The sequence below is a fragment of the Phyllobates terribilis genome, unplaced genomic scaffold (assembly GCF_046119375.1).
Source record: "Phyllobates terribilis strain yellow unplaced genomic scaffold, ASM4611937v1 Scaffold_116__1_contigs__length_5312468, whole genome shotgun sequence".
Taxonomy (NCBI): domain Eukaryota; kingdom Metazoa; phylum Chordata; class Amphibia; order Anura; family Dendrobatidae; genus Phyllobates; species Phyllobates terribilis.
Genome location: NW_027362876.1, coordinates 4,549,242 through 4,621,330, shown reverse-complemented (window position 1 = coordinate 4,621,330; position 72,089 = coordinate 4,549,242). Strand labels below are relative to the sequence as shown.

General features: G+C 45.2%; 2 protein-coding genes across 3 annotated transcripts; both read left to right on the top strand.

The window, feature by feature from the left end:
- Positions 1 to 11,069: 11,069 nt before the first annotated feature.
- On the top strand, positions 11,070 to 18,468 carry LOC141201467 (uncharacterized). The gene is made up of 6 exons (XM_073663460.1): positions 11,070 to 11,347; positions 11,477 to 11,656; positions 11,740 to 11,839; positions 11,919 to 12,016; positions 12,201 to 12,291; positions 14,607 to 18,468. The coding sequence occupies exons 1-6, from the start codon at positions 11,270 to 11,272 to the stop codon at positions 15,845 to 15,847; spliced, it is 1,788 nt and encodes a 595-aa protein (XP_073519561.1). The 5' UTR covers positions 11,070 to 11,269; the 3' UTR covers positions 15,848 to 18,468.
- A 28,758-nt stretch (positions 18,469 to 47,226) lies between these two features.
- LOC141201486 (uncharacterized) lies at positions 47,227 to 61,187 on the top strand. 2 transcript variants are annotated; one of them, XM_073663494.1, is made up of 9 exons: positions 47,227 to 47,301; positions 53,991 to 54,381; positions 54,477 to 54,547; positions 54,915 to 55,064; positions 55,194 to 55,295; positions 55,379 to 55,502; positions 55,586 to 55,683; positions 55,888 to 55,978; positions 57,941 to 61,187. In XM_073663494.1, the coding sequence occupies exons 4-9, from the start codon at positions 54,987 to 54,989 to the stop codon at positions 59,551 to 59,553; spliced, it is 2,106 nt and encodes a 701-aa protein (XP_073519595.1). In that variant the 5' UTR covers positions 47,227 to 47,301; positions 53,991 to 54,381; positions 54,477 to 54,547; positions 54,915 to 54,986; the 3' UTR covers positions 59,554 to 61,187. The 2 variants fall into 2 exon arrangements, with proteins under 2 accessions (XP_073519595.1, XP_073519596.1); XM_073663495.1 differs by lacking the exon at positions 47,227 to 47,301 and having other exon boundaries at positions 53,967 to 54,381.
- The last annotated feature ends 10,902 nt before the right edge of the window (positions 61,188 to 72,089 follow it).

The window sequence follows — 72,089 nt, the reverse complement described above, 5'->3', positions numbered from 1 at the left end:
TCCTACACCCTGTAGTTCAGGGCCAGACAGTCAGCTCCGTAGGTCCACTCGGGCCACTAGAGGCCAGTTACCCGCACGCTGGAGAATTTGAAGTGTATAAATTGTTTTATTTATGTTTTTCTGTGTCTTGTTGCTTGTGTATAATTTTGTGTTTCTAGTTATTTTTAGGGATCCTTGGTGGATTTACCGGGAATCCTTGTACATAGTTGGAGCGTAACCCAGGATGGACTAGAGACTGTTAAGGACTCGGGGTAGGACAGACCCCTACCTGGTTACGTCTCCCTGTGTTGGTGAAATGGACACCTTGCTTTCTTCAGAGACTGCACCCGGTTGCGGACACGCCGTAACCATCTTTATATGTTTTCTTATTGTATTATTAATGTTTTTGCCTTGTTATGTTTTTCTAAATGTGTTTAGTCCCGGAGTACTAAATTTCACTAGGGGGGAATGTGGCACCCCAGGGGTCTGGTTTTCCACAGTAATGTAATGTTATGTCTGAGAGCAGGTGGGAGGTCCTTTGGTCAGGGATCCTGTGCATGCCACACCTCCTGCCCAGTCTTGGGAGGGGAAGAACTTCCCCTGTATAAACCCGGGGCTGAGACAGGGTGAGTGAGACAAGTGGAGTAGAGACAAGAAGCAGCATAGGAAACAGCAGAGACACAAGGAGTCAGGGGCTGGCAGCTGCAGAGCTCGCCCTGACTAAGAAGACTTCTTTCCGGACCCGGAGTCCGAGGCTGTGGGGACTAACTCCTACCCAGCAGCAGAATCTGTCAGGCAGGGGATTTCAGGTCCTCTGGCCCAGAAGCCCGAAGGCACGGTCACACGCGTGGGACCAGCACCGCCATCGTGGAGCGGAAGCCATTAGAAGGCCCCGAGTCACCGGCCATACGGGTGAGCACCACACGGTACACTCAGGGACGTGGGCTACTTACATCAGCTTCTAGCAAGGTAGCCAGAAGAGTACAGTCAGTTTGGGAGGCCTACAACTACGCCTGGCCAGGGGAGATCCCATCTGCTCAAGGACTGACCAGGCCCCGTTCGCTAGCAAGTACTCCGGGAGGGTCTATCGTTGTTACCAGTAAAGACCCTGAACTACACCGTACCGTCTCTGAGTGGTTCCTGCTACCCCCATCATCCACGTCGGCTGCCCTGAGGCCATACCCCTCCCGTTGGGGGTTATACTATCACGCTGCATAATCCTACCATCGGCCTCAGCGGTCTGCCCCGCAGCAGCAGCTCCCTGGCTGCACTCAACGGGTGGCGTAGTCATCAACTATTTACTACTAATAGACTGCCGTCCAGTTTGACTCCCTGGGCACGGACCGGGTCACCGCCACGAGACTACAACCCTCCACGGATCCGGCTCCGGGTAAGTTCCCGCGTGCGCACCGCAGTGCGACACAGGCCCAGGGGCGCGTCACCTGCGTCTGAGCAAATTAAACATTGTCAAATCTCCTGGACCAGATGGTATTCATCCACGGATACTGAGGGAATTGAGCTCAGTAATTGACAAACCGCTGCATCTCGTATTCTTAGACACTCTTGTAACAGGGGTAGTGCCACAGGATTGGAGGATAGCAAATGTACCGATATTTAAGAAAGGTAAGAGGGTGGATCCAGGTAACTACCGTCCGGTAAGTCTGACATCAGTAGTGTGCATAGTTTTTGAGGGCATCATAAGAGTTGACCTGCAGAGATATATTGCAGAGAATAATATAATAAATGATAATCAGCACGGATTCATGAAAAATAGGTTGTGTCTAACCAACATGTTGGGGTTCTATGAGGGGATAAGTGCAAATCTAGATGTTGGTAATGTGGCTGATGTGATTTACCTGGACTTTGCAAAGGCATTTGATACTGTACCACATAGCAGCCTTATACTGAAGCTACAGAAGCAATGACTTGGGGGAACTATATGTAGATGGGTAAGGAATTGGCTAAATGATAGGAAACAAAGAGTCGTCATAAATGGTACATTCTCTAAATAGGACATAGTCCGCAGTGGGGTGCTACAGGGATCTGTGCTAGGACCAATTCTTTTTAACCTCTTTATTAATGACCTTGGGAATGGGATTGTAAGTAAAGTGCCAATTTTTGCTGACGATACCAAACTATGTAGGATATTAAAATCTGATCTTGACATTACGATATTGCAGAACGATCTGGATAAGATGACTGAATGGGCAAACACTTGGCAGATTAAGTTTAATGTAGATAAATGTAGAGTAATGCACCTAGGATGGAGTAATCCTATTGCTGCATATACATTAAGTGGGAGTATACTCAGGACTACAGAACAGGAGAAGGATTTGGGTATTCTGGTTACAAGTAAGCTGAGCAGCAGTGCTCAATGTCAAGCAGCAAAAGCAAACAAGATTTTAGGGTGTATAAAAAGAGAAATAAAATCCTGCAATCCCAACGTATTGTTACCCCTTTATTAATCACTGGTGAGGCCACATCTGGAATATGGGATCAAGTTTTGGGCTCCACATTTTAAAAAGGATATTCAGAAGTTAGAGTCAGTTCAAAGGTGGGCAACTAGATTATTATATAGGATGGTAGACCTCTCATATGATGAGAGGTTGAAAAAGTTGAGCTTCTTTAGCTTAGAAAAACGACGCCTCAGAGGGGATCTCATCTACATATATAGAGATATGTGTGGTCAATACAAAGGTCTAGCACATGACTTATTCCTTCCAAAGACTATACTAAGGACCAGGGGGCAATCATTACAGGTGAAAGAAAGGTGATTCCGGCACCTAAACAGGAAATGGTTCTTTGCAGTAAGAGCAGTTGGGCTGTGGAATGCCCTACTACAGGAGGTAGTAATGGCAGACACTATATCAGCTTTCAAAAAAGGGCTGAATGATTTCCTTGACACAGGTAACATTGTGGGTTACAGTTAAATTATACAAAATGTTACACCTATAGTAGTACATTTGATCCAGGGTTCTTGTACTGATCGCTTTTTCTCGGGGTCAAGAAGGATGCAAATTGTCTGAATGTGTCCTGGGTTTTTTGCCTTCTTCTGGATCAACAGATTTAAGTACAGGGATTTTAGTAATACCATATGAGTAATACAAAAAATAAAACTAATTAAAAAATTATAAACTGGTTCATTTGTAACTGTAATAGTGCAGTAATAATAAAAATGGTAATACATTTGTGAGGCCTGGTTCCATTAAGTTAGTTTAGTGTTAGCGTAGGGAGTACAATTGGGGGAGAAAGGTTGAACTTGATGGACCTAGGTCTTTATTCAACCTACTTTACTATGTTACTTTGTATAAAGGGGATATCATATCCTTCAGATTTTAGGAATAGAAAAGGCTTATAAACCATTAAGAGGTGGAGATATGAAAAGAAAAATGTTAAATAGAGAGTCACATTGGATTTTTAAATTACAAACTAGAGCCCCACAGGGAATGAATATCAGACAGGATTTAATATTACAGTGCAATTAATTGTATTTGTTTTTGATTTTCAGTGATTTTATTGAATATCTCATGCATGAGTTGTATTTGTGTATTATTGTGACGCTGAGTCACTTTTTACAGCCAAGCTGTGAGACGGAATAGCCGAGGAGTCCGGAGTTAAAAGCCAGTAGGGTACGTCATAAACAGAAGGAAGAGGCAAAGGCTTAGGCAGGTAACGTTATGTTGGTCAGAATACCAGGAGGATAGCGAATCAGAGCAGAAGGGGTTAAACAGACGGATGGTCAGAACAAGGTCCAAGGTCAGGCAACAGAATTTCAATACACAGAACACTTAGGCACAGAGAATCAAACCTCACACTAGCTGAATGTACGTCTGGCAGAGGTCAGGGAGAAACAGCTCAGTTATGTAGCCTGGCAGTCATCTGGAATGATGAACACCTGGAGATAGCAAGTGCCACCCAGTCTCAGATTGGACAGCCGAGCAGGCAATCATCACACTGACAGCTTCAGCACGCCCCTATACCAGATTGGACCACCGAGTTGTCAAAGTACCGACAGCTCCAGCATGCCCCTGTAGAAGATTGGATGGCTGAGTTGTCAGTAACTGTATCCCAGACACAGTGAGGGGTGGAACCTTGACAGTACCCCCTCTTCTAAGGGAGGCCGCCGGACCCCAAGGCTTCCCAGGAAACTTTAGATGGAAGGCCCTGACTAACTGATCGGCCTTCACATCTCAAGCAGGGACCTAGGATCTCTCCTCTGGTCTGTATCCCCTCCAGTGGATGAGGTATTGGAGGGAATTTCGGACCCTACGAGAATCCACCACCCTCTGAACCTCATGCTCTAAGCCATCGTCGACTGACACTGGAGGAGGCGGGGATGAGAGAGATAATACCGAAGGGATAAACGCCTTTAATAGGGATTTATAGAAGACATTAGGGATGCGAAGGGATGGAGGAAGCTTTAATCTGAATGCCACTGGATTGACCACCTCAACGATCTCATTTGGACCAATAAACTTTGGACCCAATTTTGCAGACGGCACTTGAAGTTTAAAGTTCCTGGATGACAACCAAACCTTATCCCCGATCTTAAAAACAGGACCCACTGAACGTCTTCTATCGGCCTTCTGTTTTTGGCGAGTCTAAGTGGTCCAATATTCTTCTGAACCTCCTTCCAGACATCTCCAAGTATTTGTACGGCGACTTCCACCCCAGGACATTTAGAACTAATCCTAGAAAATTCACCAAAATGGGGATTCAATCTATAATTACAGAAAAACGGAGAGGTTCCAGTAGACTGTACTCGACTGTTAAATGCAAATTCAGCAAGAGGTAAAAACGAAGACCAGTCCTCCTGCTGAGCTGCCACAAAGCACCTTAAAATTTGTTCCAAAGATTGATTTGTCCTCTCAGTCTGACCGTTGGTCTCAGGGTGGTAAGCAGATGAAAAGGACAAGTTAATCCTGACCTTATTACAAAAAGCTCTCCAGAACTTGAAGACAAATTGTACTCCCCTATCAGACAAAATGTTAAGAGGGATACCACGTAACTTACAATATGAGAAATAAACAACTTGGAGAGTGTCTCTGCATTAGGTAATCCTGACAAAGGAACAAAATGAGCTTGTTTGCTGAATCGGTCAACTACCACCCAGATAGCAATTTTCCCACCAGACAGAGGCAAATCCATGATGAAATCCATGGACAAATGAGTCCATGGCCTTTCTAGAATTGGCAGTGGAGCCAATTCCCCGGACGGCCGGATGTGACTGACTTTAGCGCGTGCGCAGGCATCACAAGCAGATACAAAATCTTTGATATCATTATGCATGGACAGCCACCAAAAAAGTCTGGTAATGACTTTCCATGTAGCAGTAACCCCAGGATGACCACTTAAGACGGAATCATGAAATTCTTGTAACACACACAATCTTAGGTACACAGGCACAAATGATTTAGATCCTGGAGTGTCGGAAGAAGCCAATGACTGGGCGTTATGGATCTCCTTTTCCAATTCTGAGGTTACCATAGAAACCACAATACCCTGAGGAATAATGGAGGATGGAGGTTCTGGAGGAGAAACTGAATCGAGACTACGAGATAATGCGTCAGCTTTCACATTCTTAAGGCCCCGTCACACTAAGCGATATCGCTAGCGAGATCGCTGCTGTGTCACGGTTTTGGTGACTCACCAGCGACCTCACCAGCGATGTCGCTATGTGTGACACTTTGCAACGATCAGGCCCCTGCTGTGAGGTCGCTGATCGTTGCAAAGTGTCCTGGACCATTTTTTGGTCGTTGGCCTCCCGCTGGCCAGCACACATCGCTGTGTGTGACCAGCGGGACCAACGATCTGACTGGTAACCATGGTAAATATCGGGTTACTAGGGGCACGCGCGCACTTAGTAACCCGCTGTTTACCATGGATACCACTCTGCTACAGTGAGCGGAGGCTCCAGCGCACCGTAGCAGAGTGGTATCCATGGTAAACAGCAGGTTACTAGGGGCACACGCGCACTTAGTAACCCGATATTTACCATAGTTACCAGCCTGCTCCTGCTTAAGCAGCAGGCTGGTAACGGGAGCAGGACATCGTGGAACGATTCTTTCCACGATATCGCTGCTCCCCTCATCGCTGGTGAGCCTGCCTGTTTGACAGCTCACCAGCGATGTATTAGCGATGCAGCAACGATCCCTGACAGGTCGTATCGTTGTCGGGATCGCTGCTGCATCGCTTAGTGTGACGGGGCCTTTAGACTCCGGTCTGAATGTAATGCCTCTGTGGGAGTTTATCTTTTAGCTGATTCAATGTAAGCTAGATTCTTCTGATCACTGACCACAGTAACTGGATGAACCGCTCCTCCAAAAAATGCCTCCATTCCTCAAAGGCTAATTTTACAGAAAGTAACTCACGATTCCCAACATCATAACTTCTTTCTGCCGAAAATTATTTAGACAAAAAAGCCCATGGACGCAAGTTAGTCAGAGTTTTGGACCCCTGCGACAAAACCGCCCCCACTCCGACCTCCGAAGCATCCACCTCTACAATGGATGGCTCTTTGAGATCCGGTTAGATCAGAATGGGAAGAGGCATGAAACACTCTTTTCATTTTTCAAAAGCCCTGATAGCACTCTGTGACCACACCTTGAGATTTGCCCCCTTACGTGTAAGGTCAGTAAGAGGTTATACAATCTGAGAAAACCTCTTGATAAATTTCCTATAATAGTTGGCGAATCCCACAAAATGCTCCAAAGGCTTGAGATCACGAAGCTGAACCCAGTCAATTATGGCCTGTACCTTCCAAGGGTCCATCTTAAACCCTTCTGCTGACAAGATGAACCCCAAGAATGAAATTTCCTGAACAGAACAAACACATTTCTCTAATTTAGCACACAAAGAGTTCTCACTTAATCTTTGTAACACAACACGGACGGGTGCATTTAGTAACCCAAATGGCATGACAAGTAGTGTTGAGCGAATTTGTTTGGCATTTAAAATTCGTGTTTGTGTGCAGGGTTCCGACTTTTTCACGCCAAAAAATCAGCTCCGAAATGCTGAACAAATTCGCTCAACACTAATGACAAGGTTTTCAAACAGACCCTCAGACCTTAAAAACGCTGTTTTCCACTAATCACCCTCCCGGATGCGGATCAAATTGTAAGCCCCTCTAAGATCAAGTTTAGAGAACACCATGGCCCCCAGAAGCTGATTATATAGGTTGTGGATGAGTGAAAGTGGGTACGTATTTTTAACCATGATTTTGTCGAGTTCTCGGAAATCGAGACAAGGATGGAGACCCCCATCTTTCTTTTTTACGAAGAAAAAAATGGCAGCTACCGGAGAGGAGGAAGGACGGATATGACCCTTCTGTAAACTTTTGTTAGCATATTCTTGCCCATTCAGGCCCAGACAAATTGTAAAGGAGAGCTTTAGGCAATTTGGCACAAGGAATAAGATCAATAGCACAATCATAAGGATGATGGGGAGGTAGTATCTCCGCCTCTTTCTCTGAGAACACATCTCCAAAGTCCTTCAGGTACCCCGGCAGACCCTTCAGACTAGCAGAGCATGTTTGTACAGTTTTTAAACATTTCTTGCAACAATTAGGGCCCCATTTAACAATCTCCCTCTGACACCAATCAATAACAGGATTGTGAATCGGCAACCATGGAAGCCCTAGTACCAACCCAACAGGTAAATTATCCAACACAAAACATGAGAAGGATTCAAGGTGGAGTGCTCCCACTTGAAGCGTGAAATCCACTGTTACCTTCTTGATCAAATTCCTAGATAATGGCGTCTTGTCAAGGGCAAAGATTTGCTTGGGTCTTTCTAAACGAACTGTCCCTAACCCTAACTTCAGAACCAGTCCCGAATCAATAAAGTTAGCAGCAGACCCACAGTCAATGAAAGCCAATGTTGATAACACCTGGTTCTCAAAGCATAACACTGTATTTATCAGTACTTTAGCAGAAAAAGGTACGTGGGAGTCTGGGTGACCTCCTTGGCCATCACCCAGACTCGGACGTTCTCCTGATGGTGTGCTAGCCTGAGGGCAAGTAGGGCAATTCTTGAGAAAATGTTCAGCGAGACCACAATACAGGCAGAGTCCGAGATCTTGTCTACGTCTACAACACGAAGACTGGCAACTTTAATCTCCAATGGCTCTACCTCTGGTAAATGGACCTGCTCCGGGAGAATATAATGGGCAGCTTGTTGTTCCTCACGTCTCTCATGGATTGTACAGTCCATTCATATGGCCTGGGTCATGGCCTCCGCCAGGGAACAAGGAGCTTCATGGAGGACCAGGGCGTCCTTAAGGGTTTTAGAAAGGCCTTTGTAGAACTGGCACATGAGAGCTGCATCGTTCCACAGAACTGCAGTGGACCACTGCCGGAACTCAGTACAGTAGTCCTCAGCTGTGCGACCCCCTTGAGCCAGGATCTTAGCCTCAGCGACCTGGATCCTGTTGGGTTCGTCATATATCAGTCAAAGAAGGCGTCAACAGAAAACCGTTCTGGGGCTTGTGGGGACAAGGAAAATGCCCAGGTCTGAGGGCACCCTTGCCGAAGGGACATGATTATTCCCACCGGCTAGAACTCCTCCCCTGACAGCTCTCCCTGAAGACCCTAAACTGGTCTTTCTCTCCAGAAAATTTATCATGGAGGTCTAATACAGATTCAGGAGAGACCAACTGTACATCAGAGGGTACTAACGTCACAGCCACTGCCGTCAGTGGAGGGTTATCCGAGATTTTCATTAGATTAGTTATCTGACCCTGCAACTGACATTGTGATGACTCCAGACTCTGGCATTTCTTAGCCAGATCCTGAGTCATCAGCTTCAAATTCGCCATATGGTCACAGAGCGTGTGAACAGTCTCCATACAGATGAAAAAGAAAAACGTATTGGCCAGACGTAATGTGACGCTGAGTCACTTTTCACTGCCAAGCTGTGAGACAGAATAGTCGAGGGGTCCAGAGTAAAAAAACAGGAGGGTACGTCATAAACAGAGGGAAGAGGCAAAGGCATAGTCAGGTAACGTTATGTTGGTCAGAATACCAGGATAGCGGATCAGAGCAGAAGGAGTTAAACAGACGGATGGGCAGAGCAAGGTCCAAGGTCAGGCAACAGAATATCAATACACAGAACACTTAGGCACAGAGAAACAAACCTCACACTAGCTGAATGTACGTCTGGCAGAGGTCAGGGAGAAACAGCTCAGTTATGTAGCCTAGCAGTCACCTGGAATGATGAACACCTGGAAATAGCCAGTGCCTCCCAGTCTCAGATTGGACAGCCAAGCTGTCAATCAACACACTGACAGCTTCAGCACGCTCCTGTACCAGATTGGACCACCGAGCTGTCAATCAAAGTACCGACAGCTCCAGCATGCCCCTGTACAAGATTGGACGGCTGAGCTGTCAGTAACTGCATCCCAGACACAGTGAGGGGTGGAACTGTGACAATTATCTTTTCCTTCCATACAGTACAGGGTCAAATTGTCTGAGAAGTGCTCAGTAATCAACGGACACCCAGGTGTTTGAAAGGGAAGGATATAAAAGTATCAGAGACTCACATGTTGCAAACCATGAATAAGCATTGGTTTCGTATGTGGGCACTTGGTGGTATGACATCACAACAGTTTTTATGAATTTACAATAAATGTGAGGTTTTAACAATATAGACAATGCTGGAGAATTCATCCCTCCTCCTTTCTCTACTTGAAATGTCCCTGACCAGGGCGGCTCCAGTGATCTTTAGACAAAGTGCATTGAATAAACAGTGAGCTGACCTCCCTCTCCATTTTCCCATTACATGCATGCTTTCCCTATAGTGACAAATATTTATTTTTGCTAAAACTGTGATATTTTCACTTAAACTTTTTTTTAAACCTTTTTTATAAACTTTTTTAAACAACTTTCATTAGTGCAATCATACAACATACAAACCTTTGATTGCTCAGGTGATGCACTGTACTACTGTAGTGCCGTGTATTATCACTGCCTGTCAGTGCAATAGTAACGACCCCATACACATGAGATAAGTATTGGTTGAATGGTCATTTGGCAGATGGCTATCTCTCCCGACTCCCCCATACACACAAATATTCCAGCTTTCCTGTGGTCTGTATGACTGACTGCATCTGTAGGGAGGCCCCCAAATACATTATATAGTCGACCAAAACCCCCAAAATCAGTGCTTTCATGCAACTTTAGTCTAATATTTAAGGGTGGCGTTAAAAGGTAACTTATTGGACGCTGCCTATGGCCCGGCCTAATAGACTTTTGTACATTGCAGGCCCAGACACCATTATTAGGCATTTAAGTATTGTAGGAACTATACCATTGAGCATTTGGGGAAGAAGGTGCATTGGGCCAAACTCTGTCACACCTTCTTAGATACCATGTTTGCTTTTTGCAGGAGCAAGTGGTTAAGCTGCCAGGGATTTTGTTGCAGCCGCACCTGTGTCATCCTTGCTGTGTACATCTATGTTCTGGTGCCCAAAAGAGTTCATATAAAAACAAAAACAAATGTTTAACGTGTTAAAAAATAATATGTGTCTTCTGCTTTTTGCATGTTTTTTCTTTTTACAAGAATTGTTGGTGACCATTTTCTTTTGAAACATTTTAATATCTGCTCTTTTTTTCTGGGGGTTTTCTTGTAATATAGGAAAGCCTAAGGCCAGAAATAAACCCCATAATACACTGTACACGTAGACTTTGATATCAAATAATTGCTGTCCGCGGTGTTTGTGCAATCAAAACAGCTTTTATAAAATCCTCAAACTTCTGTGTGTGAATCAGACATGAGCTGTAACTTGATAGAAGATTACAGTCCAGGGAAGACGGGAAACATTCATACAGACAGCCTGTGTTGATGTGTTTAGTGACGGTTTGTGGCTAAATATGTTTTTAGAGCCGTAGTAGAAGATGTCGTCCTCATCATGTAATTATTTCTCATGTCACGTGAAATTAATATCTCCTGCAGTACTGCTAATGCCAGTGTCGGAATATGAGACGAGAATTAGCGGTATGGAAGATGAGTCTATGAGAAACGTATTCAGCTGCAGACTCCGAGGAAGAAATTGCTTGTTGTCTGTGGCCTAAAATATAAAGGTTTTATTACTAGATGTAAAGAAAAAACTAAATACTGTAAAATCATAAATCTTATATGTTTCCCCTCATTATGTCCAATAGTTGTATTATACCAACAGGATTTTTATGATGTTCCATCGGCTCATCATCTCCTCATTCAGGTCTCTACAACACCGGATCCTCTCAGTGGAGATCTTCCATATAAGAAAATTTTCCTGATTTATCCATCAAAGATGGATATGGACAGGGACAAGATGGCGGCGAGGATATTACACCTCACCCTAGAGATCCTCTTCCGGCTTACTGGAGAGGTGAGAGATTCTGATGACATCACATTTAATCATTCTTATCTATGGGAATAACAGATGAACAGAACTGGAGAGGTGAGGACTCTGGAAATGTCTGTTGTAAGATTTATTAATGTGTCTTTCCATAACCAGGATTACACAGTAGTGAAGAAGACCTCTAGTGAGTGCTGTCAGGACCCTGTGTCTGAGGGATGGGGAAGACCCCTGAGCCCAATCACGGGGCCTCCACCTCACCCCCTGATACATGAGGACATCAATGACCAGAAGATCCTAGAACTCACCTACAAGATGATTGAGCTTCTGATTGGAGAGGTGACATTACTGGGAATGCTGGGACATTATACAGTAACGCTATGAAGGGATTGTGGAGATGACGGTATCAATGTATATGTCAGGTTCCTATACGGTGTCAGGATGTGTGGGAGTATTTACAAGGACACAAAGATCTGTACAGGGACATCATGATGAAGATTCCTCAGCCCCTCACATCACCAGGTAATAGACAGGACTAAATACATGCAGCTTACAATTATCCGTATGAAAATAATTCAGTCCCTGTATGTGTTTCCTCCAGATCGATCCAGTAAGAGGACAACACCAGAGAGATATCCCCGTCCTCTTCTTCCACAGGCCTGTAAACAAGAAGATCCCAATGTTCCTCAGGATCATCAGGTAGATGGAGAGAAGGTGTCATGAGATCTCCCCTATGATGTGTAGACGGCTGTGAAGGTCTTGTGTTCAGTCTTGTTTTATCCACAAATATTTATATTTGTGTAATGAGAACAGTGGAGATGACGGGATTAGAGCTGATCATAGATGTGACTTCTCCATCTTACTTCTATAATATTTGTTCCAGAGTGAAGATCAGACCCATATTAATACTACAGAGACATATGTGATGGGTGATGAGCGGTGTAAAGAGGAGATTCCTACATATGACTACCCAGGTGAGTCGTAACCACTAAATGCAGTGAACTCACAGATTCTTCTCAGTCACCGGCTGTAGCTGCTTTATCGGTGGTGTAGTCCGGCCGTATCACAATCGTGGATCACCATTTTGCCGCTCGACCACAACATTCTCCTCTGTCCGAAAATGTTCAAATTACTTTGTGAAATTGTGAAAGACCTTTTCTATAGAACTTACAACCTGGAGGATCCACCTACTCCCTAGGATTAGAAGACGCTGACCGTTACCTGCCCATATCTGTAAACTACAAAGCCAAATGACAGCGTACGTAGAATGTGCTGACAAGTTAGAAAATCACTTAAAGAAAAATATTATGATGGGCCTGTAAGAGAAAGCGGAGGGTAATAATGCTGTTGGCTTCCTAGAACCCTGATATCTTATTGGATGAATCTACCTTCTCGCCCTTCTGTGCTGCTGAATGTGCTCATATGGTCCTTACAAGACACTGTACAATAACAGCAGAGTTTCCCTTTATCTTGACTTTTCAATTTCTTTTCAGCCAACTAACTTCAAACAGGATCGTGATAAACTATGCAGAAAACATTACACCTGTGCCATGATATATCTCTAAGCTGTGCGTGGCTGATGGCTGTAATATACATTTATTCACGCCTGCAGGAGATGTGTTGGCTCCAGCCCTGGTTTCATGGATTCACTCCACGTCATAAATTTCATTATGTTTTCAATCCTAAGGAATTCAGATTACTACACAATCTCTCCTGAAACAGGGAGCACTAATACTTTCTATACTCTGCTGGTCAGAATTCATAGTAGCTCCAATGCTCCACCATAAATAAGTGCAACTCCGGTTTAGTGTTGGATTTCTCCCTTCATACATACGTTGTTGTTGGGGATGTTACATGTTTTTATATTCTTTTTTTTTTTTTTACCAGTTCATTCAGTATGATAGCTTCATTGTAGTGGGATCGGCCTTCCTCACTTATGTGACTCTGTAACTCCCTGGTAGCCTTTCAAAAAGATCTCCATTGCCTCTTCCAAATGCCCAAGCTCTAAATTTAAGACACCTCATCTCTGCACTATTATAAAAAGTTCTCTTTGAATGCCTAATATTTCTTCTTGAAACTCATCTGCCGGAAAATATTGTCCCTTAAGATAGTTTAGATTGCCAAGAGCCACCGAGCCCCATACTCTAATTACTCCCATTACCAGCGCCGCCTGCAGAATGAATAAGGCGACTCCTGGTGACAGAAGCCGATTCACAGGATCAGATCCCAGAGGAGATGGGACAAACCATTTGCAGAAGCCCTAATATGACAAAATGTCAGAAAACCAGAGCAGTAGAAATCCCCATAAAGTGACTTCATTTTGGAAATTACAATTCTCAGTGAATTAATCTATAGGAGTATTGATTATTTTGACTACACAGGCATTTTCCGAAAATTAGCCCTGGATGTTGGAGAGTAAAAATTGCATATTGGCCATTTTATTACCCAACACATAGTGCTCAGATTGTGCTCCAGGATACACAAACACCTTAAATTAAGTGGGTTCTTCTCACTATAGTAATGCCAAATACATGGATGCTAAATGTGTTTTGGGCGCACTGCAAGGCTCAGAAGTGAGGGGGAGATTTGGCTTCGGAAAAGAAGATATTGCTGGATTGGTTTATGGAAGCCATGTTGATTCTCAAGTGCCTTTGAGCCACTAATAAAGTGGAAACCTCTGTTTTTCCACTGACAGATGATGGACCTGAGTGGGGGGCTTGTTTTTTGTAGGATGAGTAGAAGTTTTTATTGGTATCATTTTTGCCTACATAACATTTTTTGATGGCTTCTTATTCCATATTTTGGAGGCAGAATGAACAGTTGGACACCACGCTCTACTGGTTCATCCTATGAGGTTTTCTATTAGACTGTGAACTGTCATTCTGTCAATAACTTGCCATTTCTACAGACATTTTAAGTACAATTAACACAAGAATCCCATAGAAAAATAAATAAAGATAGCATACCACTTCTAAATCAATCTAAACAAACACATCCCTGGGCTACATGCTAGTCCAGGAAAATGAAGAAATATTTGCTCAAGTTTAAAAATCAATTTTATTAGACGCAAATCTAAAAAATAACAGGAATATTTTAAATATTTCTCTATTTTTTAGATTTGTGTCTAATAAAATTGATTTTTAAACTTGAGCAAATATTTCTTCATTTTCCTGGACTAGCATGTAGCCCAGGGATGTGTTTGTTTAGACATTTTAAGTAGAAATGTTCAAAAACATAAATTTCAAGGACATTTTATTCAAAATTAATAATTGTTTTTTTTTCTGAGCAGATGACTGTACCAGGAGATCAGAGGGACAGGAGATTTTTAAATTGGATGATCTTGAGATCCCACATGATACAATTGAAGTGAATGCCATTACTCCAGATATACCATCATCCCTTCACAGCAAACATCAATCATCTGATCCTATGAAACAGGTCCTATCTTCTGATTCATTGCCAACTACTAAGGAAAATGAAAATAAAATAAGCATTAAAAAACTAACTGCTCCTAAAGCAAAGAAATCATTTTTATGTTCAGAAAATGGAAATAGTTTTACCCTCGAAAAGTCTATTCTTAAACATCAAAAAATACAAACAGCGGACAATAGATTTTTTTGTTCCAATTGTGGAAAATATTTTAACCAGAAATCAGTTTTTGTTGATCACCAGAGAACCCACACAGAGGAGAAGCCTTTTTCATGTTCAGAATGTGGGAAATATTTTAATCGGAAAGACCATCTTGATAACCACCAGAGAACCCACACAGGGGAGAAGCCCTTTTCCTGTTCAGAATGTGGGAAATGTTTTAACCGGAAAGAGCATCTTGATAACCACCAGAGAACCCACACAGGCGAGAAGCCCTTTTCCTGTTCAGAATGTGGGAAATGTTTTAACCGGAAAGAGCATCTTGATAACCACCAGAGAACCCACACAGGCGAGAAGCCCTTTTCCTGTTCAGAATGTGGGAAATTTTTTAATCGTAAAATGATTCTTGATAGACACAAGAGCACCCACACAGGCGAGAAGCCCTTTTCCTGTTCAGAATGTGGGAAATGTTTTAATCGTAAAATGATTCTTGATAGACACAAGAGCACCCACATAGGGGAGAAGCCCTTTTCCTGTTCAGAATGTGGGAAATATTTTAACAAGAAATCAGGTTTGATTAAGCACCAGAGAACCCACACAGGGGAGAAGCCTTTTTCTTGTTCAGAATGTGGGAAATATTTTAACCATAAATCAGTTTTGGTTACGCACCAGAGAACCCACACAGGGGAGAAGCCCTTTTCATGTTCAGAATGTGGGAAATGTTTTAACCTTAAATCAGCTTTGGTTACGCACCAGAGAACCCACACAGGGGAGAAGCCCTTTTCATGTTCAGAATGTGGGAAATGTTTTACCCATAAATCGGATTTGGTTAAGCACCAGAGAACCCACACAGGGGAGAAGCCTTTTTCATGTTCAGATTGTGGGAAATGTTTTAACCAGAAATCCAATTTGATTAGGCACCAGAGAACCCACACAGGGTAGAAGCCTTTTTTCTAATCTTATTTTTAATCCAATACATTTTTATTGAGATTTATTCATTAGTTGTTTTTTTTGTTTTTTTATAAAACAAGAAACCAGTGCATACAATAATAAAATAACATACCATAGGGATCACATACATGCATCTCTCCTATATATCCTTTCAGCTTGCCCATTACCATCTGATAACTTGCAGTTACTATATCTTACAATTAACATTCCACAGTCTTGAAATCTCTTATATAACCATAATATTGTAATAAACATTATAATCCTATACACATATAGGTGTGCTATATTACCCATACCACATGTTAAGGAATTCCAATACACATTACAATGAAACATTAGACCTCGCCAATACTGCCCTTCTCCCATAAGTCATTGTCTCTCCAACAATAACCCCCTTGATGGCATTCCAGGTGTATCCAACCATAAGCCCCATGTTTTCTTAAATGTATTCACGGAGTTTAGTTTTTTATATACCCCTTTTTCTAATCTGATAATATTATTTATCCTATTTTTGAGTTCACTAATTTCTGGAGATAAGGGGTTAATCCATTTGGATGCAATATGTTTCCTAGCTTGAAATAAAATACGTGAAATCCCTATTGAAATTGGGTTAAATTCCATATCATCCTCTAATATACCTAATAGGCATTTTTTGGGTCTGGATGAATATCTATTTTATATACCCTCTTTATAATAGACAGAACTCCTTTCCAGTATTTACCTAACTCCCGGCATTCCCATAGCGGATGTAATAGGCCCGCAGCATCCATGTTACATCTTGGACATTCAGCAGCAGTCCGGTATCCTATGTTACATAGGAATCTAGGCGTCTTATATTTCCTATGTATTAATATGATCTGGGAAAATCTCTGCCCCTCATGTAAAGATAATTGGGGTACCAGTTCTAATACCGCTCTCCATTGATCCTCAGAAATTGGACCTTTATCTCCATCCATTTTTGTCTAGCTGGAGAAGGAAATATTGTTAAATAATTATCAAGAAGGACTCAATAAAATATCAGAAATACGACCCTTAGTATTTCCCTTCTCTAATACCAACTTAACAAAAGTATTATTTTCTACCCAAAAGGGAGTCCATCTTGATTGTGCATTAAATGAATGCCGAGACTGTAGAGATGTATAGAATTGTTTATTTGTCAACCCAAATCCCCCCTTTAATTGATCAAAGGACTTAAGTATCCCTTCAGATAACGTTTTATATCATATATATTCCTTTATCCACCCAACTCCAAAATCCCTCTAATTTACAGAACTCTTCATATTTATTATTAAACCATATAGGTGTAGATTCATTGCAGTCTCCTATTTCCATTATATCTTTACCCCTATCCCAGACCTTGTAGAGTAGAGCAAGTGTAGGGTATAGTGATTTCTTGTGTGTGAGGTCATTCAGTTCCACTATATGAATAGGAATATTCCACGGTGTCCTGAGGTAATTAACCCCTTAATACTATTTGGGTTTGCAGCACTTTGCTACTCACCCAAATGTTGCAATATAATATATTAGTGCATTAGGAATCGCCAATCCACCAGATTCCTCGTCACTTTTATTCACATTTTATCCTAGACGATTTCTTTTTCCATATAAGAGAATGAAACTTGCTATGAATTTTCTGAAAATGGGAATTATGGATCCAAATAGGGGCATTATGCAGAATGTATAAGAGTTGGGGCATCAATATCATTTTTAATAAGTTCCCTCTTCCTACAGCTGATAATGGTAATCTCCACCACACATCGATTTTCTTTTTATACTTTTCCAGAAGAAGATATAGATTCAGTACAATGTAATCCGGAGATCTTATTGTTATACTTATACCAAGGTATTAGAATTTCTCAACCCTTTGTATTCGTGTATGTTCTAATATGCTGGAATCAGGGATATCATCACATGGTAGAATAACCGACTTATCCCAAATAATGGACAGTCCTGACCATTCACCAAACTCTCCAATAATGTTCAGAATAGGATCAGTAGACTTCTGGATATCACCTACAGTAGAAATCAGAAGTCTCCATACACTATATAAAAAGACACATCTGCAGGTTTTTCTCAATATCTGACATGAAATCAGAATAAACCTTTCCGGTTTTAGGTCAATTAGGATTACCATCATTTATAATATTTGCCAAATGCCAGAATAATGAGAGAGAGAGAATGTTTTATGGCATTTTTATTACTTACTGCAAAGTCAAAAGTTTACATACATTTCATTAGTATTTGGTAACATTGCCCTTAGGCTGCGTGCCTAATATGTGTTTTTCAAGCATTTTTGCAGCGGAATTTCCACAGCGAAAACGCTTACAAAATGCTTGGTAATACGTGCCCCATGGTCCCCATTATCATTGCGGAAAAATACACACCATATCCATTAATTTTGCGGACACGCAGCGTAATTGCCGCCATTGACTTGCATTGAATCGCTTACTACTCGCATCACTACATGTGCACATGCGGATCTTAAGCAATTCAATGTGCGGATGGTACCTGGGTCTGGAGAAGATGAGACTCTCCTCCTAACCCAGGTACCATAGTACCTGTTAAAAAAAGAATTTAAAATAAAAAATAAATATTATGTTTACCTTCCGATGGCCCCCGGTCTCCTGTACAATGCGTCCGGTCAGTTGTACGGCTCGCAATGGTGTAAAAGGACCTGCGGTGATGTCATTTAGTCATGTGACAGGTCACGCGACCGCTGACGTCAGCGGTCGTGTGACCTGTCACATGACTAAATGATGTCACCGCAGGTCCTTTTACACCATTGCGAACTGTACAAGATACCGGACGCATCGGAGGAAAGACCGGGGGCCATCGGAAGGTAAGTATAATGTTTGTTTTTTATTTTTTACCATTTTTATTCTTTTTTTTAACTATTAACTTGGTCACACTATATAAATCCATGCCGGTTGCCAAGTTGTCAAGCACTTTCCAAGTGATGCTAAAATCTCTTGGAAAAGCGCTTGATAACCCGCATGCAGAAATGCATACAAAAACTCTTGACAAACGCTTCTACCTGACAGGAAAAATGCATGTAAAATTCACATGCATTTTTCCTGCTAGGGAGATGCGGAAAAAATTTGCAGCATTTCTGCATTGTGGGCACTTAGCCTTAAACTGAATGACTTGGGTCAAACGTTTGGGATATCCTTCCACAAGCTTCTCACAATAGTTGGTCGGAATTTGGGCCCATTCCTCCTGACAAAACTGGTGTAAGTGATCCAGGTTTATAGGTCACCTTGCTCGTACCTGCTTTTTCAGCTTTGCTCATAAACCTTCAATAGGATTGAGATCAGGGCTTTGTGATGGCCACTCCAAAACATTGACTTTGCTATCCTTAAGCCACTTTGTTACCATTTTGGCAGTATGCTTTCGGTCATTGTCCATTTGGAAGACCCATTTCCGCCCAAGCTTTAACTTCCTGGCTGATGTTTCAGATGTTGCTTCAGTATTGCTACATAATGTTCTTTTCTCATGATGCCATCTATTTTATGAAGTGCACCAGTCCCTCCTGCAGCAAAACAAACCAACAACATGATGCTGACACCCTCGTGTTTCACAGTTGGGATGGTGTTCTTAGGCATCCAAGCTTCTTCCTTTTTCTTCCAAACGCAACAATGGTCATTATGTCCAAAAAGTTCAATTTTAGTTTCATCAGACCACAGGACATGTCTCCAAAAATTAAGGTCTGTGTTCCTGTGTGCATTTGCAAACATTAATCTGCCTTTTTTATGTTTCTTTTGGAGTAATGGCGTCTTCCTGGCAGAGTGGCCTTTCAGCCCATGTTGATACAGTACTCGTTTCATGGTGGATATTGACACAATCTTACCAGCTTCCGCTGTAAAGGACATATCGATATCCATGCTATAATTACTTTTATAGTTACTTCATTTTTGCTGCTTGCTAAAATCATGTTATTATTCTTTGCATAGCATACATTCTTTCCTTCTTTCCTCTTGTTTCACATGCAATTATGATCCTGATGAATAATCTCTGTAATAATGTGAAACAATCTATTTGCCAGAGCCTTTGCAATAATTTTAGTGTCTACCGATAGAAGAAAAAAGGGACGATATGACAGCAGGTCTTTCCCTGGTTTCAAAAGGATCACTACAATTGCCTCATTCGTAGATTTTGGTATGTGACCCTATTCTAATGCTTCATTAAAAGTATCTCATAGTTTAGGGATTAGGAGATCCTTATATTTTTTTAAAAACTCATGACAGTCCATCAGAGCCGGGTGCCTTTTCATTAGCAAGGGACTGTAATGCATCCTCAAGATCAGACATTGTCAGTGGATTTCCTAGGAGCTACTTTCCTCTTTAAACTTAGGTAATTTTTTATCCTCAAGAAACAATCCAAGTTCATCCTCATTTCCTCTAAATCTTGATTCATAAATATTAGAATAGTAAGTATGAAAGGCATTTAGCACATTATTGTTTCCTGTTGTGGTGTCTCTATTTTCCGTGACATAAGATGGACCCTCCTGTGATTTATCTACGGTATAAAGAAGATGCTCCACACTTTCCCCCTGTTAAAAATATTTTTCTTTGTAAAGAACTGCTTGTTTTCTGCCTTAGAGATAAGATGATCATGAAATAATCTCTGAGCTGCCTCTTACTCCCGGCCATTACCAGCTGATGGGTTTAGGGTGTATTGCACCTCAGCCTGTTGCACCCCATTTTGGAAATCTTGTGTGAATTATTTAGTTTTAGCTTTGTATCTAATAATATCTCTTATAAGTGTTCCTCTACCATAGGCCTTCATGGCCTCCCATAGTTTTATTATTATTATTTTTTTAAAACATTTTATTGTTTTTATTGTAAAGATAATTCAAAACACATCCAAACATAAACACAATAAGAAATCAATCCAAATGGGTCTTGCTGTTGATTCTTGAGCTTTCAGCCATACGTTGTGACATGGATCAATCCTTCCTTTCTAATTTGTTCTTATTCTCATCCTCCTTCCTTTCCCTGATCTACATGCTATTCATTATTAATCTTTGTCTAACCATTTCACACCTTTATGCAAGTTGGTTTCTCATTATGTGTTCTAATATCTATTACTTTTCCCAATAGGTTCTTATGTATCAAACAATATTTGCAGAATCATCTGTTGGGTCTTGTAGTTTTCCTAGGGACCCTCTCAATGTCTCAGTGTGACACCAAACAGAGTTAACAAACGGCGTTACAATATGTGTGATTTCTTCTTGATTACAGTGTTTTCCAATAAAACTTTTCCATTTAACAAAGTATTTGCTCGTGAGTTTATTTTTTTCTGCGTCTATTCTTTCTAGATATAATAGATTTAATTGTGAGATAAAATCCTGTAAAGTCGGGATTGAAGGTTCCAACCAACAACCTAGTAACATACGCTTTGCCAATAGAACCAAAACATATAATAATAATGGGGGATCTTAAACAAACAAGAGGGAGTTGTGTTTTAAAGTTCCACATTTCTTTAATGCAATCTAGAATAGCCCCCCAGATGCATAATTCTGGATACAGCAAAAGTCCATGTAACAAGACCATAGAAAGAGCTTTATATTTAGGACAATAAGTAATTCTATCAGGTTTAAGGTGCGTTTTGGGGAGATCAAAGGCGGATCTTGCTTTATGAATGATCTTAAATTGGGTTTCCCTCCACATTTCATAAGTTATTGCTTTACAGGTTTTTCCCCAACCTTCTCTTATCTTAACACCAATGTCTTGATCATTAAATTGTTCCTCCCAGCGGTGTTCGAATCGAACTGTTCGCCAATCTCAAATTCGAGCTGTTTTGGGCGGTGTTCGAGCCGTTCGACGAACCTGAACGATCTGAAAAAAATCCGGCTGTTCGAGGTTATGTTCGATAACTGTTCGTGCACCAAAATCGTAACTGGATTTTTTCACAGTAATACTGTTAATCAATGTTAATACGCAGTTTGAGTGTACAGTGGGCGGGGGGAGGGGCAGGGGATGGATCTCTGCAGGAATAATGAAGATCTCCATTTTTTTTTCTCTTTCCCGCATTTACAGTGGGGAGGTGCAGTCTGTCAGCCTATCAGCAGCGCACACACGGAGCAAAGTGCTTTTTTTCACACAAACAAGGGCATGTGTCATTGGCTGTGTATGTCACATGTCCTTGCCCTATAAGACCCAGCCATTTTCCCCGTCGCCACCATTTTCTCACTGCTGCAGCTGAGTGTTAGACGGCACTGCTGCTGCTGTTAGCGCTATATTGTGTAACTGAATTGCAAGCAAATTTTCTCTTAAATAGACAGAAAGGTGTAGGGAGTAGGGACTAGTTTGTAATTGCAGCCCTTTTAAGGGCTAGGTTACAGCAGTTCCTAGCACTTTTAGCAGGCAGGTCTGTGCTCTTAAATCGACAGATAGGTTGGGAGTAAGGACTAGGTGTAATTGCAGCCCTTTTGAGGGCTAGGTTACATCAGTTCCTATCACTTTTTACCAGGCAGGTCTGTTTTAGTGCTGTGCAAGTGTTTTTCACAGCATTTGGCTAAATCTAGCTAAGCAAATCCTTTTGAGCCTCTTGCAGTGTGTGTTAGTCAGTGGAGTAGCCTATCTGTGTTGCAAGCTACACCACCTGTGTATGTAATACAAATTTTTTACTGCACCTAGCCAAGTAAAACCTTTTGGGCCTGTAGCAGTGTGTGGTACTCATTGTATTAGGCCATCTATACCAAGCTCCACCAGCTTTGAAATTAATAATAATTTTTAGCTGCATCTTGCCTGTAAAATAATTTTGGGCATATTAGCAGTGTGTGGTACTCATTCTATTAGGCCATCTATACTAAGCTCCACCAGCTTTCAAATTACTAATAATTTTTAGCTGCATCTTGCCTGGAAAATAATTTTTGGCATAGTAGCAGTGTGTGGTACTCATTGTATTAGGCCATCTATACCATGCTCCACCAGTTTTGAAATTAATAATAATTTTAAGCTGCATCTTGCCTGGAAAATAATTTTGGGCATAGTAGCAGTGTGTGGTACTCATTGTATTAGGCCATCTATACCAAGCTCCACCAGCTTTGAAATTAATAATATTTTTTAGCTGCATCTTGCTTGTAAAATAATTTTGGGCATAGTAGCAGTGTGTGGTACTCATGCTATTAGGCCATCTATACTAATCCCCACCAGTTCCAAATTACTAATAATTTTTAGCTGCATCTTGCCTGGAAAATAATTTTGGGCATAGTAGTAGTGTGTGGTACTCATTGTATTAGGCCATCTATACCAAGCTCCACCAGCTTTGAAATTACTAATAATTTTTAGCTGCATCTAGCCCGGAAAATAATTTTTCTTCCCAATAGTGGTAGCAATAGAAATATGGGGCGCACGCCTGGCTAACAAAAATATATGCTTCATAACAAAAAACACCAGCCTAGCACACTGCATTAATAAGATGGCATCATCGTCTCTCCCAGTGCTAGGCCTACTACGCCGGCTAGCATTCCTGTGCCTAAAACACAATGTATGGGTCCGTGCTAGCCACGATGCTGAGGGGTCTAAAGCTGCTGCTAACGCTTTATCACAATTCAATTGGCAGATTTTCACAGATCTTATCCCCAACGCCCACCCATCGGGCAACAGTTGCCCACCCTCCCTATGGGATCTAGTGGCGAATAGTTGATGCCATTAATCAGAGCGTCAGTTGCCCCGTCGACGTGGCAAGCATACGGTAAGGCATGGGAAGAGTGGACACGACTAGTAGCAGGCAGACGGGTTGACCAATGTGAACAAGCCAGATTACAAGTCACCATAGAATTTCTCCACCAGCTAATGATGAGGGGCATATCAGGGGCGTCAGCGCAGCTGTATCTGACCGGAGTAGCATTTCACTTCCAACTACTGAATTGGGGAGATGTGACAAAGAGATTCATCATCAGACAATCCATAAAAGGGTGGAAAAGGGGTCAGCCAAGTCGAGTGTAGACGTCCCGTTCCGTGTCTCTAAAACTGATTTCTCACATCATATCCCTAACACCATTAACATGACACTCACAATTTGAAGCAACACTACTGTCTACTGCATTTGCGATCGCCTTCTTCGGGGCGCTATGCATAAGCGAATTAGTCCCTCAATCCAAAATTACCACCAGTGCAGGCTTATTACACCAGGACGTAGTCATAGCCAATAATGCAATACTTCTACGCATACGCCAATCGAAAACAGTTCCAGCGGGCAGGGGCACTTGGGTACTTCTACAACCCACAAACGGTACACTGAGTTCGGTAACAATAGTAAAAACATATATAACCATCAGATCACAAAGTAATTTCTTCCTATCACACATTGATGGAATGCCATTATCAAGATACCAGTTCCAAGCTATATTTAATAAATGCATAACATCGGCAGGGAACCACCCCAAAGATTATGGGACACACTCATTCCGCATAGGCGCGGCCACGGAAGCAGTAAGAGCAGGACTGTCAGAAACGGAAGTTCAGAGGATAGGGAGATGGCGATCCACGTGTTTGGCGAGATACATAAGATCGGACTTGTTATCCTAACGTGGTTTGTCTCTTTTACAGGTGATGCTAAGCCAACAGTGTGGGTGATAGGCCACTCGTATATATAATTGGCAGAAAAAGGGCGAAAGTCCACCCAGGCGGGAGGAAATTAGTTTCTTAACACATATTTCAACTGGAGAGGTATTGGAGGTGTGCTATGGCCACGGGTACTAATGGAGGTAATCAAGGTAGGGAAAGAGGCAAGAGGTCCGGTCATCTTAGTTATACAGGCCAGGGGAAACGACCTAGGTCATCACAAGAGCGCATAACTAATGGCAATAATGAAACTAGACACTGAGCGCTTCAGAGAATTTTTCACAAAACTAACTATAGTATGGTCAGAAATTGTGCCGATAGCGGTATGGCAAGGTGCGCGAGACATCACGGCCATCGAACGGACAAGGCGGGTAATAAATATTGGGATGGCAAAATTTAGAAGAGACAGAGGCTGTGTAGTGATACAACACCGACAACTGGAAGGAGATAAAGCAGGCCTCATACGGCCCGACGGTGTTCACTTAATGGATATTGGACTGGACATATTCCTGTCAGGACTCCAGGACGGAGTGGAACAAGCGTTAAGAGTGATGGATGGGGGTCAGAGTCCTGCATACGAGTACGCAGGATCCTCCGTGGCCTGGAAATAGAAAGAACATGTTGGAGAGTTACACTTGTTGGCCAACTTGCCGGTGTGGAGACCCAGGGCATGCTGCAACAAGCTGAATTATTTTAGAAATAAAATGCCTTTATAATGGAATGAGTATAAAGAGTTAATAAAGCTGTGACCGATCCTCACCCATCTGGGTTTGGTTGGGGGTCTTCACAGTCTGCCTAGGCTAGATGCATTTAAAAATTCTTATTAGATACACAGGCAGTGCAGCTTGCTTCGCAGCTGGGCTACTACGCCCAAAGTATTGCCTAGGCTAGATGCAGTTAAAAATTCTACGCTGACTAGCAGACACTGAAGCTTTGGAGCAGACCTCTGAGTAAACTGGTCTTCAGACTCAACCATCTGTGTTACCCCAAGCCATAGTGTATGTAGTTTCTTACAGTTAAAAAGGGGGGGGGGGTGACCCAACCCACCTGGAATTGACGATGCCAACGTCACGTAAAACACAGCAAGGGGACTCCAAAAGGAGTCTCCATTGTTTCCAAAAATTGTGGCACAGACACCACTTAAGTGGCATCAATTGCCCCAGAATTGCTTAAAACGGTTGGTGAGGTGATTTTACCAAATCCTCAAGCTTTTACTCTCCCCAGGATGACACAGGGGTAGAAAAGTCCTTGCGGATCCATGATTTGTTCATCTTTATGAACGTGAGTCTGTCTACATTCTCAGTGGACAGCTGCGTGCGCTTATCTGTCAGCACACCACCGGCAGCGCTGAACACACGTTCAGAGAGAACGCTGGCTGCGGGGCACGACAAGATCTCCAAGGTGTGAGTGGTGAGCTCTGGCCATTTTTCCAGATTGGAAGCCCAAAATGAGCAAGGGTCCAGTGACACAGTCATGGCTTCGATGTTCACTTGGAGATACTCCTTTTCCATCGTCTCTAGGCGTTGACTATGTGTCAGACTTCTTGTCTCCTGTGGCCTTGCAAAGGATGGGCTAAAAAAGTGGTGAAATGATTGCACAAAATTGCTGTTACCGGCAGATACTGTGTTTCTGTTACGGTTTGAGTGCTGAAGACTCGACAGTCCCACGGTTGGCAAGTTAGAACTGTGAGATTCACTGCGTGCACCACTGGTGTTTTGTGGAAAAGCAGATGTAAGATTCTGTAACAGCCTCTGCTGATACTCCTGCATGCGTGAATCCCTTTCTATGGCAGGAATTATTTCTGCAAATTTACTTTTGTACCGGGGATCTAAGAGTGTGACAACCCAGTAGTCAGGATTATTTTGAATTCTGACAATCCGAGGGTCATGTTGCAGGTAGTGCAGCAAGAAGGCACTCATGTGTCTTGCGCATCCAGGACCACTAAGTCCCTGTTGTGTTGGTGGCGAGGTAAGAATCATGCTTCCTTCCTCTGCCCTCTCCCCTCAACCTCGCACAACAGAAATGTGATCAAGGTCTCCCTCATCTGATGAGTCTTCCATGCCCATCGCCAGTTCGTCCTCCACTTCTTCCTCGGCTCCTCGACCTTCCTCAACAGCTTGGCTGCTAACATGCGCCCTGGTTAATCCCTCTCCCCCACCCTCCCATGCCTGCCGCCTTGGTGCTGCCGACCGTCTGAACTTTGCAGATGTTAGCCCTTCTGCATACAACTCCTCCTCCTCTACTTCCTTCACCTCCTCTTGTCCCACCACCTGACTCCGAATTCTGTTTAACATGTGCTCCAGCATGTAAATCACCGGAATAGTCATGCAGATAATGGCTTCGTCAGCATTAAACATCTTCATCGCCATTTCAAAACTGTGCAGAAGGGTGCATAGGTCTCTGATCTGAGACCACTCCTCCAGTGTGATTTGCCCCACCTCTGGATCTCGTTGGCCCAGGCTATACATCACAACGTATTGCACCAGGGCTTGTTGGTGCTGCCACAGTCGCTGCAACATGTGCAGAGTTGAATTCCACCGTGTCAGCACATCGCATTTCAGCCGGTGAAGTGGCAGGCCCAACGACTTCTGTAGAGATGTAAGTCGCTGAGCTGCGGGATGTGAACGGCGGAAGTGATCACACAGCGACTGTGCCCTCTGCAGAAGGCCATCTAGTCCGGGATAGTGGGCTAAAAATTGCTGGACAACCAGGTTCAACACGTGAGCCATACAAGGCACGTGTGTGACATTGCCCCCGTGAGGGCCGCACCCAGGTTTGCAGCATTGTCGCACACGGCCTTCCCTGGTTGCAGGTCCAGTGGAGACAACCATTCATGAAACTGGTTCTCCAGAGCTGACCACAACTCCTCAGCTGTGTAACTCACATTTCCCAGACATTTCAAAGTAAAAACCGCCTGATGACGTTGAGCCCTGCGGCCAGCATAGTAAGGAGGTGTGCAGGATTCCTTCTGCGCAGTTAGAAGGCGGATGGCATTACCAGACAGGCTTTGGGTGTAGGTGGAGGACCGAGAGGAGGTTGAGGAGGCAGAAGCAGTGGAGGAACTTTGAGATAAAGAGGATTGACGCACAACTTGTGGGGACAGCAGCCCCTTGTCCTGGTGTCACCATAGTTACCCAGTGCCCAGTCAGCGACATGTAACGCCCCTGTCCATGCCTATTCGTCCAAGTGTCTGTGGTGAAATGTACCCTGTCACACACAGAGTTTCTCAAAGAAGCAGTGATGTTGTGTGCGACATGCTGGTGGAGCGCAGGCACACCGTTCTTTGAGAAGTAGTGCCGATTGGGCATCTGGTACTGGGGCACTGCGACAGACATAAGGTCTCGAAAATCCTCTGTGTCCACCAGACGGAACGGCAGCATTTGTGTAGCCAAGAGCTTACAGATGGTGAAATTCAACCTCTTAGCTTTCTCATGGCTAGGAGGAAATGGTCCTTTACTTGTCCACATCTGAGGGACCGAGGGCTGGCTGTTGTGCTTAGACGGGGTTGAGTAGGGTGTCCCCGGCAAACTGCCGGTCTGTGAGGAAGATGCAGGCGGAAAAGTTAGGTTGCCTTGGTCCAAAGGTGGTGCTCTCGATGTCGGAGAGCGCTCAACACCAGCTGGTGTTTCAATTCAAAATGAAATGATGACCTGCCAATCACACTGGCGCTGTTGCGGGTAAAGAGATGGCAGGTCTGCATCCAAAAACATGTGTGACTGCTGTCCCCCCAATCACAGGAGGATGAAGAGGCCGCGGATGCACAAGATGGGGCAGACGGTGGTTGGCCCGGCCGGCTAGGCCGCATTGTAGCACAGTGAGCTTCCCACTGCAACTTATGCTTCATATCCATGTGACGGTTCATGCATGAAGTACTCAAACTATGGATTTTTTGGCCTCTACTTAGCTTTTGGTGACAAATGTTACAGATAACACGAGTTGGGTCATCCTTATCGATCTGAAAAAATGCCCAGGCTATGCAAGGCTTAGAGCCCATGTGACCTGAAGAGCCACCACGACTTGTGGTCAGAGGCACAGTTGTGTTTGAGGATGCAGTTGTTGACGTGCTTCCAGTACTACGTCTCTGTCCAGGAAGGCGCAACCTAACCTCGTCACCACTAGCATCCTCCTCCACCTCCTCTGCTGACCTCATTGACTGGCTGACTGTGGGTTGACAGTAAGTGGAATCTCCAACCTCATCATCATCACCCTGTGTGTTCTCACACCCGTCATCCTCAGAGGCAACCTCTTCCTGCCCTGACCGAAAACACAAGTTGTCACTCCAATCAGGTATTTGAGTCTCATCATTGTCTTCATCATTGTCTCCACCAACAGGAGTTACAGTTTGGGAACAAGGGTCTACATTATGCTCAGAACCTTCTTCATCTGGGCCTGGACCTGACTCATAAAGATTCTGGGCATCAATGCAGATCTATTCCTCGTCTGGATTCACAGAAGCTCTGGAGCAGACCTCTGATTCCCAGGCTATAGTATGAGTAAACCGCTCTGCAGACTCAACCATCTGTGCTACCCCATACTCAGATGGGCAGCTGGAGACTTGGGAGCTGTGAGGAAGCAAGTGCGATTGGGGTGACACCTCTGAGGACTGGAGTATTTGTGATGTTGAAGTTGAGGTGGAGGAGAGCCCACTTAAAGGAGCACTTGATATCCATTGAAGCACCTGCTGTTTTTGTGCCTCATCTGGAATTTGTAGCGATGGGCGTGGCCGTAAGAAAGGGATTGGATCACATTGTCCACGAAAAGAAGTAGACATCTTAGTTTGGCTGGAAGATGGTCTTTCTTCTGCAGATGTTACTGTTGCTTTAAATCCTACCCCACGGACACAACCTTTTTTTTCCTTCCCAACACGCCTGTTCCCCTTTCCACCAGCAGCAGGCCTTTTGCCACTCATTTTGGTGGTTAACTAATTGACGACTCTGTAGTTGTTTGCACAAAAAACGATGGATGGAAGCCGAGCAGAGCTGAGTGGCCAAACTGTGGTACTAGCCCAAGAGGATTGGCTGGGTTAGAAGCAGTAAAACAATTTTATTACATACACAGGTGGTGGAGCTTGGTATAGATGGCCTAATAGAATGAGTACCACACATTGCTACAGGCTCAAAATTATTTTCCGGGCTAGATGCAGCTAAAAATTATTATTAATTTCAAAGCAGGTGTAGCTTGGTATAGATGGCCTAATACAATGAGTACCACACACTGCTACTATGCCCAAAATTATTTTCCGGGCTAGATGCAGCTAAAAATTATTATTAATTTCAAAGCTGGTGGAGCTTGGTATAGATGGCCTAATACAATGAGTACCACACACTGCTACTATGCCCAAAATTATTTTCCAGGCTAGATGCAGCCTAATACAATGAGCCTAATACAATGAGTACCACACACTGCTACTTTGCCCAAAATTGTGTGTACGAGGCGTGCGGAGCAGCTCGTGTACGAGACGTACGGAGCGGAGCAGCGCGTGTGCGAGGCGTACGGAGCGGAGCCGCGCTTGTGCTAGGCGTACGGAGCGGAGCCGCGCGTGTACGAGGTGTACGGAGAGGAGCCGTGTGTGTACAAGTAGAATAGAAAGAGGGACGGATGTTGAGGCAAATTTTAGCCATGCCATTTACCATTTCTTTCTCCCCTGCCAGGAGGAGTTGTTGTGTCACCCTGGCCTGGATGCCACAAGTGTAATTAAAGCTGTGTCTGAGAGCAAGGGGGAGGTTCTCTAGTCAGGGGAACATTAGCATGCAATGCCTCCTGTCTCAGGCCAGTAGGGAGAGCAGGCTGCCCCTATAAAAGCTGGTACTGGGGGCAGGGTTAGAGAGAACTGGATGGCCTGTCTCAGCACTGAGACGTGTCCCAGAGTGGAACAGGGACAGAAAGTTGATTGCACCTAAGAGGAAGTGTGGCAGTAGGAGAGCCACCAGCCAGAGACAAGAGGCGAAGCAGGCCTGTCTTGGCAAATCAGAGACTGACTTTACCAGACTTTGGTGTCTGAGGCTGGAAGGATTCCACATCCCCCAGCAGAGAACCAGTCCGCAAGGGACTGTATATTCCTTGGCCTAAGAAGCCTGGAGGCCCTGCCACAACCGAAGGGACCAGTAAAGCCATACAAGGCTGGGAGCAGAAAGGAACCCACGTCGCAGGCCATACAGGCGAGAATACACGGAAAGCTCGGAAACGTGGGCTGTTACCCTATCAGGAGGAGATAGCCAGAAGGAGCGAAGAAAGCACGGTAGGCCTACACCCTCACCCTGACCAGGGCCAATTTCCCCGTTGCTCTCAGACATCCAGGTCCCCTCCTAGCTGGGACTGTTTGTGGGTCAGTTTACCTGTTCTAGTAAAGACCCTGGACTGCAACCTGTTGTCTGTGTGCTCCTTGCTCCTCCAGCACTACCAGCACTGGGACTCTCACTACCATCACTCCCACCATCCACTATACTGCCCTGGGGCCGCACTCTTCCCGTGGGGAGTCACACTACCCTAGCTGCACACCTCATCAGCCCCAGCGGTCTGCATGCAGCGGCGGTTCCTAATAACCGCAATCCACGAGTGGCGTAGTCGGACATAAACATCAGCACATAACGGACTACCACAGGCCTGACCACCCTGAGCCACGGAACCGGGTTGCCACTACTACTCCCATCGTTCCCCCTATTGCCCGGATCCGAGTGCCCCACGGCCCAGGGGGCGAGTCAGCTTTGGCGTAGTCGGCAGGATTTCGTGCCCGCAACCACGGGGTACTGCGTGCCTGAAAAAGACTTTTGTAACTTACCTGTGGCGAAGTTTCCCGCCGTCCGGAGTCGTTTCCCGCCATCCGGAGCCGATTCCCGCCATCGGACGCCATCTTGGACCGTTTCCCGCCGTCTTCTGCCGTCTTCCCGCCATCCGCGGCTGCTTACCGCCATCGGACGCCATCTTCAGGACGCTGCGCGGGAAGAAGAGGGGCGTGGACGTCAAAACCGCACCGAGGCTGCGCAAGGTCCTGGAAGGGAGAGAGAGCGACGCTGACGTCATCAGGACAAGACGCCAGGTCCTCGTCCATAGCAGCAGCAGCGGAGCCGCGGCCTACAGAAAAGGATCGTCGGAAGGTAGGCCACGCTTAACTAGGGGGGAGGAAGATGTCGGACACAGAGGCGCCCACTACCACCAACGCAGCTGCAGCAGCGGTGATGCCCTTTTCCTTGCCCTACATCCCTGGAGCGGCCTGGTTGCCCAAGTACTCAGGGGAGCCCCATGCCCTAACTGACTTTAAGGAAAGGCTATACAGTTTGCTCCAGGTTTACCCCCTGACAGAGGAGCAGAAGGTCAGCATATTGACAGGGCAGTTAACTGGCGCAGCCCAAAGGGAGGTAAAATCATGGCCCACTGAGGAGAAAAGGACTGTGAAGGATATTCTGGCCCGGCTGCGGGGTACCTTTGATACACGTACCTCCGCTGAGATTAAAATGAGGTTCTATGGATGTAAGCAGCGGGCACAGGACAGCATCAGAGACTATGCTCTAAATCTGCAGGAAGCCTTGAGGGCTATTCAACAAACTGACCCTGGCAGTGTGCAGGAAACCGATAAGCTGCTAACAGAACAATTCATAGAAGGTCTGCTGTCTAGCGCCCACAGGGCCCAACTGCGCCTCATGTTCTTTCAGAACCCCGACCTGACCTTTGCCCAATTTAAGGACAGGGCCATAAGGGTGCTCCGTGAATCTGCAACCAGTGGCGCTATAAACCCCCGGCGCCCTGCTATCACCTACCACCAGGAGAAGGCGCTCTCCTCTATGGACTCCGTGGAGGCTGATGCACAGGCCCTGAACCAAGCCCCGTCGAAAGGCCTGCACCACCAAGTCCAGGAGCTAACCAGGAGCGTCGCGGCATTGACCAGGACCGTCCAGGCGTTGCAAGTGGACCCATCAAGACCCATCGAGCTGGCTTCAAGTCCGGAGGATGTCCCGTGGCATCGACAGAGGAGGATCCCGTCGTTCCGAGGGAGGCCCACAGACCGCTACGCAGAGGATGGACAGCCCATTTGCCGTCGATGCAACCAGCCCGGACACATTTCCAGGTACTGTAATTTAAACGGGTCCAACCTGGGGCAGAGGGCCGACCCCCAGGCATAAGATCACCAGGCCCTTATAATTGGCGTGATAAGTACGTTGGGGGGCGCCCGGTTTTACCCGTGGTGCTGGACGGTATCCCCATGAGCGCCTTGCTGGATACTGGGTCGCAAGTAACCACAATCCCTTATGTACTTTTTAAGCAGTATTGGACTGATGCTGATATCACACGGTATCCAGACAGTAACTTGAGCATCATCGCCAGTAATGGCTTACCCGTGCCGCAGATGGGGTTCAAGGAGATGACCATTAAAATTGGTAAAGTTGAACTGCCGGCACAGGGAGTGATTATTGTGGACATTGACCGTCATGAAAGTCACCCTAAAATAACTGTGGGTACTAACGTAATTGAAAATTGTCTTTCAGAGGTAATTGTAATTCTACAACAGGTGGCGGTGAATGCTAGTTCCAGCCAACAGAGAGTCCTCAACAAGGAGATAAAAGCCCTGATGAGACGGCAGCAGGTAGAACTGTCTGGTGGTGAGATCGGTAGTGTAAGACTGAGTGACCCATTCCCCATTTCCATGCCTCCCAAAAGTGAAATGATGATCTGGTGTCGGACTGCAATCGGGTTGAGAGGTAGAGACTACCAAGCCATGGTAGAACCCGTGTACTCAGACAGCAGGCCCACCATTTTGACAGCCCGGGGGGTGGTTGATGTCCGTCATGGGAGGGTGCCCGTCCGCATCCTCAACATTGGGGAGAGGGAGGTACACTTACCCAGGTACGCTACACTCGCCAAACTGTTTGTTGTCGAACACAAAGCTATCAGGGCCGTGGAACCCTTGCCTCCATCTCCACAGGCGGAGGGTAATGGCTCCCAGAAACAAAAGGAGGACTGGTGCCAGAAACTCCACGTGGGTGCTGACTCCACTCCCGTGCACCAAAAACAAGGAGTCTACCGGGTGGTACAGGAGTACGAGAGAGTCTTTAGTAAGCACCCGCTAGACTTCGGCAGAGTAAAGGGGATAGAACACCACATCCCCACAGGGAGCCACCCACCAATAAAAGAGAGACACAGGCCTGTACCCCCTGCACATTATCAGAACGCCAAGGGCATGCTAAGAGAGATGAAAGAAGCTGGGGTCATTAGAGATAGCTGTAGCCCCTGGGCAGCCCCCTTGGTTCTGGTGAAAAAGAAAGACGGCACCATGAGAATGTGCGTGGACTATAGACAAATCAACCGTATCACCCACAAAGACGCATATCCGCTGCCTAGAATAGAGGAGTCTTTAGCCGCACTAAAATCTGCTAACTTCTTTTCTACTTTGGACCTTACTAGCGGGTACTGGCAGGTTCCTGTGGCAGAGGCTGACAAGGAGAAGACCGCCTTCACCACCCCGATGGGACTGAGCGAATTCAACTGTATGCCTTTCGGGCTCTGCAATGCACCAGGGACCTTCCAGCGGCTGATGGAATGCTGTCTAGGGCACCGAAACTTCGAGACGGTCCTCCTTTACCTGGACGACGTGATTGTCTATTCGAAGACCTACGAGGACCATCTCAAGCACCTGGCTGAGGTGTTCGAAGCCCTGGCAGGCTATGGCCTGAAGGTGAAACCATCGAAGTGTCACCTGCTGAAACCAAAGGTCCAGTACCTAGGGCACGTGGTAAGCGCGGAAGGAGTGGCCCCCGACCCTGACAAGGTCACGGCAATCAAGAGCTGGCCAAGCCCCTCGAACATCAAAGAGGTGAGACAGTTTCTCGGGTTGGTAGGCTACTACCGAAGGTTCATCCCCGGGTTCACTAAGATGGCAGCTCCTATGCAGGACCTCCTGATCGGACAGTCTAAGTCCCGAAGTCAAAAGCCACTCTTCAAGTGGGATAAACCGGAAGAGGAGTCCTTCCGCCAGCTAAAGATGGCCCTCACGGGGGATGAGATCCTGGCCTACCCTGATTACGGCCAGCCTTTCATTCTCCACACAGATGCCAGTAATGTGGGACTGGGAGCCGTACTGTCCCAAAACCAACAGGGCAGAGAACGGGTGATCGCATACGCCAGTCGGAGGCTGAAGCCCACCGAGAGGAACCCGGAGAATTACAGCTCCTTCAAGCTAGAATTATTGGCGGTGGTGTGGGCCGTGACGGAACGCTTCAAGCATTACCTGGCCTCCGCAAAGTTCACCGTGTACACAGACAACAACCCGTTGACACACCTGGACAATGCAAGACTGGGTGCCCTGGAACAGCGGTGGATGGCCCGTCTCTCCAACTATGACTTCGTGATCAAGTACCGGGCAGGCAAAACCAACGCCAACGCGGACGCCCTATCAAGAATGCCTCACTTACCTGAAGGTGACGAAGACCCAAAAGAGCTGGAGGAGGTAGAACTCCCCACGTTTCACCGGTATGGAGCCGCTCAACACTCTCACCGCATGAAGGAGGAGGATCTAACAACTGTGATGATGAATCCCCTACCTCACCACAGCTGGGCCGAGACCCAAGATAGTGACCCTGCAGTCCGCCTGGTGAAAGATCTGCTGACCCGGGAAGACGCCCACCTAGATCCAGATGCCCCAGAGGAAGCCAAGCAGCTATGGAAGGAGAAGAGCAAGCTGTTCCTCTACGAAGTCAAGTTGTGCAGAAGGATTGTCAACCACCGGACGCACGAGCTGATCTGGCAAGTCGTGCTCCCAAGGCGGGATGCAGCTATGCTCCTGGGGGCTTACCATGACAGAGCGGGACACTTCGGTTGGAAGAAACTGGAGTTCCTACTAAGAGGAAGGTTCTTTTGGGTCGGCATGAGAGGAGCTGTAGAAAAATGGTGCAGAGACTGTGGCCCTTGTCACCTAAGGAGGAAGGACCGCACCAGCCAGAAGACACCCTTGAGGCCCATCGTCACCACGCAGCCTCTTGAGCTGGCAGCTCTGGACCACGTCAAATTGGCTCCAAGCCGGTCAGGATACATCTATGCCCTGACAATCGTGGACCACTATTCCCGTTTTCTAGTGGTGGTCCCGGTAAAGGACTTGACAGCCCAAACAGCGGCCAGAGCCTTCCAGCAATATTTCTGCGGTCCACACGGGTATCCGGAACAGGTCCTGACAGACCAGGGTCCAGCGTTCGAGGCTGAAATCTTCCAGGAGTTCTGCAACCTCCATGGCTGTAAGAAAATTCGGACAACGCCTTACCATCCACAAACCAACGGGATGTGTGAGAAGATGAACAATATAGTCATTGATCTCCTGAAGACGTTGCCCCTGGAGGAACGCAGCCTGTGGCCAGAAAAACTGCCGGACCTGATAGACCTATACAACAATATCCCGGTGAATGCTACAAACTGCACCCCGGCTTACCTGATGCGAGCCAGACCGGGTAAGCTGCCCGTAGACCTGGAGATGGGAGTCCTAATACCTGAGGACACCTCCTCACATGCGGACTGGGATGCGGAAAGGCAACTGCAGTACAAGAAGGTACAGGAGAGTGTGGAGAAGAGCCTGGCCCAGATGAGAGAGAAGCAAGAAAGACTCTTCAATCAACACGCCCCTGCTGGTCCCCTAGAACCTGGTGAGCAAGTCCTAAAGCGAAAAAGAAGGCTACATAAGTTGGACGACCAGTGGGAAAGGGAACCCTACACCGTACTGCAGTCTGACCACGACAACCCAAAGGTGTGCGTAATCACCAAGGATGGAGGAGAAACCACTAGTGTCGTCTCCAGAGACCACCTCAAAAGATGCCCCGAGCAACTCCGTAGTGCAGAAGAGGATCAGAGTGACCTTGAACCCGCAGAGGACAAGGAAGAAAAGATCAGCACCGTTCTCGGAGAGTTCCCTCAGTCCTGGACTCGCATAAATGATGCCATAGTGGTACCCGTCCTGCATTTCCTGCAACCGGCACAGCAACAACCAACACCAGAGCTCGAAGGTGAAGAGGAGCAAGCGGTTCCAGAGGCAGAAGAGCCTGTACCAGCAGCCCAGGAGAGTCAACCCTCTGCTGACAGTGAGCCTGCCATGCCTGCGGTAAGCCAAAGAACCCGCAGACAGCTGCCTGCCCTACCTGTACACCCAGCTGGTAGCTGTACCCCTAACGCTAGTGGGAAAAGCCAGGTTGGTCCACCACCAGACAGTGGGCTACGTAGGTCAACCAGGAGCACAAAGGGACAGATACCCGCTCGCTGGAAGATATAGAGTGTACTAAGATTGTAAATAACCCTGTTGCCAAATGTTGAATTGTTTGCCAAGTTACATGCATGTTTGGTAATTCTGTGTTTCAGTTTCTTGCAGCTACCGTAAGGACTCAAAGGTTATGGACTTTTTATAACCGGGACCTTGTATGGACTGCGTTCAGAGCCTAACCCAGGAATGAACTAAGACTGTAAAGGACTTGGGGTAGGACAGACCCCACCTGGTTAAGGCTCCCTTTGTTCTGGTGATATGGACACCCGGTCACAGGCCACACTGTGACCTTAAGAACTCAATCTGTGCGTCGTCTCTCTGTTATTGTTTTATGGTTATGCATATTGTCCTTGTTTATTGTTTAGTCCCGGAGTACTAAATTTCACTAGGGGGGAATGTGTCACCCTGGCCTGGATGCCACAAGTGTAATTAAAGCTGTGTCTGAGAGCAAGGGGGAGGTTCTCTAGTCAGGGGAACATTAGCATGCAATGCCTCCTGTCTCAGGCCAGTAGGGGGAGCAGGCTGCCCCTATAAAAGCTGGTACTGGGGGCAGGGTTAGAGAGAACTGGATGGCCTGTCTCAGCACTGAGACGTGTCCCAGAGTGGAGCAGGGACAGAAAGTTGATTGCACCTAAGAGGAAGTGTGGCAGTAGGAGAGCCACCAGCCAGAGACAAGAGGCGAAGCAGGCCTGTCTTGGCAAATCAGAGACTGACTTTACCAGACTTTGGTGTCTGAGGCTGGAAGGATTCCACATCCCCCAGCAGAGAACCAGTCCGCAAGGGACTGTATATTCCTTGGCCTAAGAAGCCTGGAGGCCCTGCCACAACCAAAGGGACCAGTAAAGCCGTACAAGGCTGGGAGCAGAAAGGAACCCACATCGCAGGCCATACAGGCGAGAATACACGGAAAGCTCGGAAACGTGGGCTGTTACCCTATCAGGCGGAGATAGCCAGAAGGTGCGCAGAAAGCACGGTAGGCCTACACCCTCACCCTGACCAGGGCCAATTTCCCCGTTGCTCTCAGACATCCAGGTCCCCTCCTAGCCGGGACTGTTTGTGGGTCAGTTTACCTGTTCTAGTAAAGACCCTGGACTGCAACCTGTTGTCTGTGTGCTCCTTGCTCCTCCAGCACTACCAGCACTGGGACTCTCACTACCATCACTCCCACCATCCACTATACTGCCCTGGGGCCGCACTCTTCCCGTGGGGAGTCACACTACCCTAGCTGCACACCTCATCAGCCCCAGCGGTCTGCATGCAGCGGCGGTTCCTAATAACCGCAATCCACGGGTGGCGTAGTCGGACATAAACATCAGCACATAACGGACTACCACAGGCCTGACCACCCTGAGCCACGGAACCGGGTTGCCACTACTACTCCCATCGTTCCCCCTATTACCCGGATCCGATTGCCCCACGGCCCAGGGGGCGAGTCATTGTCATAGGGGCGCTGGTAGTGAGGGACATTCAGCAGAGGAGCCTGGTAGAATGACTTGCTCTAGCGAGCGGCTCCGGAGCTGCACTCATTGAGTAACAGGACACCGCTCCTGAGCTCATTCTCCTCGGCTCCTCAGCGTCAGCAGTCACACGATTACAGCGGGGGACATCTCTGGTCAAGTGACTATATGAATTTTATTATTTTAATCTTATTTTTACACTGGTGGACACTGGGGGAGCAGACACTACTACCCTCATCATTGTGCCTGCTGGTGCTGATCGCAGTGCCGGCAGTAACCATGATGAGGGCAGTGTTCAGCACCTGGCGCTTGGGAACAGCGCAAACTGTAGCATTGATTCCCTGGCGCCGGTACGTGTCACACTGATAACACACAGATGTCATCCATGTGGGACGTTTTGCGGACCGTGTATCCGCAAAAAAATTGACATGTCAGCGTGTGGAGCACATGATCCGTAAAAACACACTGACGTGCGCAGACACAGAGATTTGAATGGGTCTACATGTGTCAGTGTCTCCAGTACGCGTAGAAACTGTCACCACACGTACTAGAAACATGAACGTGTGAAAGAGGCCTTAGATAGCAAAAAAATTCCAAACCAGAAAGTACAAATATCAAATGCAAATGCATACAGTATAGACCTGACAGGGATAATGCTAAGTGATTAGGATCAGTGTTCGTGTAGTGAACAAGTGAGGCATAGATGCAACATTGGTATGGGAGCCTAGGGATATGAATGGCAAATGCCTATAGGTATAATCAGAGGGTAACCTAGAGGTGACACTTGTATGTAAGGCTGAGCGTAGTAATCCTGGACGGTGGAAGAAGTCACCAGCTGCGTCCTCTCACCCCGACGCGCGTTTTGCTGCCAGCTTCTTCCGGGGGCATGTCAGGGTGAAGGGTGACTAAAATATTTAAATATAAAGGTGGCCAATGGGAGTCCCAGAGTGCCCGACTCATGTGAGACTTAATAGATGCATGACGCTGTTGTACCTGCTTCTTTGAATGAGAATCTTCCTTCCGGCGCCCAATGACCGCAAGCGTGGAACGCAAGCGGGTCATGTGATGAGCGCCATCAGAAGTCCCGGAGACATCGAGAGCGGAGCATGCACACTGTCTCTGTGACGCAGATAAATGCGGATTGAAATCAATGGATTACTAAGGGTTGTGTAGATGAAATGATGCAATAATACAAAAAGGGGAACTCAATAGGAAACGATGTACAGTACAGACCAAAATTTTGGACACACCTTCTCATTTAAAGATTTTTCTGTATTTTCATGACTTTGAAAATTGTACATTCACACTGAAGGCATCAAAACTATGAATTAACACATGTGGAATTATATACTTAACAAAAAAGTGTGAAACAACTGAAAATATGTCTTATATCCTAGGTTCTTCAAAGTAGCCACCTTTTGCTTTGATGACTGCTTTGCACACTCTTGTCATTCTCTTGATGAGCTTCAAGAGGTAGTCACCGGAAATGGTTTTCAGTTCACAGGTGTGCCCTGTCAGGTTTAATAAGTGGGATTTCTTGCCTTATAAATGGGGTTGAGACCATCAGTTGTGTTGTGCAGAAGTCAGGTGGATACACAGCAGATAGTCCTACTGAACAGACTGTTAGAATTTGTATTATGGCAAGAAAAAATCAGCTAAGTAAAGAAAAACGAGTGGCCATCATTACTTTAAGAAATGAAGGTCAGTCAGTCTGAAAAATTGGGAAAACTTTGAAAGTGTCCCCAAGTGCAGTTGCAAAAACCATGAAGCGCTACAAAAAAACTGGCTCACATGTTGACCGCCCCAGGAAAGGAAGACCAAGAGTCACCTCTGCTTCTGAGTATAAGTTTATCCGATTCACCAGCCTCAGAAGTCGCAGGTTAACAGCAGCTCAGATTAGAGACCAGGTCAATGCCACACAGAGTTCTAGCAGCAGACACATCTCTACAACAACTGTTAAGAGGAGACTTTGTGCAGCAGGCCTTCATGGTAAAATAGCTGCTAGGAAACCACTGCTAAAGACAGGCAACAAGCAGAAGAGACTTGTTTGGGCTAAAGAACACAAGGAATGGACATTAGACCAGTGGAAATCTGTGCTTTGGTCTGATGAGTCCAAATTTGAGATCTTTGGTTCCAACCACCGTGTCTTTGTGCGACGCAGAAAAGGTGAACGGATGGACTCTACATGCCTGGTTCCCACCGTGAAGCATGGAGGAGGTGTGATGGTGTGGGTGTGCTTTGCTGGTGACACTGTTGGGGATTTATTCAAAATTGAAGGCATACTGAACCAGCATTGCTACCACAGCATTTTGCAACAGCATGCTATTCCATCCGGTTTGCGTTTAGTTGGACCATCATTTATTTTTCAACTGGACAATGACCCCAAACACACCTCCAGGCTGTGTAAGGGCTATTTGACCAAGAGGGAGAGTGATGGGGTGCTACGCCAGATGACCTGGCCTCCACAGTCACCAGACCTGAACCCAAGCGAGATCGTTTGGGGTGAGCTGGACCGCAGAGTGAAGGTAAAAGGGCCAATAAGTGCTAAGCATCTCTGGGAACTCCTTCAAGATTGTTGGAAGACCATTTCTGGTGACTACCTCTGGAAGCTCATCAAGAGAATGCCAAGAGTGTGCAAAGCAGTCATCAAAGCAAAAAGGTGGCTACTTAGAAGAACCTAGAATATAAGACATATTTTCAGTTGTTTCACACTTTTTTGTTAAGTATATAATTCCACATGTGTTAATTCATAGTTTTGATGCCTTCAGTGTAAATGTACAATTTTCATAGTCATGAAAATACAGAAAAATCTTTAAATGAGAAGGTGTGTCCAAACTTTTAGTCTGTACTGTAGGTATATAATGAATTATAGATTATGAAATGATGAGTTATGAATATATTAGAATAATTTAAGGGGGGCCGTGTTGCAGGGAAAATGATGCACAATGATACACTGAGGGGATTATATCTAATGAGAAACATAATGATGTGTAATAAATCACTTTGAAAATATGAAAAATAAAGAATAAATAAAGCTGCCTAGCCTCTTACTGGTGGAAAGTGAATACAATGATGAGTGTGGTGAAAGTGAAGAAGCTAATTAAAGTTATATGAATGGACCGGCACCAGGGCCGGTGCCAGGAAAGAGTAGGATAGGATAAGAATGAAAAAATGATAATGCCCTTTAAAGTTATCTCCATGTAGTGGCATTACCATAGGTGCAAAAAAGTGACTAGTGCTGAAAATACAGCAAAAAACACATATGTGAAAATCAATAGGCATTTTAATAAAGTGACAAGTGCACAGGGATACTAAGATAAAGTGACAAGTGCACAGGGATACTAAGATAAAGTGACAAGTGCACAGGCATACTAAGATAAAGTGACATGTGCTGGAGAACAGCATATTAATATAAAATAATCAATATAGGGCAAGTGAGCACATAATTGCGGGTATATATGTATCTAATGGACATCATGATTAAAAATATATAAAAATTCATAGCAAGAGATCTAAGATAAACTAATGTTTACATGTCTAAGTCAGTAATATGTAAAAATTAATCATGCCCCCAAAAGGGGCAAGAAGGCCTGATATATTAGGCCTAAGATATTAGCAAGACATAATAAAATCATGATGATTCGAGGACAGAAGGTAGCTACCCGTCTAAAAGCTACCTATAAAATGCCCGTCTAAGTGAATTAATTAAGACAATAAGGAAACAATGAGATCAAATTATACATAAAGCGGGGCCCAACTTCTGGTTTCAACTGTATCTGTGTGAATAAAGTTCTATGTACAGTTGAAACCATAAGTTTCTATACACTATATAAAAAGACACATATGCATGTTTTTCTCAATATCTGATATGAAATCAGAATAAACCTTTCCCGTTTTAAGTCAATTAGGATTACCATAATTTATAATATTTGTCAAATGCCAGAATAATGAGGAAGCGAGAATGTTTTATGGCATTTTTATTACTTACTGCAAAGTTAATTAGAGACACATCTGTGGCTGTATTTTAATGCACACCTGAAACACACTGCTTCTTTGTGTAGCATCATGGGAAAGTCTAACGAAATAAGCCAAGATATCAGGAAGAGAATTGTGGACTTGCACAAGTCTGGCTCATCCTTGGGTACAATTTCAAGATACCTCAAGGTGCCTCGTTCATCTGTACAAACAATTATACGCAAGTACAAACAAGATGGGAATGTCCAGCCATCATACCGCTCAGGAAGGAGACTGGTTCTGTGTCCCAGAGATGAACTTGCTTTGGTCCGACATGTGCATATCAACCCAAGGACAAAAGCAAAAGACCTTGTGAAGATGATGACGGAAGCTGGTAAGATTGTGTCAATATCCACAGTGAAATGAGTACTGTATCAACATGGGCTGAAAGGCCACTCTGCCAGGAAGAAGCCATTACTGCAAAAGAAACATAAAAGAGCCAGATTAATGTTTGCAAATCTGCACAGTAGCAAAGACCTTAAAGATGTCCAGTACTTTTTACTATGGCCCAAATATCCCCCAATGTATTTACCCTGTTCAGATAAGGGTTTTTGTAAATACCTTTCGTTGTCCTTTTGGCCGCTCTGGTGACCCCCGGCTGCAGCCGGCTCTGACATCCACTGATGTCACGTCAAATTCTGGCTGCAGCCGGGCGTGACTCAGTGCTGCGCTCCACAGTGAGTGATGGGCTGTGGGTGGGGTTACCCCGAGCGTCACACCCAGCATCCACCGCGCACTTTCCCTCTCCTCATTGGGAAAGCGTGCAGTGGATGCTGGGTGCGACTCACAGGGTAACCCTGCCCACAGCCCGGCATCCACTGCGGGGACCTTGTCACTGATGTCTCACCTCACTTGACGTGACATCAGCAGAAGGAAGAGCCGGCTGCAGTTGGAGGTCACGTGATGCTTGAGAGTGGTCAGCGATAGCGCCGCTCACAGGTCAGAACGACAACGAAAAGTATTTACAAAAACCCTTATCTTAACAGGGTAAATACATTTGGGCCATAGTAAAAAGTACTGGACAACTCATTTAATTTTTGGAGACATGTCCTGTGGTCTGATGAAACTAAAATAGAACTTTTTGGGCTTAATGACCATCGTTACGTTTGGAGGAAAAGGGGAGAAGCTTGGAAGCATAAGAACACCATCCCAACTGTAAAACGGGGGTGGCAGCATCATGTTGTAGATATTTTTTGCTGCAGGAGGGACTGGTGCACTTCACAAAATAGATGGTATCATGAGAAAAGAAGATTATGTGGCAATACTGAAGCAACATCTCAAGACATCAGCCAGGAAGTTAAAGCTTGGGCGGAAATGGGTCTTCCAAATGGACAATGACCCGAAGCATACTGCCAAAATGGTAAGAGAGTGGCTTAAGAATAACAAAGTCAATGTTTTGGAGTGGCCATCACAAAGCCCTGATCTCAATCCTATTTAAAATTTATGGGCAAAGCTGAAAAGGCAGGTGCGAGCAAGGCGACCTACAAACCAGGATCAGTTACATCAGTTTTGTTAGGAGGAATGGGCCCAAATTCCGACCAACTATTGTGAGAAGCTTGTGGAAGGATATTCCAAACGCTTGACATAAATCATTCAGTTTAAGGGCAATGGTACCAAATACTAATGAAATGTACTGTATGGAATCTTTTGACTTTGCAGTAAATAATAAAAATTCCTTAAAACATTCTCTCTCATTATTCTGGCATTTGGCAAATATTATAAATGATGGTAATCCTAATTGACCTAAAACGGGAAAGGTTTATTCTGATTTCATGTCAGATATTGAGAAAAACATGCAGATGTGTCTTTTTATATAGTGTATGTAAACTTCTGGTTTCAACTGTACTTGAACTTTATGTCCATATCTATATATACTGTATATAGTTGAATATTTATATATATATATGTGAGGACCCAGCATTTCTTCTTAATTCTGCCAAATGCAGTTAGTCAGTCGGCACAGGGACATGAGCTATTGTTGGTGACTCTAGTTGTAGATGTAAATAATTGTTGGAATCTTGAATGGCTGCTGTGTACAGATTATAGCGCCCCCTACAGCTTATTGTCCTGCTGTCATCGTGGAACAAAGGCACATGCTAACTGACAGATTGATCATTGTTAGTTTTGCTGTCTACCTATTGTATTAGTGAGTTCAAGGTTGTTCTGCAAATATTGAAGGACAAACTATGAACACTGGAGCAATGAGAGACGACCTTCTCCCAATCCAGTGGGAAAATACCTGAATATGAGGTGTGACCTAGAAAAGTAGGATCTGCCTCTTTTCCCACACACTCTACAGCAAGCCACCGACCAGCTGGAGGAACACAGATCTGCTCCACTGATCATCACTGACCCCTCAAAGACGCTGGAGAATCCAGGTTGAGACAATCAGGTCACCTGGCTATGTACCTCACTGCACTCACTCAGCTTCCTAAGCTTGCCGCTACCTCCTCCCTGGTTGCCGGCCAGAAGTTGGGATAGTCGGCCCTGGACGCTCCAAAGTCACAGCTGCTCAGAGCCAGCGGAAAGGTGAGATTATGTCATCTGCACAATCTTATGTACTTGCTGGGGCTGTACTGTATGTGACCGGCTGGTGTTGGTGCAATAAGTTATTGGCGCACTGTGTTACCCTCACCCTGTCTGGTCTGAGTAGTGTCCACGGGAAAGGAGAGCGGGCGTTCAGTGGGGTGAGCCGTGGTCCATATGGTTTTCTAAAGATGAGACCACCCACTGACCCTCATGTCTCCACACTATCTATTTATTATATTTCAAAATGTTTATGAATTTCTCTATAAAATGATCTATGACAATGATTATATAATGTACATTGTGGACCATTCAGCCTCAGATGCAGAGTGTGAACATTGCCAAAAATCTATATTGTACATTTAACTGAAATAAATGATAGAATTAATCAGAAATGTTAACCATTTAAACGGTTTTCGAAAAGTTCCGGATAAATATGAACAAAATGTAAATGTTCATTGATAAGACGTGAATTCAGCGGGTCGGTCCTGAGGGAATTTACATCCCAGGTAGGAATTCAGGGGATCTGGGAAGGGATTTCGCACCATATGAACAACACTGGATGGATGGGCCCAGATAACCCGGCACCCAGGCTGGAAAAGATCCATACGCCGGTTTTCTTCGATTCCTATATGAAAGAAATAACAAATATTTTCTAACGCTTTTCTATTTTTTTTTTTATAATTATTTGATATTAACCCCTTTACCACTTTGGGCTTCTCCATTTCGTTTTTTGCTCTCTTTCTCTCCAGAGCCATAAATGTTTTATTGTTCCGTCAATGGCCATGTGAGGGCTTGTTTTTTGCAAGACGAGTTGTACTTTTGAACAACACCATTGGTTTTACCATATTGTGTACTGGAAAACAGGAAAATAATTCAAAGTGTGGTGAAATTGCAAAAAAAGTGCAATTTCACAATTGTGACTCACCGGCGCCTGCGCACAAGTTTCCTGCTCCACCTGGCTACACAGATGGCAGGAAGAAGAGCGCCGTCCATACAGGGCAAATTGCGCAGGCGCGGGATCCGGCCGGGAACTGCACGTCACAGGCCCCTGTGACGAGCAGGGGAGGAGGGGGGATAAGGAAAGGAAGCTAATAGGCGTGAAGCTTGCCAAAACTAATTTAATAAAAAGCTATTACACAGCAAGTAGACCTCTAATATGGGACATACAGGTGAGTATAGATTCATACTTCTATCACCTGGATCCCAATATTAGAGGTCAGATAGGTCCCAGGGGTGACAAATTCCCTGTAACATGTTAACAGCCATGGATGGATCGCAACTGCACCTGTGGCTGTTAGGGGCACGTGACAGCTGTACTGATCAGCTGTCATGTCCCTGGAAAGGTGCGGTGTCATCGCCGGAGTCCATACGCCTCGTACACATGCGCGGCTCTGCTCCGTAACCTAATACACGTGTGGCTCCGCTCCGTAAACCTTGTACACGCGCGGCTCTGCTCCGTACATTTCGTACACGCGCTGCTCCGCCCCGTACACCTCATACACGCGGCTCCGCTCCGTACACCTCGTACACACGCGGCTGGGCTCCGTACATCTCGTACACTAGTAGCTCCGTTCCGTACGCCTCGTACACGCGCGGCTCCGCACGCCTCGTACACGTGCGGCTGCGCTCCGTACGCCTCGTGCACGCGCGGCTGCGCTCCGTACGCCTCGTGCACGCGCGGCTGCGCTCCGTACGCCTCGTGCACGCGCGGCTGCGCTCCGTACGCCTCGTGCACGCGCGGCTCCGCTCCGTACGCCTCGTGCACGCGCGGCTCCGCTCCGTACGCCTCGTACACGCGCGGCTCCGCACGCCTCGGACACACGCGGCTGCGCTCCGTACGCCTCGTGCACGCGCGGCTCCGTACGCCTCGTGCACGCGCGGCTCCGCTCTGTACGCCTCGTACACGCGCGGCTCCGCACGCCTCGGACACACGCGGCTGCGCTCCGTACGCCTCGTGCACGCGCGGCTTCGCTCCGTACGCCTCGTGCACGCGCGGCTCCGCTCCGTACGCCCCGTACACGCGCGGCTCCGCACGTCTCGTACACGCGCGGCTCCGCTCCGTACGCCTCGTACACGCGCGGCTCCGCTCCGTACGCCTCGTACACGCGCGGCTCCGCTCCGTACGCCTCGTACACGCGCGGCTCCGCTCCGTACGCCTCGTACACGCGCGGCTCCGCTCCGTACGCCACGTACACGAGCGGCTCCGCTCCGTACGCCTCGTACACGCGCGGCTCCGCTCCGTACACCTCGTACACACGCGGCTCCGCTCCGTACACCTCGTACACGCGCGGTTCCACTCCGTACACCTCGTACACACGCGGCTCTGCTCCGTACACCTCGTACACACACGGCTCTGCTCCGTACACCTCGTACACACACGGCTCTGCTCCGTACACCTCGTACACACACGGCTCTGCTCCGTACACCTCGTACACGCGCGGCTCTGCTACATCCACACTGTAAACCCCTCCTGACCCCACACATAAACTTCAGCTCATCCAGCACCATGACAACCAGCACAGCAGAGTCCTGCATCCACTGAGGCCCCTGATCATGTGACCCCTGACTCCTCCCCTCCTGTGACCTCATCACAGCTCCTGTGCGCACAGAGCAGCCATATATGTGGTGGCGGCTCTGCAGGTGGAGGTATGTGGAGACCCCATTACTGGGCGCAGGGGGCATTAACCCCTTCAGCACCGAGACTCTTTTGGGGTCATGTGTTGCCCCTTTATAAGAATCATAAGGTTTTTGTTCTGTTTCCTGTAATAGATACATACAACCCAACTATGGAGACAGGAAAGGAGGAAACGTATTGTTCTCATAGTACAGGACCCCTTTACTGCCCCACAGTGTAATGCCCCCATTATGCCCCTTATGCAGGATGTATGATGCCCCCCACACAGTGTAATGCCCCCATTATGCCCCTTATGCAGGATGTATGATGCCCCCACACAGTGTAATGCCCCCATTATGCCCCTTATGCAGGATGTATGATGCCCCCACACAGTGTAATGCCCCCATTATGCCCCTTATGCAGGATGTATGATGCCCCCACGCAGTGTAATGTCCCCATTATGCCCCTTATACAGGATGTATGATGCCCCCACACAGTGTAATGCCCCTTATGCAGTATGTATGATGCCCCCCACACAGTGTAATGCCCCCATTATGCCCCTTATGCAGGATGTATGATGCCCCCACACAGTGTAATGACCCCATTATGCCCCTTGTGCAGGATGTATGATGCCCCCACACAGTGTAATGACCCCATTATGCCCCTTGTGCAGGATGTATGATGCCCCCACACAGTGTAATGCCCCCATTATGCCCCTTATGCAGGATGTATGATGCCCCCCACAGTGTAATGCCCCCATTATGCCCCTTATGCAGGATGTATGATGCCTCCACACAGTGTAATGCCCCCATTATGCCCCTTATACAGGATGTATGATGCCCCCACACAGTTTAATGCCCCCATTATGCCCCTTATGCAGGATGTATGATGCCCCCCACACAGTGTACTGCCCCCATTATGCACCTTATGCAGGATGTATGATGCCCCCACAGTGTAATGCCCCCATTATGCCCCGTATGCAGGATGTATGATGCCCCCACACAGTGTAATGCCCCCATTATGCCCCTTATGCAGTATGTATGATGCCCCCACACAGTGTAATGCCCCCATTATGCCCCTTATGCAGTATGTATGATGCCCCCACACAGTGTAATGCCCCCATTATGCCCCTTATGCAGGATGTATGATGCCCCCACACAGTGTAATGCCCCCATTATGCCCCTTATACAGGATGTATGATGCCCCCACACAGTATAATGCCCCCATTATGCCCCCTGTGCAGTATGTATGATGCCCCACACATTGTAATGCATTATGCCCCTTATGTAGTATGTATGATGCCCCCACACAGTGTAATGCCCCCATTATGCCCCTTATGTAGTATGTATGATGCCCCACACAGTGTAATGCCCCCATTATGCCCCTTATGCAGTACGTATGATGCCCCCCACACAGTGTAATGCCCCCATTATGCCCCTTGTGCAGTATGTATGATGCCCCCTACACAGTGTAATGCCCCCATTATGCCCCTTATGCAGTATGTATGATGCCCCACACATTGTAATGCCCCTATTATGCCCCTTATGTAGTATGTGTAATGCCCCCATTATGCCCCTTATGTAGTATGTATGATGCCCCCACACAGTGTAATGCCCCGATTATGCCCCTTATGTAGTACGTATGATGCCCCCCACACAGTGTAATGCCCCCATTATGTCCCTTATTTAGTATGTATGATGCCCCCACACAGTGTAATGTTCTCCCAGTACCGCCTGAGGTCCTGCAGTTGGAATAATCCCTCTGGAGTTGGTTTTCCCTTTGGCTGCTCCCCTACATGTAGACCCTCGAGCATGTATACATGCATGTAGGGGAGCAGGCCTCACTAGATATCGAGGCTTTGTACAGTAATATACCGCATGATGATGGTATCAGAGGAGTAAGACGTTTATTGAAATCGAGATCAATAGAGTGTAGCAGACATAATGACTTCATGGAGGATCTTCTAAAATTAACTTTTACTCATAACTTATTTATTTTTGACAGCAAGTACTTCCACCAGCTCAGTGGTACTGCGATGGGGAGCCCTTGTGCCCCCTCGTATGCTAACCTATTCCTTGGCTGGTGGGAGGAATCCACAATATTCAGGGATGATCATAAGTGATGGCATTCATATATTGGGGTATTGTACAAATATATAGACTACATTTTAATCATCTGGTCAGGGACGAGTGAACAATCTTTTGAATTTGTCAGAGAACTGAACATCAATAGAGTCGGCCTGAGATTTACATCGGAGTTTAATTATAACCAGTTGACTTTCCTGGATGTACTAATCTAGATAGAACGGGATGGGACCCTAGGAACACTCATCTACCATAAACCTACAAGCACTAATAAACTATTGAAGTGGAATAGCCACCACCCCATCCCCATAAAAAGAGGAATACCCAAGGGTCAATTTTTATGGTTGAGAAGGTACTGCCATAATGTCACAGATTTTAATATACTGGCAATAGACCTGAACACCAGATTAAGGGATTATAGGGTACTCATGGTACATTTTGGATTCCACATCATCGTTTGCAGAAAAATGGGAGAAACAGACTCCTCCATACCTAACCAAGAGACCAAGAAAAAGATGGGGTAGCACGAGTAAGAAAAACTTATGACAATCAGAGTGACCTGGGATATACTTGTGGCCGACCCAGCTCGGAGGGTGCTGTGTGATCTACTCCCACAATAACTTTCAGAAAGGGTTGGTCAATTAGGGACCGTTTAGTGCATAGTTTCTACCAAAAAACTGCACCCAAGGTGACTTGGCTAGATAGAAGAATCTGTGGTTTCTTTAGATGTGGAGAATGTTGTACATGTAATTGGATGAGACCATGTAAATCTTTCTCGAGTTCCTCCACGAGTAAAAACTTTTTTCAGAGGGGTTATTCCAACTGTAAAACCTCAGGACTTGTATATATGGCCACATGCACCTGCCCCCTAGATTATGTAGGTAACATGTAAGCAAATAAGAAGAAAGGGTAGCACTCACCGGTCCGTAAAACGTACTTCTTTATTGTATGACATCGGTACACTATTCCTGGACCAATTGTCTTCCCCGTACAAAGTTGCCGGTTCTTGTTTTATTTTTTGTGTTTGGACAGATTATGTAGGCAAGACCAAGAGGGAGTCTAGGAGTAGGGTGGGGGGCATTTGGGTGACATATGCCATGGTCAGGACACCCGATTAGCGAGACACATGAATAGTGTACATCGAGGTGAAACCAGAGACATCTCCTTTTGTATCATTGATGTGGTTAAACCCAATGTGATAGGAGGTGATCACAATAGATATATCCTCAAAAAGGAAAGTGAGTGGATTTCCAGACTGGATTGACTAGACCCTAAGGGACTGAATGAGCCAATTTCCTATGCTTGTTTTGTGTGAATACAGCCCCATTCCGGATTACATTTTGGATTTTATACTCTATTCATTGCTACTCAGTTCCCAGTGATTGGAGTTCACATATTATTGTACGTCATCGAGATATCTGAGCTTCTATATCAGAATTATTTCTTATCAGTTATATCCTACATATACTATTTAGTAACTAGCAAATGTGATGATCCTTGTGTATCTCTAATTATGCAATGGGGGTCTAATGCGATCATTTAGGAATATACTGTGGGCCATCATCCCATATTTTATGTAGTGATAAAGTAGATCTACGTGCCTATTGCATGATGGGAGGATGTGAAATACTTGTTTTTAGTCTCCCATGACGCTGATCTCAGAGATAGGACTTTTCTATGTTGGTGGTATGCAATCCAAAACCATTATGCGATCCGGCGTGGAACGCATGCTTCCGGACATGCGCATTCGCAGATAGGAGACCGTGATGCACTCCAGCATGGAACGCACATGTCCGGTCACATTTGAGCTTTCTTCCGGCCTGTTGTTTTGTGCTGAATTGTGGGGAATACTTGAGAATTTATTTTTGTTCCATCTGTCTTTAGTTGATCCCACTGATACATCAGATAAGTCCTCAGAGAATTATAATTAGAGGAACCCATGGACACATTAGGATTTGTGAAGCTGACCTCCGCTCTCCTCTATTTCCTTTGAATTTATTGTGCGACCTGTATTTCAGAACAGTAGCTCTTGGTTTTTCATTTCCATGTGTAAATTGAATTTGACTCGTCTTTGATATCTCTTTCAAACTTAGTTTTTTCGATATCTGAGATCCATCCTCCAGACTTTGTAAATTCTTTTACATATTTTGTTTGAGTTTTGTATCCAAAAAGGCGGAAAACTTTCACCTAGTTTTTTTTTCAAGAAACAAATATCAAACGCATTGTGACTTGGTTATCCTTCATAAATTTATCTTTATTAAGTTTTGAAAAGGAAATACAAATACAAACGCCGGGTACTAGTTGTGCAACAAGTAGTAGGTCAAACATGACCACATAACCATAACAATAACCAGTATTTCCAAAACATTTGAAAACAAAATGAAAGAAGTTAACACAATCCAAAGTAGAGTCGCTGGTAGAACATTGGTTCAATGTGTTTTAGGATATACCAGCGTGGTGACTCTGACTTAAACATTAAGTCATTACATATTCATGTTGGTTAACAAATAAGGGTTATAAAAGAAAAAACGAGTAGTTAAAACCAAAAACACAAATATACACAAAGACAAAGGGAAGTGGGGGAAGGGATGTATGGGTAAAAGGGTTAGGGTAACGTCAGAGAGGCTCCTGAAGTATAGACTTTACCTTGACCTCATAGGGGAAAGTTATCAGCGGAAGATTTAAACTCCAGTAGGACCATGTTTTATAAAATTTATCATGGGAGTTATTGATCGTGTAGGTGAGCTCCTCCCTTAACATAATCTCATTTATTTTGGAGAACCATAGTGAGATTGTCGGGATAGTGTTACTTTTCCATAGCGAGGGAATACATGCTCTAGCAGACGTGATCAAGAGTCTCAGTATCGAGTTTTTATATGTTTTTAAAGGGATGTTGCTGTGATGGAGAAGGACGAAAGCTGGGTCATGTCTTGCTCCATCCACCAACGTCATGTTACAACACAGACTGTCCAGGAGTTTGCGGAACCTCATCAGGAGAATTCCCAGGCGTTGTAGGAAGGTCATACAGGCACGTGGAGGCCACACACAATACTGAGCCTCATTTTGACTTGTTTTAAGGACATTACATCAAAGTTGGATCAGCCTGTAGTGTGTTTTTCCACTTTTAATTTTGGGGGTGACTCCAAATCCAGGTCTCCATTGGTTAATAAATTTGATTTCCATTGATGATTTTTGTGTGATTTTGTTGTCAGCACATTCAACTTTGTACAGAATAAAGTATTCAATGAGAATATTTCATTCATTCAGATCTAGGATGTGTTATTTGAGTGTTCCCTTTATTTTTTTGAGCAGTGCATTTAATAGAATGTATAGTGAGTAAACTATAATATGTGGGATGCACGTCAGAGTCGCTAAAAAAAATGTATTAGAAGACATTTATCTGATGCAATCAATCCCACAACATTAAACGTCTGTGGTTTCAAGACGCTTCACCATGACATATGATTCAAGCCGTGTTAGTTTCCTTGATACCATGGTGATCAAGGATACACAGGGCCACCTAACTGACCACTATTCCAAGCCCACCAATCTCAATGGCCTATTACACTTTTCTAGCAATCATCCAAGGTCGATGAAGAAATCTATACCTACATCACGATTTCAGAGGGTCAAACGGATTGTGTCCAGTGAAACTATCCGCAATCAGAGGTTATAAGAAATGTCGACCAAATTCACTGAACGAGGCTATCCACCTAGCTTCTTGCATCCCCAGGCGTCGAATTCCAGAACTGATCGTCCAAACAGGACAGAAGGACAGAATCCCCTTTGTTCACACGTTACACCCCTTCGCCTACATCTTACATAAAACCATTAGGAAACACAGGAACATCTTACAAACCGGTTATTCCACGATCCCTGCGTTCCAACAACCCTTCCTACCGTGTTTTAAGAGAGCAACCAATATTAGAGACTCTCTGGTATGTGCCGATTTGGGCGCAGCGTACCTAGGTCCTAAACAATGTTTTTTGCAGAATCCCAAAATGGGCACATTCCCATGTCTCCAATGTCGTCAATGCAACAATGTCCTCAGGGGTAGCATTGTTCATCACCCACAAACTGGCAAAATATACAACATCAAAGGGTACTTTACATGTGACAGTTCATATGTGGTATATCTTATTAAATGTGCATTCGGCCGAATCTATGTGGGGGAGACGGCACAGCCCATAATGGATAGGATTTCAAAGCACAAGTCCACAATTTGGTGCAAAAACCTAATGTTACCCATTCCCCAACAGTTTATCACGGCAGGACATAGTATTTCTCAATTCAAATACCAGTTATTGGAACAAGTTTTGACACCACGTCGGGGAAGCGACCGAGTGAGCCTTCTCAAACGTAGATAAGCCTACTGGATTCATGAATTACAGTTCTTAGAGTCGAAAGGCCTTAATAGGGACTATGAACTACTGGCTTTTTATATAAGGTTTTTTTATGATTGGAGTTTGGTTCTCATTGAACAATTGGTATAGAGAAACTTGTCACCCAGGGATCTTATGTGACCCTATGTTGAAATGTATTTGACATTTGGAAATGTGGTCTTCAATTTGAATAGGTCAATAATATACATGTTTTGATCTCCATATCCTACTCATATATTGTATCCTTTATTGCAGATTATTCCTCTCTGGCACACTCTTGTCCCCTCTCCTGGATCCTTCTCCACTCCAACAAAGGCTCTGCCTCATGCCCATTGGGTCTTATGCTCTATACTGGTGGAACCCACATTCTCTCTCCCTGGCACTCAAACTTCCAGCTCACTGGAACGCATTTACACCAGCCTGCGGAACGCACAGCTTCCTGGGAGCAACGCGTCACTTCCGGTGACGTCACACGTGCACTTCCGAAGTGCACACTACACAGCACTGCGGGATTGGTGGCAATTGGTCAGCTGATACCATCCTGCCCCTGACAACGCTCACAGCACCAGGAACTAGCGGTGGACACCGCGTTCCTCTAAGCCACTACGTGCAGTACCACCTTATAACCAGGAACTAGGGGTCACAGGTATGCTACGTCCAGCTCTATTCGGTCTATCTCTGCCTCTACAGTCCCTCTCAGCTGTTAACTCTGAGTCTGCCACTCTCTGCTCTTTTCTGCAGACCCAAGTAACCAGTGTCACCATATCTCCACACTTTTGAATTCCTACCTTTGAATACCATCCAGGAGGCTAGTAGGTGTCGCCTCTCTTCAATTTGTATATATACTTGCTCTATACTATGATGTTGTATCCGCATTAATGGGGTTTGACGAAATATTATACACTGTTTAAGAGGGGTTTGGGAGAAATTGTTAATATTTTCTCAATATTTCCCTGACAGTGCGTCTATGAGAAACTTATTCAGCTGCAGACTCCAAGGAAGAAACTGCTTGTTGTATGTGTCCTAAAATATAAAGGTTTTATTACTAGATATAAAGAAGAAAACTAAATACTGTAAAATAATAAATCTCCTTATATGTTTCCTCTCATTATCTCCAATAGTTGTATTATTACACAGGATTTTTTTAATGTTCCATCAGCTTATCTTTTTCTCCTTCAGGTCTCTACAATATCGGATCCTCTCAGTGAAGATCTTCTATATAAGAAAATTTTTCTGATTTACCCATCAAAGATGGATATGGACAGAGACAAGATGGCGGAGAGGATATTACACCTCACCCTAGAGATCCTCTTCCGGCTTACTGGAGAGGTGAGAGATTCTGATGACGTCACATTACATCATTCTTATCTATGGAAATAACAGATGGACAGAACTGGAGAGGTGAGAACTCTGGAAATGTCTGGAGTGAGATTTATTACTGTGTCTCTCCATAACCAGAGATTAATCACGGGGCCTCCACCTCACCCCCTGATACATGAGGACATCAATGACCAGATCCTAGAACTCGCCTACAAGATGATTGAGCTGCTGACTGGAGAGGTGACACTGCTGGGAATGATGGGACATTTTACAGTAACACTATGAAGGGATCGGGGAGATGATGGTATCATTGTGTGTGTCAGGTTCCTATAAGGTGTCAGGATGTCGCTGTCTATTTTTCCATGGAGGAGTGGGAGTATTTAGAAGGACGCAAAGATCTATACAAGAACGTCATGATGGAGGTTCCCCAGCCCCTCACATCACCAGGTAATAGACAGGACTAAATACACACGGCCTATAATTATCTGTATGTAAAGAATGAATTCAGTCCCTGTATGTGTTTCCTCCAGATCTATCCAGTAAGAGGACAACACCAGAGAGATGTCACCGTCCTCTTCTTCCACAGGACTGTAAACAAGAAGATCCCAATGTTCCTCAGGATCATCAGGTAGATGGAGAGAAGGAGTCATGAGATCTCCCCTATGATGTGTAGACGGCTGTAAAGGTTTTGTATTTTTGGATTCAGTCTTGTTTTATCCACCATTATTATGTTTTATATTTGTGTAATGAGAACGGTGGAGATGGCAGGATTAGAGCCAATCATAGATGTGACTTCTCCATCTGTCTGTGACTTTTACAATATTTGTTTCAGGGTGAAGATCTGACCCATAGTAATACTACAGACACATATGTGAGGGATGATGAGCGGTGTAAAGAGGAGATTCCTACATATGACTACCCAGGTGAGTAGTAATCACTGAATACTGAGAAGTCACAGATTCTTCTCAGTCACCGGCTGTGGCTGCTTTATCGTTTGTGTAGTCCGGCTGTATCACAATCGTGTGATCACCATTTTGCCGCTAGACCACAACATTCTCCTCCGTCCGAAAATGTTCAGATTACTTTGGGAAATTGTGAAAGCCCTTTTCTATAGAACTTACAACCTGGAGGATCCACCTACCCCCTGGGATTAGATGATGCTGACCGTTACCTGCCCAGGTCTGTAAACTACAAAGCCAAATGACAGCGTACGCAGAATGTGCAGATGATCAGGCCCCATTTTTCAAATCTGACAGTTGTCACTTTATGTGGTGATAACTTTGAAATTTTTCACAAAGGATAATAAGAAACAAATGGACCTTACAAATTATTTTCCAACTTCTTTTGAATTTGACAATACCCTATATACAGCTGTACACTACTGTCTGGTCACATGGCAGGTTAAGAAGGGAAGGAGCGACATTTAGCTATTAGGAATGCAGATTTTGCTGGAATAGTTTGCAGACACAATGTATTGGGGGCACTGTTCATAGTCACATGGAAGCTGAAAAGATGGCTACCATGAACAGGCTTGCCTTAACTACCCCATTTACATATTTCACAAATTACTTTCCTCATCACCCTTTAACCTCTCTACATGGATCTGGACTTACACAGAGACCCCTAGGCTTGGGCCACGGTGTTACCTGCTGTTCTGTGGAGTGACATGGGAAGAAGAATAGTCAGATAGCCGGGTCAGAACAGGAGGGCAGAGAAAATACAAAATCAGAAGACACAAGAGTAGTCAGTAAACGGGCCGAGGTCACAACAGAAACAAATACACAAGCCGGGAGCTGAGCACAGAGGACTGAACCAGAGGAGAACAAGGCTGTATCTGGCAGCTTCTGGCAATATGCTTCCAGCTTTAGTAGGGTGCGGTGCTTTCCAAATGGCTGAAGTAGGGAGCAGATTATTCCAGCTGGACAGCACACACACCCATACTGCAAAACTGGATGGTACTACTGGTCTCTGCAACCCTAATCTTAGTGGCTGCGCAGAGCCTGCGCCTCGCAGAGCTTCTGGTTCTGACGTCTCTTCCATCACCAGCGCCGCCTGCAGAATGAATAAGGCGGCTTCTGGTGTCAAAAGTAGACCTCACACAAGTCGAAGCAGGAGGAGAAGTAGACGTCCCAGAGGAGTTGGGACACACCTTTTGCAGAAGCAGTAGAAATCCCCATAAAGTGACTCCATTTTGGAAATTATAACCCTCAGTGAATTAATTTATAGGAGAAGTGACTATTTTGACTCTACAGTCACTCTCCAGAAATTAGCACGCAGTGGATGTTGGAGAGTGAAAATTGCAAATATGCTATTTTATTACCCAACACACAGTGCCCAGATTGTGCTCCAGGAGACACACACCGTAAATTAAGTGGGTTCTTCTCATTATAGTAATACCAAATACATGGATGCTGAATGTGACTTAGGCACATAAACTACTGCAAAGCTCAGAAGTGAGGGGGAGATCTGACTTTGGGAGAGTGGATATTGCTGGATTGGTTTATGGAAGCCATGTTGCTTTTCAAGAGCCTTTGAGCCACTAGTAATATGGAAACCTCTGTTTTTCCATTGACAGATGATGGATCTGAGTGGGGACTTGTTTTTTGTCAAATAAGTAGAAGTTTTTATTGGTATTATTTTCGCCTACATAACATTGTTTGGTGGCTTTTTATTCCATATTTTGGAGGCAGAATGAAAAAACAGTGGAACTCGCTCTACTGATCCATCCTATGAAGTTTCCTATTAGACAGTCATTGTCCTGGTGAATAAGTGAATTTTTTTTTATATAACTTGCCTTTTTTATGGAGAGTTTAAGTAGAAATGTTCAAAAATATAAAATTCAAGGATTTTTTATTAAAAATAATAATTGGTTTTATTCTTGGCAGATGTCTGTACCAGGAGATCAGAGGGACAGCTGACATTTTCAGTTTTCAAATCAGATAATTTTCAGATCCAACAGGATATAATTGAAATGAATGACATTTCTCCAGATTTACCATCATCCCTTCACAGCAAAGATCTGTCATCTGATCCTTTGATACAGGTCCTGTCTTCTGATTCATTACCGACTACTAAGGAAAATCAAAGTCACAAAACAAGCATTAAAAAACAAACTGCTTCTAAAGCAAAGAAGCCATTTTCACGTTCAGAATATAGAAATAGTTTTCCTCTCAAAAAGTCTTTTCTTAAACCTCAAAAAATTCACACAGAGAAGAATAGATTTTCTTGTTCCAAGTGTGGGAGATGTTTTAATCAGAAATCAGATCTTGTTAGGCACCAGAGAACTCACACAGGGGAGAAGCCTTTTTCCTGTTCAGAATGTGGTAAATGTTTTACAGAGAAATCAAATCTTATCGCACATCAGAGAATTCACACAGGGGAGAAGCCATTTTCCTGTTCAGAATGTGGTAAATGTTTTACAGAGAAATCAAATCTTATCACACATCAGAGAACTCACACAGGGGAGAAGCCATTTTCCTGTTCAGAATGTGGAAAATGTTTTAACCAGAAATCAAATCTTAATATACATCAGAGAACTCACACAGGGGAGATGCCTTTTCCATGTTCAGAATGTGGAAAATGTTTTAACCAGAAATCTAGTTTTCTTAAGCACCAGAGAAACCACACAGAGGAGAAGCCTTTTTCATGTTCAGATTGTGGGAAATGTTTTGTACAGAAATCATATCTTAGTATACATCAGAGAACTCACACAGGGGAGAAGCCATTTTCCTGTTCAGAATGTGGGAAATATTTTACAGAGAAATCAACTCTTATCAACCATCAGAGAACTCACACAGGAGAGAAGCCATTTTCCTGTTCAGAATGTGAGAAATGTTTTTCAGAGAAATCAAATCTTATTGTACATCAGAGAACTCACACAGGGGAGAAGCCATTTTCATGTTCAGAATGTGGGAAATCTTTTGCAAAGAAATCAAATCTTACCAAACATCAGAGAACTCACACAGGGGAGAAGCCTTTTTCATGTTCAGATTGTGGAAAATGTTTTGGACACAAATCATATCTTAATAAACATCAGAGAACTCACAAAGGGGAGAAGCCATTTTCCTGTACAGAATGTGGGAAATATTTTACAGAGAAATCAACTCTTATCAACCATCAGAGAACTCGCACAGGAGAAAAGCCATTTTCCTGTTCAGAATGTGGGAAATGTTTTACAGAGAAATCAACTCTTACCAAACATCACAAAACTCACACAGGGGAGAAGCCTTTTTCATGTTCAGAATGTGGGAAATGTTTTACAGAGAAATCAAGTCTTATCAAACATCAGAGAACTCACACAGGAGAGAAGCCTTTTTCTTGTTCAGAATGTGGGAAATGTTTTAACCAGAAATCAGATATTGATAAGCACCAGAGAACTCATACAGGGGAGAAGCCTTTTTCATGTTCAAAATGTGGGAAATGTTTTAACCAGAAAGCGCATCTTGATAGCCACCAGAGAACCCACACAGGGGAGAATGCCGCAACTACACCCAACTAGTGTCTGTAGAAACTAGAAAAAAAACCTAGCTGCACAACTAAAAATGCCACCACACACCTAACTAACTAATAAGCTGTTGAGGAGTTTCTCATACCTCCTGAGGAACCAGAGAGGAGGCTGCAAAACACTCTCAACAAGGGGAAAGGAAAGTATGAAGTAAAATATGAAAACTCTGAATGAGAAACAAAAACACATTCATATAGGGCAAAGAAGGCAAGCTAAGGAGAACCAAAAATAAAAGGAACAAGTATAATCTCCCAGAAACTCATCACTGTTAGAATTAAAAGGTACTGGGAGGGAAAGCAAACTGACCGGGAGGATAGTTTCACCTTTGTGGTGAAACTTACAAAATTTATCCTCACCAACTGTGTACGTAAAACCCATCCATTTATAATGACCACGGACAAGATAAAGATTCCCAACTCACATCAGGACCACAAGATCCCAGGGACTTTCAGCTGCATCACAACTAATGTAATGTACTTAATTATATGTAGCAAATGTCCAACTGGGGGTCTGTATGTAGGGGAGACCAGGCAAAAACTTAAGGATGAATTCTCATCACCACCCAAAAAAAGAAAAAAAGAATAGATCTACTTGTGTCCACACATATTTACCGCCACAACTGCTTATCCCTTTCCGAAACTGATAGTTCTGCTTCACGTCACTTGTCTTATCTATTGCATTATTCCTGTGCCCTGTTGTGTATAAATATGTGACTCTTCAGATTTTGTGTTATACTATGCCTGATGAAAGACCTGAGTAGTCTAGAAAGCTTACTGACTAATGGCTAACTGAAAAGATGGTATCCTCCACTGAGGACTTTCAAATTTTAAAGTTTTTCTCCAAACAGCAATTTTAAGATCTCTCCACAGGTGTTCAATGGGATTTAGATCCGGATTCATTGCTAGTCAGAACTGTCCAGCACTTTGTTTCCATCCATTTTCTGGGTGCTTCTTGAAGTATGTTTGGGGTCATTGTCATGCTGGAAGACCCATGACCTAGCATGCAAACCCAACTTTCTGACACTAGGCACTACATTGTGCCCCAAAATCCTTTGCTAATCTTCAGATTTCATGATTCCTTGCACACAGTCAAGGTACCTGACCTGAGGCAGCAAAACAACCCCAAAACCTCTTTGAAGCTCCACCATATTTGACTGTATGTGTTTGTAAATTTATTGATTATGTTGCACATTGGACAGAGGAACATCCGGATCTCAAAAGATGGACTTATAACCTTGAAATTATTGATATTTTTCAACAATTTTGGTTCTCAAGTCCTCAGACAGTTCTCTTCTCCTTTTTCTGTTTTCTCCATGCTTAGTGTGCCACACATATGCACACAATGCAAAGATTGAATCAACTTCTCCCTTTTTTATCTGGTTTTAGTTGTGATTTTCTTATTGCCCACACCTGTTACTTGCCACAATTGCGTTTGAACAAGCTTCACATGCTTGAAACAGAGTTGTTTACCCACAATTTTGGCAAGGTGTCAATAATTTTGTCCGACCTATTTTATGTGGTTTTGTGTGAAATTATGTTCAATTTGCCTTTTTTTTCTCTGTTTTCTTGTGCTGTTTCAATAACCGCAAAGGAAATAAACGTGTATAATAAAACATGTAATTCCAATAATTTTCTGGGAGAATTACTTCATTTTCTGGCACAATTTCAAGGGATCCAACACTTTTGACCATGACTTGTTTTTGTTGCCTTTTTAATTTGTTGCAGCATATCATCCTCTTCATGTTTAGCTATATTAGGAGGCTTGTAGCAAAGTCCAGTTAGCAGCTTTCCATTATTGCCATTTCCATGTACATTACCCATACTGACTTTACATCAGGGATGTAAAGCTCAAAACATGTAGAGGGCCAAAATGAAAAGTTGTGGACCAACCAGTATACAGTATAATGGGCCCCACATAGTCCTCCATACAGAATAATGGGCCCCACAAAGTCCTCCATTCAGTATGATTGGCCCCACAAAGCTTTCCATACAGTAAAATGGATCCCACAAAGTCCTCCATGCAGAATAATGGCCCCACATAGGTGTGGTGGTTCTGGTGTCGTGGGTCAAATATAATCACCAAGAGTTGGGCATGTGTGCTGTACATTGTCGAAACTGCCCCCCATGTCGTCATTGAGCTTGAGGTCTTAAGTTGGTTTTAACGAAAATACCCACCCGTCTACCTATTTTTCTTTCCTATCCATTTGAATGTAGTGTAACCATCTATGTTTGACACCAAGTCATGGCTTTCATCCAACCAGGTTTCTGTAATCTGTGGCTGACCTAAGAGTCTAATTCATTCATTTTGTTTTCAAGACTTCTTTCATTTGCCTGCAGACATTTAATACTATTAGCACATTTATTACTGCTACTCGCCTCCTTACTTTCCTTGAATGTCTCACTCTGTCTATTCTACCCCCTTATTTGCACGGCTACCCTCCCTCCCCCAGATCCTAGTTTGAAAGCTCCTCCATCCATCTGACCATTTTTTTTTCCCCAGCACATCTGCTTTCTCCCCATTGAGGTGCAGCCTGTAGCCGACAGAGAAGTCAGCCCAGTTCTCCATGAACCTAAACCCTTTCTTCCTGACAATTATCTCCTTAAGTTCCCGCTGACTTTCTAGTGACGTAGTGGTATCAGCAGTATTTCTGAAAACACCAAAATGCCCTTCAGTAGGGTTATCAATAAGGGAACAACAAAAACATTAAACTTTAGGAGGGCGAAGTTTGATCAGCTGATAGAAAACCTTCAACTTATTGACTGGGACAAAGTTCTTAATCAAGGAAATACGAATAGTAAATGGGAAACCTTCAAAAGAGTTCTGAATACTCAGTGCGAGAGGTATATACCATATGGGAATAAAAGGGCCAGAAATAAGAGGAAACCAATATGGTTGAACAAGAACGTAAAAGGGGCGTTAAATAGCAAAAAAGAGGCATTCAAGAGATTAAAACAGGAAAACAGTAAGGAGGCACTAATGTGTTACAAGGAAAAAACGAGAACCTGTAAAAAAACAAATAAAAATAGCGAAGGAGGAAACAGAGAAACGTATTGCTAGTGAAAGTAGATCAAATCCCAAACTGTTCTTTACGTATATAAATAGTAAAAGGATTAAATCGGATAATATTGGAGCGATAAAAAGTGAGGAAGGCAAAATCATAGAGAAAGATGAGGATAAAGCTAATCTATTAAATAATTTTTTTTCGACAACTTTCACAAAGGAAATAGAACTAACAGGAGAAATGAGAAGTGACAAGCTTAATCCTCCACTAAGTATGACAAATCTAACCCAAGCTGGGGTACAGAAACGCCTCAGTAACATTAAAATAAACAAATCACCAGGACCTGATGGCATACACCCACGGGTACTAAGGGAACTAAGTAAAGTGATAGACCGTTATATCTTATATTTAAGGACTCTGAGACTGGGTCTGTACCACTTGATTGGCGACAGGCGAATGTAGTGCCAATATTCAAAAAGGGAGCGAAAAGTGACGCCGGAAACTATCGGCCGGTGAGTCTGACGTCCGTTGTGGGCAAAATTTTTGAAAGCTTCATTAAAGAGGCAATTACGGAGCATCTTGATGCTAATAATCTTTTAATCCCGAACCAACATGGATTCATGAGGAATCGCTCCTGCCAAACAAACCTGATTGACTTCTACGAGGAGGTTAGCTCTCGAGTAGATCAGGGAGAACCAATGGATGTCGTGTATCTCGACTTCTCAAAAGCGTTCGATAGCGTGCCACATAATAGGTTGGTATACAAAATGAGAATGATGGGGCTGGGGGAAAATGTCTGCAAGTGGGTAGCTAACTGGCTAAAGCATAGAAGGCAGAGGGTGGTTATAAATGGAATATACTCAGATTGGGTAAGCGTCACTAGTGGGGTACCACAGGGGTCTGTACTAGGCCCAATGTTATTTAATATCTTTATTAACGACATAGTCAACGGGATAAATAGTAAAATATCAATATTTGCAGATGACACAAAGTTATGTAAAACAATTAATACAAAAGAGGACAGTGCAGACCTACAGAGTGATTTGGATAAGCTGGGTAGGTGGAGCATTAAATGGCAAATGAGGTTTAACGAGGAGAAATGTAAGGTCATACATATGGGAAGGAAAAATGGAAGTCACCAGTACTCACTGAATGGGAAATCACTGGGGCATTCAGAGATGGAGAAGGACTTGGGCATCTTAATTGATAGCAAACTAAATTGGAGTGCCCAAAGTCAGGAAGCTGCTGTAAGGGCAAACAGGGTAATGGGATGTATCAGAAGAGGTATAGCTGCAAAGGATGAGAACATTGTTCTTCCACTGTACAAAGCTCTGGTCAGACCACACTTGGAATACTGTGCTCAGTTATGGGCCCCAATATATAGAAAGGATATAAATGAGCTTGAAAAGGTACAAAGGAGGGCAACAAAATTAATAAAGGGAATGGAGGGACTGCAATACCCAGAGAGGTTGGCAAAACAAGGACTATTCAGCCTGGAAAAGAGAAGGTTGAGGGGGGACATAATAAATGTGTACAAATATGTTAGGGGACAGTATAGAGATCTTGCCCGGGATTTGTTCAAAAGGAGGGATATTACGGTAACAAGAGGGCATTCACTAAGACTGGAAGAGAAAAGGTTCCAGCGCCAGCATAGGAAGGGGTTCTTTACGGTAAGAGCAGTGAGAATATGGAATTCACTGAGTGAGGAGACGGTAATGTCAGATTCACTACACCAGTTCAAGCGGGGACTGGATGCATTTCTAGATACCAGGCAGATTTCAGCATATACTTAAAAATAAAATAAAATAGTAGGTTGATACAGGGATTTATTCTGACTGCTGGTTTCAGAGTCGGGAGGGAATTTTTCCTCAGGTGAAGATTGGATAAATCATTTGGGGTTTTTGCCCTCCTCTGGATCAACTTTAGCAATTACAGAACTAACAGGTCGAACTTGATGGACGCAAGTCTTTATTTGGCTTTACAAACTATGTTACTATGTTATGTATGTCACTTGCGCTCAACACTAGTCGCCTGTCACGCTGTCTCTGTGTACTGGAGGTAGGGGGCCTAAGCTAACCCTAAGCTGGGGCCCTGACTAATCCCTCTACCTGGAGGTACTGTTAAAGGTACAAAGGTCCAGGCCGCCAGCGTAACCCCTACCTCCTGAGGATCCCTGCACCTAAGTAATCTAGTCCTGAGAAGGACCCCGATCACAACAAAAGGGGACGAGTAATAATATACCCACACTCAGTACTTTGACGAACGAGACAGTACAAGGGAAAAACCAAAACCACCTTGCATACAAAAACTACACAACTACAACAGAGGGAACACCAACGGGAAAGGAGATAAATGATAAAGCGAGGAAGGGAAAAAACTCTCCGAATACACTTATCTCTGAAACTCCAAATACCATGATCCGCTCTGTTAGTCTGCATGAAATGCTTTCACCGACACTTCCCTAACAGACCGGCAGGCATTTGAAGTAGTCTCACTACAGCAGCATTGATTGCAGCTGGGCGAGGCTGGACCTCGTCTAGCACAGAGAGAGAGAGAATTAACTCCCTCACTGCCGAAAAACACAAAGCACCAAAACCTCAGCTGCGAGAAGTCAGGCTGTGTAATCGTGACGATCTTCGTGGCGACACACCCGTGACAGTACCCCCCCTTCTACGAGGGGCCTCCGGACCCTCAGGGCCAGGTTTATCCGGGTGAGTCGTGTGGAAGGCCCGAACTAATCGGTCTGCGTTAATATCCGACGCAGGAACCCACATCCTCACCTCAGGACCATACCCTTTCCAATGAACCAGGTACTGAAGGGACCGGCGATTAAAGCGTGAATCGATGACCCTCGATACCTGGAACTCCAAGTTACCATTGACCACCACTGGAGGGGGAGGTAAAGGTGACGGTACCACCGGCGCCACATACCTCTTAAGCAACGATCTGTGGAACACGTGAATTTTAAACGTAGGGGGGAGGTCAAGACGGAATGCCACCGGATTAATTATAGAACTGATTCTGTACGGCCCGATGAACCTGGGACCCAGTTTCCAGGAGGGAACCTTAAGTTTTATATTCCTGGTAGACAACCATACCCGATCGTTCACACTTAGGTCCGGACCAGACACTCTCCTCCTATCAGCCATACGTTTGTATCGGTTCCCCATAGTATTCAGATTCTTCAGCACCCCTCTCCATACTGAAGCGAGTGATGAGGAAAATCGTTCCTCCTCAGGAACCCCCGAAGAGCCCCCCCTACTGAAAGTACAAAACTGGGGGTGAAAACCATATGCCCCAAAAAACGGGGACTTACCAGTGGACTCACTCCGCCTATTATTAAGAGCAAACTCTAACAGAGGTAAGAAAGAAGCCCAGTCCTCCTGGTTCTCTGACACAAAACACCGGAGATATGTCTCCAAGTTCTGGTTCATTCGTTCCGTCTGACCATTGGTCTGAGGATGAAAAGCCGATGAGAACGACAAATGCATCCCCCGCCGTGCACAAAACGCCTTCCAGAACTTGGACACAAACTGAGACCCCCGATCAGACACCACCTCGGAGGGTACCCCGTGAAGCCTCACAATCTCCCCAATGAACACCTGCGCAAGAGTTTTAGCATTAGGGAGAGCAGGAAGAGCGATAAAATGTGCCATCTTGCTGAACCTGTCCACTACAACGAGTATGACCATTTTACCCGAAGACGGAGGGAGGTCCGTAATAAAGTCCATAGACAGATGAGTCCAAGGACGCTCCGGGATCTTCAAAGGTAAGAGGGCCCCAGACGGACGGGTATGTGAGGTCTTAGAGCGCGCACAAACCCCACAGGACGCGACAAAAGTTACCACCTCCTTATGTAAGTTAGGCCACCAAAACCGACGCGAGAGGAGATCCACAGTTGCTTTACTCCCCGGGTGTCCTGCAAAAACTGAGTTATGGTGTGCCTCGATCACCTTTTGTCGCAACTGATCTGGAACAAACAGTCTCCCCGGAGGTCCAACAGGGCGTTCCCCTGAGCCTCCAATACCTCCTCCTCCAGCTCAGAGCATACTGCCGAAACCACCACCCCCTCCTGAAGGATAGGAATCGGGTCGTCTGTATTCCCGGCCCCAGGGAAACTACGAGATAAGGCATCCGCCTTTACATTTTTTGACCCAGGACGATATGTAACGACAAAATTAAACCTGGTAAAAAACAATGACCACCTAGCTTGTCTGGGATTCAGACGTTTCGCGGACTCCAGATATAGCAGGTTCTTGTGATCGGTGATGACGGTGACCGGATGGACTGCCCCCGCCAAAAAATGGCGCCACTCCTCAAAAGCTAACTTAATGGCCAAGAGTTCCCTATTGCCGACATCGTAATTCCTCTCAGCGGACGACAATTTTTTTAGAGAAAAAGGCGCACGGATGCCACTTACCAGGGGACGAACCTTGTGACAATACTGCTCCCACCCCTACCTCGGAAGCGTCTACCTCTACAATGAATGGCTGTGACGCATCAGGTTGAATGAGTATGGGTGCCGAGGCAAAACATTTTTTCAAGGAGGAAAATGCTTGACAAGCCTTGTCAGACCACCTAGAAAAATCCGTCCCCTTTTTAGTCATGTCTGTGAGAGGCTTAACCATGGACGAGAAATTACGAATGAACTTCCGGTAATAATTAGCAAACCGCAGGAAACGTTGTAGTGCCTTAAGATTCTCTGGCCGATCCCACTCAAGAACTGCCCACACTTTCCCAGGGTCCATACGAAAACCGGACGCTGAAACCAGGAAGCCTAAAAACTGGAGTTCCTGTACGGCGAACACACACTTTTCCCATTTGGCATACAGTTTATTATCCCGCAAGATCTGTAACACCTGCCTAACGTGCTCCTGATGAGACACCAGATCCGGCGAGTAAATTAAGATATCATCCAGATATATGACAACAAACTGTCCCACCAGGCGGCGAAAAATGTCATTAACAAAGTGTTGGAACACCGCCGGGGCATTTGTCAGACCGAATGGCATGACAAGGTTCTCATAATGCCCCTCCGGAGTGTTAAACGCCGTCTTCCACTCATCCCCCTCCTTCATCCTAATCAGATTGTACGCCCCCCTAAGATCCAACTTAGAGAACCATTTGGCGCCCACGATCTGATTAAAGAGATCGGGAATAAGTGGGAGCGGATACGGATCTCGGACCGTAATCCGATTAAGTTCACGGAAATCCAGGCAAGGGCGTAGGCCTCCATCTTTCTTCTTAACTAAGAAGAACCCCACAGCCATCGGTGAAGATGAAGGTCTAATATGCCCCTTAGCCAGACTTTCTGAAATATAATCCTTCATGGCCTGCCTCTCAGGACCAGAAAGGTTATACAACCTAGCTTTAGGTAACTTGGCCTCAGGGAGCAGTTTTACAGAACAGTCATACTCGCGATGAGGAGGTAGTTCCTGACACCCTTTCTCCGAGAATACATCCTCAAAGTCCGCCAGAAATGGAGGTAAGACCCAAGGAGTAACCGCACCGATGACCGTGTTCATGCAGTTTTTATTACAGAATTTACTCCATTGGCTTATCTCTCTGGATTGCCAATTAATAACCGGGTTATGCTTAGTTAACCAAGGAAGGCCCAACACTATAGGAGTGGGAAGACCCTCCAACACGTAGCAAGACAACAGTTCTTTATGTATCGCCCCCACTTGAAGTTTTACGTTATGCACAGCTTGCAAAAAACTTCCCTGACCGAGAGGCCTGGCATCGATCGAGAATATGGGGATGGGTTTAGCCAACTCACTCAATCGCATACCTTGAACCCGGGCAAACCGAGCGTCCACCAGATTAGCCCCGGCCCCACTATCCAGAAGAACAGATATCCTCTCAGTTCTCGTACCCACCACCACCTCCGCAGGTACGAGAAACTGAGACGAACCTAGGGACGAAATACCTACTCCCAGATTGCCGTCCACCACACAACCTGGGATCAACAGTTTTCCGACGACTCTTCACTCTGCAAGGGACGGGATGGACACCCCCCAATAAAATGTCCCTTTCTCCCGCAGAAGAAACACCTTCCTGTCTTATGGCGCACCACCGGTCCCCTCCCCCGAAATGATGTCCCTCCTAATTGCATAGGCTCCTCTGGACTGACCAGGGGAACCACCATATGAGGGGACCTTGTAGGAGGTGGAGTCATCACAGGGGGTGGAGTTATCCCGCACCTCTCCCGAAGCCGTCTGTCAACGCGAATAGCAAGGGCCATAGCGGCTTCCAGTGACGCGGGAGAGTCATACTGTGCCAACACATCCTGTAATTTGTCGGATAAACCTTGACAAAACTGGCTCCTAAGAGCCGGGTCATTCAACTGGGTGTCCGTGGCCCACCTACGGAACTCCGAACAGAATTCCTCCGCCGGACGATCTCCCTGCTGGATCCTACGTAACTTAGACTCAGCAAGGGAGATCCGATCCGGGTCATCATATACGAGTCCCAGAGCAGCGAAAAACCTATCCACTGACTGGAGAGCCGGGGAACCCGAGGGAAGAGAGAACGCCCAAGATTGTGGGTCCCCTTGTAGGAGCGAGATGACAATTCCCACCCTTTGTTCTTCACTCCCCGATGACCGAGGCCGCAGCCGAAAGTACAACTTGCATGCCTCCCGGAAAACAAAAAACTTGTCCCGCCCCCCAGTGAACCTGTCAGGGAGAGCTACTTTAGGTTCTGGTCCGGCTTGCTCCTGAGGATACAAAACCTTGGACCTAACGTCCGCCAGCTCCATGGACAAACTCTGCAACTGCCGAGCTAGACCGGCTACTGGATCCATGGTAGCTGGAGAAAATCTAAGTGGTCGGTGAAAATGTCACGCTGTCTCTGTGTACTGGAGGTAGGGGGCCTAAGCTGACCCTAAGCTGGGGCCCTGACTAATCCCTCTACCTGGAGGTACTGTTAAAGGTACAGAGGTCCAGGCCGCCAGCGTAACCCCTACCTCCTGAGGATCCCTGCACCTAAGTAATCTAGTCCTGAGAAGGACCCCGATCACAACAAAAGGGGACGAGTAATAATATGCCCACACTCAGTACTTTGACGAACGAGACAGTACAAGGGAAAAACCAAAACCACCTTGCATACAAAAACTACACAACTACAACAGAGGGAACACCAACGGGAAAGGAGATAAATGATAAAGCGAGGAAGGGAAAAAACTCTCCGAATACACTTATCTCTGAAACTCCAAATACCACGATCCGCTCTGTTAGTCTGCATGAAATGCTTTCACCGACACTTCCCTAACAGACCGGCGGGCATTTGAAGGAGTCTCACTACAGCAGCATTGATTGCAGCTGGGCGAGGCTGGACCCCCTCTAGCACAGAGAGAGAGAGAATTAACTCCCTCACTGCCGAAAAACACAAAGCACCAAAAACTCAGCTGCGAGAAGTCAGGCTGTGTAATCGTGACGATCTTCGTGGCGACACACCCGTGACATCGCCATATCCTCATCATTTTTTTCTTTACTTTTGAAAAAATCCCAACCCTAACATAACCCTAACCTTAACACAACTCTAGTCCTAACTGTAACCCTAATCCTAACCCCAACCCTAACCCTAACACAACCCTAACCCTACCCCAAGGGATCTATTCACTATAAAGAGGCAGCAGAGTTTCTCTGGACTCTATCTGGCCTCTGTTTAGCGCTGTCCTTTTTTTCAGAGGTTCACAAAACTGTGGCTAATGGCACTTTTATGCACATCTAATTAAAAGACAGACACCGTGGGATCACAGGCAAGACTGCGTCCACGTTGCCTCCATCTGACTCATTACAGGGAGTCTTCCGCAGGGGGTTCCATCTGAATCATGTATTTCAGAGATTTACACAGAAACCCCGGTGTAAGCCCTCAGCGCAGAATACAGGATAAATGTGAGCTGAGCCATCCTGCGATCTTTGGGAGGCAGAATGAACAAATCAGCAGCAGGTAAAGAATTGATTTTATTTATTTTTTATACCGTTCCTCATGTGGTATACTGTATTTTTCGGACTATAAGATGCACTGGACCATAAGATGCACCTAGGTTTTAGAGGAGGAAAAAAAAAATGTAAGCAAAAAATGTGGTCATGATGCACTTTTAAGGGGGAGGGGGTCTTCTGCTGACACTGGTATAGGGGTAATGTCCCCCAATTCTGACAATATCCCATATTCTGATATATGTGCCGCCCCCCTTCCTTTTATAAGTGGTCCCCATCCCCATCCTGGTATGCCTGACATCCCTCCATCCTGGTATGCATGGCACCCCTCATCCCTATCCTGGTATGCATGGCACTCCTCATCCCTATCCTGGTATGCATGGCACCCCTAATCCCTATCCTGGTATGCATGGCACCCCTCATCCCTATCCTGATATGCACGACACCCCTCATCCCTGTCCTAGTATGCATGGCACCCCTCATCCCTGTCCTGGTATGCATGGCACCCCTTATCCCTGTCCTGGTATGCATGGCACCCCTCATCCCTGTCCTGGTATGCATGGCACCCCTCATCCCTGTCCTGGTATACATGGCACCCCTAATCCCCATCATGCTGCACATTAAAAAAAAATAAACACTCCTACTCACCTCTCTTCTCTCCTCCAGCGCTGCGTCCTGTCTGCCTGCACTGATCTTTCCATGTGAGCCGCGCATGACGTCACTGCGATGCGCGGCTCACATAGAAAGCTCAGCTGCCGGAAGACACTGCTCCCCACGCCGGGACTGTGTGCACGGGGAGCAGTGACTTCACTCTCCTTCATAGCGGCACACAGCGGAGCTGCGCTGCGGCTGCTGCTGGCTATCTCCTGTGCTCGCTCATTAAAGGGTATGAATATTCAAACCCTCCCCACGCCCATGGGCGTGGAGAGAGGTTGAATATTCATGCCCTTTAACAGAGTGCACAGGTGATTCCGGCAGCAGCAGGAGCCGCAGCGTGGCTACACTGTGTACCGCTATTAAGGAGCATGAATATTCAGTGCTCCCCACGTCCCATGGGGCGTGCGGAGCAGTGAATATTCATTTTCTTTAGCAGCATGGACAGTGTAGGCTGCAGCGGGCGGCTGCTGCCTCCTGTGCCCCGCTCCTCCACCGCTACCGCTCCCCCCACACCCCACATATATAAACACCACCCACCCCCAACATTCGGACCATAAGACGCACCCCCCATTTTCCTCCAAAATTTGGGAGGAAAAAAGTGCGTCTTATGGTCCGAAAAATACGGTAAGTGATTAGACTACTTTATTCTTTGGGTCGGTGCGATTAGTGATACCAGATTTATATCGGGTTTTTATGTTTGGTTGCTGTCACACTAAAATACACTTATTTTTGCAAAGACTAGTTTTTGCATCGCCATATTTTGATAGCTATAATTTTTCCATATTTCGACCGACAAAGTCATGTAAAGGTTTGCTTTTTGCCGGACAATTTGAAGTTTTTATTGGTGCCATTTTCTGGCATGTGACATTGTTTAATGGCTTTTTATTCCAATTTTTGGGAGGAATAAACAAAAACCAACAGTTCAGGAA

What these genes read in the sequence shown, in the direction of transcription:
- LOC141201486 (XM_073663494.1), top strand. Translation starts at nt 54,987, where the DNA reads ATGGATATGGACAGAGACAAGATGGCGGAGAGGATATTACACCTCACC. An exon ending in CCAGCCCCTCACATCACCAG is followed by an intron (nt 55,503 to 55,585) that starts GTAATAGACAGG and finishes TGTTTCCTCCAG; the next exon opens with ATCTATCCAGTAAGAGGACA. An exon ending in ATGTTCCTCAGGATCATCAG is followed by an intron (nt 55,684 to 55,887) that starts GTAGATGGAGAG and finishes TATTTGTTTCAG; the next exon opens with GGTGAAGATCTGACCCATAG.
- LOC141201467 (XM_073663460.1), top strand. Translation starts at nt 11,270, where the DNA reads ATGGATATGGACAGGGACAAGATGGCGGCGAGGATATTACACCTCACC. An exon ending in ATGTTCCTCAGGATCATCAG is followed by an intron (nt 12,017 to 12,200) that starts GTAGATGGAGAG and finishes TATTTGTTCCAG; the next exon opens with AGTGAAGATCAGACCCATAT. An exon ending in TCCTACATATGACTACCCAG is followed by an intron (nt 12,292 to 14,606) that starts GTGAGTCGTAAC and finishes TTTTCTGAGCAG; the next exon opens with ATGACTGTACCAGGAGATCA.